The sequence below is a fragment of the Triticum urartu genome, chromosome 3A (assembly GCF_056163025.1).
Source record: "Triticum urartu cultivar PI428250 chromosome 3A, HENAU_Tu73, whole genome shotgun sequence".
NCBI lineage: Eukaryota > Viridiplantae > Streptophyta > Magnoliopsida > Poales > Poaceae > Triticum > Triticum urartu.
The window spans coordinates 1,175,236-1,245,633 of record NC_141875.1 but is presented as its reverse complement, the minus strand read 5'-3'; the positions used below and the strand labels follow the sequence as shown (position 1 = coordinate 1,245,633).

General features: G+C 47.5%; 4 protein-coding genes and 1 pseudogene across 10 annotated transcripts; all 5 read right to left on the bottom strand.

Annotated features, from left to right (window-relative positions):
* Positions 1 to 11,684: 11,684 nt before the first annotated feature.
* On the bottom strand, positions 11,685 to 19,432 carry LOC147977511 (uncharacterized). Of its 2 annotated transcripts, XM_087545806.1 has the most exons (4): positions 17,237 to 19,432; positions 17,025 to 17,158; positions 16,740 to 16,946; positions 11,685 to 11,909 (listed from the first exon to the last, which is right to left on the bottom strand). In XM_087545806.1, exons 1-4 carry the CDS (start codon positions 18,685 to 18,687, stop codon positions 11,872 to 11,874), a joined length of 1,830 nt encoding a protein of 609 aa, XP_087401932.1. In that variant the 5' UTR covers positions 18,688 to 19,432; the 3' UTR covers positions 11,685 to 11,871. The 2 variants fall into 2 exon arrangements, with proteins under 2 accessions (XP_087401932.1, XP_087401931.1); XM_087545805.1 differs by lacking the exon at positions 11,685 to 11,909 and having other exon boundaries at positions 16,627 to 16,946.
* LOC125542218 (transcription factor bHLH162) lies at positions 19,429 to 22,336 on the bottom strand. Of its 2 annotated transcripts, none has more exons than XM_087545807.1 (3): positions 21,937 to 22,336; positions 20,225 to 20,633; positions 19,429 to 19,657 (listed from the first exon to the last, which is right to left on the bottom strand). In XM_087545807.1, the coding sequence occupies exons 1-3, from the start codon at positions 22,108 to 22,110 to the stop codon at positions 19,614 to 19,616; spliced, it is 627 nt and encodes a 208-aa protein (XP_087401933.1). In that variant the 5' UTR covers positions 22,111 to 22,336; the 3' UTR covers positions 19,429 to 19,613. The 2 variants fall into 2 exon arrangements, with proteins under 2 accessions (XP_087401933.1, XP_048561127.2); XM_048705170.2 differs by having other exon boundaries at positions 20,241 to 20,633.
* A 6,646-nt stretch (positions 22,337 to 28,982) lies between these two features.
* Positions 28,983 to 36,312, bottom strand: LOC125542217 (transcription factor bHLH162-like; annotated as a pseudogene). The gene is made up of 5 exons (XR_015617887.1): positions 35,886 to 36,312; positions 34,337 to 34,729; positions 33,427 to 33,486; positions 33,064 to 33,112; positions 28,983 to 29,252 (listed from the first exon to the last, which is right to left on the bottom strand). The product of XR_015617887.1 is annotated as a transcription factor bHLH162-like (transcript).
* An 8,005-nt stretch (positions 36,313 to 44,317) lies between these two features.
* Positions 44,318 to 52,369, bottom strand: LOC125542216 (uncharacterized). Of its 4 annotated transcripts, none has more exons than XM_048705166.2 (21): positions 52,099 to 52,369; positions 51,727 to 51,789; positions 51,217 to 51,539; positions 51,014 to 51,110; positions 50,861 to 50,938; positions 50,712 to 50,771; positions 50,525 to 50,629; positions 49,716 to 49,829; positions 49,424 to 49,465; positions 49,154 to 49,261; positions 48,884 to 49,062; positions 47,869 to 48,152; positions 47,650 to 47,771; positions 47,482 to 47,524; positions 47,269 to 47,360; positions 46,527 to 46,575; positions 46,377 to 46,447; positions 46,158 to 46,277; positions 45,344 to 45,438; positions 44,918 to 44,963; positions 44,318 to 44,611 (listed from the first exon to the last, which is right to left on the bottom strand). In XM_048705166.2, exons 1-21 carry the CDS (start codon positions 52,216 to 52,218, stop codon positions 44,564 to 44,566), a joined length of 2,259 nt encoding a protein of 752 aa, XP_048561123.1. In that variant the 5' UTR covers positions 52,219 to 52,369; the 3' UTR covers positions 44,318 to 44,563. The 4 variants fall into 4 exon arrangements, with proteins under 4 accessions (XP_048561123.1, XP_048561125.1, XP_048561122.1 ...); XM_048705168.2 differs by having other exon boundaries at positions 46,158 to 46,280; positions 51,727 to 51,783; XM_048705165.2 differs by having other exon boundaries at positions 46,158 to 46,280; positions 52,099 to 52,368.
* Positions 52,370 to 63,854: 11,485 nt separating this feature from the next.
* LOC125542203 (putative F-box protein At2g02030) lies at positions 63,855 to 65,185 on the bottom strand. Its single transcript, XM_048705156.2, has one exon. It carries the CDS (start codon positions 65,100 to 65,102, stop codon positions 63,855 to 63,857), a length of 1,248 nt encoding a protein of 415 aa, XP_048561113.2. The 5' UTR covers positions 65,103 to 65,185.
* Positions 65,186 to 70,398: the final 5,213 nt, after the last annotated feature.

The window sequence follows — 70,398 nt, the reverse complement described above, 5'->3', positions numbered from 1 at the left end:
TTTATTGCCTTCCTGAATGGATCGATATGGTTGACTAGAGGGGCGTGAATAGGCAACTAACAATTTTTAGCTTTTCTTTACCAATTTAGAGTTTGCAACAAAGTAGGTTGTCTAGATGTGCAACTAGGTGAGCAACCTATATGATGCAACAACAACAAGCACACAAGCAAGCATGGGAAGTAACACTAAAAAGCTTGCACAAGTAAAGGTGCGAGATAACCAAGAGTGGAGCCGGTGAAGACGAGGATGTGTTACCGAAGTTCCTTCCTTTTGAGGGGAAATACGTCTCCGTTGGAGCGGTGTGGAGGCACAATGCTCCCCAAGAAGCCACTAGGGCCACCGTATTCTCCTCACGCCCTCACACAATGCGAGATGTCGTGATTCCATGATTGGTGCCCTTGGAGGCGGTGACCGGACCTTTACAAACAAGGTTGGGGCAATCTCCGCAACTTAATCGAAGGCTCCCAACAACACCACGAAGCTTCACCACAATAGACTATGGCTCCGTGGTGACCTCAACCGTCTAGGGTGCTCAAACACCCAAGAGTAACAAGATCCGCTAGGGATTGGTGGGGGAATCAAATTTCTCTTGGTGGAAGTGTAGATCGGGGCCTTCTCAACCAATCCCGAGCAAATCAACAAGTTTGATTGGCTAGGGAGAGAGATCGGGCGAAAATGGAGCTTGGAGCATTAATGGAGCTTTGGGGGAAGAGGTAAGTCAACGAAGAAGAAGAGGACCCCCTTTTATAGAAGGGGATCCCATCCAACCGTTACCCCCAAAACAGCCCCGTAGAGGGCGGTACTACCGTAGGTGGCAGCGGTACTACCGCTCCCCCTTGCGGTACTACCGCCCAGCCTGGGAGGGCGTGAAGAGAGAGCAGAAAACGTGCCCAGCGCGGTACTGCCGCGGTGGTAGGGCGGTACTACCACCCTCGAGCGGTACTGCCGCTTCTACTACCGCTGCAAAGTGCCGCTTAACCCGACACGAGAGGCGACCCCCTCGAGTCAACACGGTAGTAGCCCAGTACCGCAGCGGTACTGCGGCTGAGAACCACAAGCGGTACTACCGCTGGGTACCGCGGTACTATCGCTTGGACACAAAACAACACAACTGCAAGGGGAACGAGCTCTCTAGTTGAAGCGGAAAGGCTCAGAGGGTGAAAGAAGGATGTGTACGTGTTGATTCCACCCAAGCCTTACCAAAGCGGACCCCCTCTTGATAGAACGGTGACTCCTACGAAACTACTCCACCAAACAAGAAACGAAAAAGCTACACCATCTTGAAAAACACTCTGAGGGGAAGGAAATCGTCTCGTGCCAAAGGATGAAACTCTGAAAGGCTCAGAGCACACGGTTAGTCCGCAAACATGTTTTCATCAATCACCAAAACTACATCGAGAGAGATATGCCTTAACAGTTCTGTTCAACACAAACTTGTTCGTGTTTGGTGTTATACCTTTAGTTCATTGCTATACAACTTAGGTTATGTTCTACCTTGGTGTACTACCATCTTCTATGTCAAGAATATTGTGATAATTTCACCACCTTTTAAGAATGCTTGATATGGTGATACTTCTTACCATATCCGTTCATTCATTGGTCCCCGTGTTGTTTCTAACTAGAAAATCGATAATTGAACTATGATGTGTGACTTCAAAACTTATCACAACCCTATTGCTTTGGAGTTAATGGTTGATATTATATTCTTAGACCATTGGTTTTATCGAATCACCATTCTAACATTGATCATGCTACCTAAGCCCGTATTTCGGGTGCACCTGTCAACCAACGTTTAACTGTGTATGTTTTTCTCGAGCATACCTCATTATATCATTTGATCTGACAAATGTTATCTCCTTGTTCACATAAGTGTGGAAATCCATCTTTTGAAAATCTCAATGAATTGTCGCTGAGATCATCAGACACCTCCTCGTCCTCTCTTTGGTTAAATGATGAACTCTTGTTTCAGAACTCGCTTCCATAGTTTATTTCCCGAGAATTCTATAATGTCGTCTCGTCAATTGTGTTGCACCTCTTCTTCTCAGGCATCCTGAGTCTGAGGTATCTTGACCCCAATCAGATCTGAATTTCGGTCAGATATGATGGATGGAACATATTTTCAAGAGTTATAACATTGGTCTTTAACCCAATAAGGTGATGTTATCCTAACACACCTCCCCGGAGGGCCAATTGTTATAGTTTCCTTTTTAGCAAGGTTAGCCATTCTTCCATGAGGAAATTGTAAGACGTATTCTATAAGTTGTTCCTGATGGATCCTTTGTGTATCCAAAGTCTGATCTTTACCCAGTGACCATGTCAATGCTATCTCGAAGCTTGTCTGTGGTACTCCGATTATCAACAAGAACATTTGAAGCCCAATGCTAAATGTTTCCTGCTCAATTACCCAAACACCATTGTATCGGTAATGTCATGAAATTTCTCTCACCTTACCTAAAGAGTTTTCTACATTATATCCAGTCATTGATATCATGCTCTGCTTATCCTTGGGAGGGTATACCCTTGAAATATGTGTTTAAACACATTTTCCTTTCCATTGTTCTGTTTAAATCTGATAATCGTATTTTCCTTTCCATTGTTTGGTTTAACCTTTCTTGAGATCTATATGATCTAAGCAGTATTATTCTCCTACTTTTGTAAGCACCTCGTTCTACAATCTTGTCAGAAAGACCCTGTTACTTTTGTTGATGACATTTCGGTAACCACCGATGGACGAGAGCTTTGCCTACTGGTCCGCCTCGTTCAACGAGCAGGAAAATGGTTCTCTTCGACCCTCGCCCTTGGTACCGACGTTGTTGCCGACATAATCGACAGGCTACCCTCTGACATGCCATTGCTATCATGATCATGCAAGATGTCACCGCTCCTCCTACTTTTAACCTATATGTTGGGACCATAACCCATAGTTCCACAGGATCGAAACCTGACTCTCCTGTAACCCCGGTTTCCAAGGTTATTCCTCACGCTTGACTCCGTATGCATTCACAGGTCACCTTCCTAGAGATGACCTATTCTAGTATCAGACGCAATACTTATTCGCGTTGCCCTAAAACCCTTTCATCTTCTGACTAGGCATTGAACGATTGCCTGGCTGCTTGAAACTTCTTATTGTACCTTCGAACTTTACTTTCGATGTGTTTCATTTGTTCAACTCGAGAGATACTCATGTGTTCATTATTGGGATACCCCGAGATGATTTTTCTCTTATAACATCCTATCGCTGTAGAGTTGCCCCTTACCTATTCGTAGAAACGATGGGGTTCCCCGAAGAAAGGACGTCAACTTCGTCATGATGCATTGGAATAAAGAATTTAATACATCAATGAAAGGGATTAACTTCTTCAAGAAGAGTAGCCAAGACCGAGAAGATCCGTTGGAATATCCTAACCAGACCTGTCCCCCTTACTCTACCTCTTAAATCTTGGGACGAGATTTCTTGTAGTGGAGGAGAATTGTAACGCCCGGATAATTAAGCTACAGTAACTCTCTACTAATGATGCCACATCACCACGATCACTCTTGATAAACTCGCGTTGATTCAAACTCCGTTCGAATTCAAATTTAAAATCAAGACAAAGTATAGAAGTTTTCAAATGTCAAAACTAAAATGTTCATGGTGTGGAAAATAATCCCTGGATATTTACCATGTTGAAACCCATATTTTAATATGTTTTTAACTGACCTTAAATGAATTAAACAGTAGAAAAAGCAACTATTTAAACGCCTTTGGTATTTATAAAATACTAAACTATTTTATATCAGGGTAAAACTTTTTATACTTGTGGATTGTTCTGAAACATTATTTTAGGGGTTATAGTCATATTTTACTAAACTAAAATTACCTTGTAACTAAAATAAAACAGAAAAGAAAAATAACAAAAGGTAAAACAAAAAAACCCTCCCTCGAGGCCAACCGGCCCAACTGGCCACTGGGCTAGCCAGCCCAACCCGGCTGGCCCACCTCTCCCCGCATACCCCCACCTGGTCGAACCCTTCCCCCCACGATCCCCCACTCTCTCTCACACGCCCCCACCCCCCTGCTCGATCTGGGCGCCCGCCCGCGCCCAGGGACCCGACCCCGCGCCTCACCGTACTTGTTGTGGCCGCCGCTGCTCCCGGCGGGCCGACCCACGCCGCTGCCACCAGCGGGCCCCGTGCTAGCCGCACCTTCACCACCGGAGCCACCCTCGTCGCCTCCCCTCTCGCTCCTCTTCCCTGACCCAATCCAGATCGGGAAGGGGCAACGAGCCCGACGCCTCCTTCACCGACGCTGTCGCTGTGCGCCACCACCGTCGCCCGAGGACCTCGCCGGAGCTTCCCCCGCCGGACTGCCTCCTCCTCCTGAACGGCCTGCCTCCTCTTCGTCACCGTCGTCCCCGACGTCCTCCTCGACCCCCGCTGCCGAACCCCTACCGCCCCAGTGAGCCTCCGCCTCGCTCCTCCCCTCCCCTCTGTCTCGTGCTCGCGCGCCTTGTGCTCGTCGCCACGGCCACCGCACGCGTGCGCCCTGTGCACGCCCGCCGTCGCGCTCCGCTCCCACCTCCAGCTGCCTCTCCCTTCCCATTAGCCCCTGTCGATGGCCTCGCCGTGGCCCTCACCCCCGCTGGCTGCATCGAGCGCCCCTAGCGCCCCGCGCCCCTCCTGGCCTCCCCTGTTTCTCCTCCCTCGTCGCTACCGCCGACGGCCGCGCCCGCGAGTCTGTGCGACCGTTGTGCCCCGCGCCCACTCCACCGACCCCCCGCGCTCCGGTCGGCCTCGTTTGGCCACGTCGCGTCGCCCCGCTCCGGCCATGGCCGGCGGCGCCGAGCCACACGCCGGCGCCCTTCACCTCCTGGTTGCAGTGCCCTGTCGGGCGGGCTAGCGCCCGACGCCCGGCTCCGCCCGGCGCCCGTTACCGCTCGCGCCAGCGCCCGCTAAGACCCCCCTGTGTATGACGAATGGGGCCATTGCATAGAATGAAAATAAAAAAGATTTAAAATAAATAAATAAATAATAATAATATATCAATTAATTAATTAATTAAATCAATTTAGTTAACTAATTAATGTTTAATTGACCTAATTAACTAGTGTTAATTAACTAAACAGTAATTAGATTAGTTAAACCCTAATTAGACTAAACAGTCAATGACATGTGGGACCAACACGTCAGTTTGACCGGTCAACACCCTGTTGACTGCTGACGTCATGATGACGTCAGGACACACTATTCTGGATAATGTTGAATTAAAATAATTAAATAAATGCTAAAAATGATTTAAATATTTTAAAATCAATATAAAATAAACGTAGCTCGGATGGAAAAACTTTGTACATGAAAGTTGCTCAGAACGACGAGACGAATCCGGATACGCAGCCCGTTCGTCCGCCACACATCCCTAGCATAGAAAACTCGCAACTTTTCCCCTCTGGTCCGTCTGTCCGAAAACGCGAAACGCCGGGAATACTTTCCCGGATGTTTCCCCCCTTCGCCGGTATGACCTAATGCCGCGTTAGGGCATACTTAGCTCCGCGTATTACCTCGTTATGTTTTGTGATGCTTTGTTTGCTCTGTATTTACTGTTTCTTCAACCCCTCTTCTTCTCCGATAGACTCCGAGACCGTTGTTGATGCCACTGAGTTCGACTACGTTGTTGACAACCCCTCCTTGCTAGAGCAACCAGGCAAGCCCCCCCCCCCCTTGATCACAAGATATTGCCTATTCTCTCTCTACTGCTTGCATTAGAGTAGTGTAATATGATACTACTTTCCGTTAATCCTATTCTGATGCATAGCCTCTCATTGTTGCTACAGTTGTTGATACCTTACCTGCAATCCTAAATGCTTAGTATAGGATGCTAGTTTACCATCAGTGGCCCTACATTCTTGTCCGTCTGCCATGCTATACTATCGGCCGTGATCACTCGGGAGGTGATCACGGGTATATAATTATATACATATTATATGGTACTTGTGGTGACTAAAGTTGGGTCGGCTCGTAGAGTACCCGCGAGTGATTCACGGATTGGGTCCGAAAGGACGTTTGTCCCGACAGCCCTCTGAGTGGATCTTTGTGGCGGAGCGACAGGGCAGGTTGGGACCACCTAGGAGAGAGGTGGGCCTGGCCCTGGTCGGCGTCCGCGGTTATTTCAAAATAACACGCTTAACGAGATCTGGGTATTTGATCTGAGTCTGGCCACTGGCCTATACGCACTAACCAACTACATGGGAACAGTTATGGGCACTCGACGTCGTGGTATCAACCGAAGCCTTCGTGACGTCAGCGACTGAGCGGCGCGCGCCGTGTTGGACTGGAATGCCTGCTCTTGTATAAGGGAGGCTAGGTCTGCTCACCAGCCGCGTACGCAACATGCAGGTGTGCAATGGGCGATGGGCCCAGACCCCTGCACGCATAGGAGTTAGACCAGCATGCTGACCTCTCTATTGTGCCTAGGTAGGGCTGCGACGTGTTGATCTTCCGAGGCCGGGCATGACCCAGAAAAGTGTGTCTAGAAAAAGGGGATCGGGCGTGTTGGGAAATGTGGTGCACCCCTGCAAGGAAGTTTATCTATTCGTATAGTCGTGTCCCTCGGTAAAAGGACGACCCGGAGTTGTACCTTGACCTTATGACAACTAGAACCGTATACTTAATAAAACACACCCTTCCAAGTGCCAGATACAACAGGTGATCGCTCTCTCACAGGGCGATGAGGGGAGGATCACCGGGTAGGATTGTGCTATGCGATGTTACTTGGTGAACTTACTGAAAGTGCTAATGGCACTTAAGCTATATTTTGGTGTGATGACAATGTGGTTAGTTTGTTGACACCAGATTTTGGCACGACCAAGAACTTAATTAAGATGGCCTCAAATAGAGAAGTGCTCAAAGAGAGAAAGTTCCGTATCGTCAAAATGCAAAACTTTGATATTTGGGCCATAGTCATCCTGTCTCATCTCTAAGGCTGAAGTTGTGTTCGAAGTACTCAGATTTTGTATTTAGAATACTATTCGGCCGATTACGCCCTCAATATGACCTCAGATGAAGGAGTGCTCTAAAGGAATTGTCTTCGCCTCATCGAGACGATCGATTTTCATATATAAATCATCTCAATCCGAGTTCGTATGCGACCTGTGGAGACAAAACAATGTCAGAAACAGAAGCTGCAGAGTCATTTCGGACCAACCGAGTTGATTGACTCGGTGAGACCGAGTTGATCCGAAAAATTACAGAAAGTTACAGAAAGTTTGCAACGTTCACTCGGTGGGACCGAAAAAAACTAATCGGTGAGACCGAGATTGATCCGGAAATTGCCAAAGATTCCTGTCCGAGTTAGGTTAGGGTTTTTAATGTTTTGGACGGAATTTTTAGTCCTTTTCTTGTACGGGAAGTCCAGCCGCCTCTTATATATGTTGGGGGTGACGGCCGATTGAAACAACACACAATCGAACAAATCTATCTACATCTTTTACCTTTACTTTTCCTTCTCCCTTGTTCTTCTTCTTCCTCATTCTTCGTTCGTTCTTCTTCATTGTAGGGCGGCGAACCTCGAGGCCCTAGGGGCGATCAGGTCGACCTAGGGCAGCCCATAGCCGCTACGCGCCCTGACGGGGTCCCTCCCGGGCGTGTGGGGTTTCGGGTCCTCAAAAGCGCCCGCCGGATTGTCTTGCGTACCGCGCTTCCGGCAGGTCTCCTTCGACGTGAGCTGCGGTGCATCACCCCCGGCGTCGAGGGTACACGGTGACGTGTTCGTGTGCGAACACACTTTTTGGCGACTCCGCTGGGGACGAAAGATCAAGAATCATCATCAACCATGTCTAATCTCCCCAAGCCCTCAGAAGTTGACGCCGATAACATCATTAAGCCCGGTCTTGATGAACTATCGGATGAACATCGCCAAGCCTACGAAGCGCGCAAGAAGCAGCTTGAAGAGGCTTTTGAGGCGCTCAAGAAGAAGTGCGAGGAGGAGGATTTGGAAGCGTTTCTTTCAAGTTTCAAGAAGGACCGTCAAGGCAACATCACTCTGGTTAGAAACACCAATTTTCCTCCCCTCATCGACGAACAAGATCTAATCACTGTGAGTAAAGTTTTTTCTCCAGAGCAAGTGGCTGTGATTGAGAGTCTTGTTAGTAAGGGTAATGTGATGGCATACAATTCTTTTGTGGCTAGTGCTAATGCTCAGAAAAATATGCCTCCATCATCTAGTGGTACTGTTGGTATATCTGAAAACCCTAGCCCAATTTTACCTATTTCATCGGCACCACCTATGCAACAAAAATATAATATGCCGTTGAATTTTTACCCTACTCAAACCAACCAGCTTGTGGCTGCACCTACATACTCTAATCCTATTATGAGTGTGCCCAATTCGGCGTCAACGCCGAATCACTTTGTCACACCACCCATAGGCGCAGGCATGTTTGGTCTTCCGCCGAATTATGGTTCGGCGCCCATCCCACAAGTTGCACCAATAGCTAGTACTCAGGTTGCTTCTATGTCATTACCACAAACATCTTCATCCACCTCGGATCCAATTTTAGCTAAATTAAGGGAGGATTTGCATAAGATGTTTCTAGAAACTTTCGGAAACGAGCCGAAAGTAAAGAGTCATGTGTACCAAAAGCCTTATCCTGAACACTTCGATGCAATTTCTTACCCTCAAGGTTATAAGGTTCCTGATTTTGTTAAATTTAGTGGTGAGGGTACGAAAACAACTTGGGAGCACGTGAGTCAGTATCTAGCACAGTTGGGTGAAGCAGGTTCCATAGAAGAATTGAAAGTGCGTTTATTTCCATTATCTTTAACTGGTACCGCATTTTCATGGTTTGCTGCTTTACCACATGGCTCAATTCTCTTATGGTCGCAATTAGAGCAAAAGTTTCATGATCACTTTTATAGCGGCGATAATGAGCTAAAGTTGTCACATCTTACATCGGTTAGGCAGAAACATGATGAATCGGTCACCGATTATGTCAAGAGGTTTAGAGATATAAAAAACCGATGTTATAGCTTAGTGATAACTGAGAGAGACTTGGCAGATCTTGTTCTTAATGGTTTGAAAACTCACATTAAAGAGAGGCTAGAAAGTTATGAGTTTTTGAGCATTAATCAAGTCTTGCAAAAAGCTTTGGCCCAAGAGAGTCGAAATAAAGAGGTCCATAGGTCTACAACCGATCGTCCTAGAATGCATATGGTTGAACACAATGATGATAATTCGGACGATGAGGTTGATGTCTATACTACTGAATTTGTTTGGTCCTCAAAGGCCAAACCCTACATGTGCAATGCTCTTAAGCCGATTCGCAAGAATCGTGATGAGGAGATAAGGTTTACTTTTGATATATCAAAGTGTGATAAAATATTTGATGCACTCTTGCAAGATAAGATGATTAGAATATCACACACCATACCGTCGTTTGAGGAGCTGAAACGGCGTGCTTATTGCAAGTACCATAATTCATTTTCTCATGCTACTAACGATTGCAATGTTTTCCGATGACAGATACAATCGGCCATTAATGACAGACGATTGAATTTTGCTGAGATGCAAGTTGATAAACAGCCCTTCCCGATAAACACCATAGACTTGGAGGGGAAGAAAATGTTGATTCGGCCTAGCATAGCCGAATCTGCTAATAAAGATAATGTTGTTATTGGTGAACCCAGGAATAGCAAGGAGGGCGACAAGGTCTTGGGAAGAAAGATTGTGCTTGAGAAGCAACCCGATGGCAAGGAAGTGTTGAAGATCACTATAAAAAATGCTACACTCGGGGGGCAACCACAAGTACAAGAGGATGCTCATGTTAAATTGATCAAGCCCAAGAATTCAGAAGTTGGCAAGTGGAAAAAGAATGAAACTAAGAACAAGAGAATCAAGCCAACTTTTGATATGTTGCTATCGAAATATGCAAGTCAAGCGGCCGGTTCTAGATCTAATCGGCCATCGCATTCAAAGCGTTCAAGATTGCCTCCGGAGCAAGAGTTTCGACGATATGCAAGGCCATATGGGTCATGGGCACCGACACCATGGATGTCACAACCCTTGTATGCGCCATATTACATGAGAGGCTTCAGTGGAGGATGGGGGCAGCCCCCAATGGCTCCTTATGCTTTCCATATGGGGTGGGCAGCACCTAGAAGGTTTGCTCGCGAGAGGCTTTATTATCCCACACAAGGCCGTTTGAGCAATGGTGCTAATCGGCCAACAAAAATTTCTCCAAGTAAGGCCAATAAAAAAGTGTGGCGTGTTAAGTCATCTAATGCAAAAATTTCAGAATGCGACAAGCAAAAGGAGATCAAAAAGCCGATTGTTGGTAATCTGGCTACTTCTAATGGTGATATTGTTATTGTTCAGCAGGTTTCCATGGTTAGTGATCATGAGGCAAGCACAAGCAAGGCCAAACCAAGGGATCCCAAATATACTCAACCTAAGTGGTGTCCTCCCGGTTTAACCAAGACCATGAAAAGGAGATTACAACGCATGAGGAACCACGAGAAGGTAGATCACAAAGAGGAGAGGCAAAGGGACGAATTGTTAAGTGAAATTCGGCCCATGGCACTCACAAAACAAGTGTGGAGGCCTAAACAAAAAGAAAATGCAGATGCTTCTACATTAGCTACAGCAACCCATTCGCCACCAAAAGAGGATGATGCAACCCCTATTACACCGTCCACACCACCTGAAACATCCCCTTCAGTTGAGGAATCTTTGAGCCCAATATTCACATTGGGGGATGAAGATGAGATGGTGGATTATGAATCTACGCCGGTTTGGGAAGGTATGGATATTAATATGGTATATTACTTACCTGCCGAGTTTCGTGCTATAGGTAAAGAATGGGAGGTAGCCCAGCTGGATTTTGGTCCTAAGAATGCTATCTTCGAGAAGCCAAAAGAACCGGTGAAACACTTGAAGCCATTGTACCTCAAAGGTCATATTAATGGATCGCCGATTGCTAGGATGCTCGTTGATGGTGGTGCTGTGGTAAATCTTATGCCCTACTCGGTCTTCAAGAAGTTGGGGTTAGATGATAACGCATTGATGAAGACCAATATGGTACTTAATGGATTTGAGGGAAAAGAAAAGACAGAGGCCAAAGGTGTGATGTGCATGGAACTCACCATGGGAAGCAAGACTTTGGCCACCACATTCTTCATCGCCGAGGTGCAAGGTAACTATAATGTTATATTAGGCCGCGATTGGCTTCATGCTAACCAATGTGTGCCATCTACCATGCATCAATTCTTAATACAATGGGTTGATGATGAGGTAGAAGTCATTCACGCGGATAATTCGGCTTGTGTTGCTTTGGCCGATACATCGGTGGATTGGAATCATCCGGATGTTACTTGCTTAACAGGGCGTGACCTCTCGGAGTTTGATTTCCTTAGTGCTACGAGGAACGGGTTCATTCCCATCTCTTTAAAGCCGATTGGTGGTAATCGGTTCCAGGTTATGATGTAAACAAGAAGTTAAACATGGCCGATATAGAAATTATCGCCCTAAGCACATAGAATGGCCGATGGAGTGTTGACATCGTCCTTAGGAAAATCATCATGCAAGTTATTTTTCGGCACACAAGTTTGCCGAAAAACAGGGGGGCATGTGTTGACACCAAATTTTGGCACGACCAAGAACTTAATTAAGATGGCCTCAAATAGAGAAGTGCTCAAAGAGAGAAAGTTCCGTATCGTCAAAAGGGAAAACTTTGATATTTGGGCCATAGTCATCCGGTCTCATCTCTAAAGCTGAAGTTGTGTTCGAAGTACTCAGATTTTGTATTCAGAATACTATTTGGCCGATTACGCCCTCAATATGACCTCAGATGAAGGAGTGATCTAAAGGAGTTGTCTTCGCCTCGTCGAGACGATCGATTTTCATATATAAATCATCTCAATCCGAGTTCGTATGCGACCTGTGGAGACAAAATAAGGTCAGAAACAGAAGCTGCAGAGTCATTTCGGACCAACCGAGTTGATTGACTCGGTGAGACCGAGTTGATCCGAAAAATTACAGAAAGTTACAGAAAGTTTGCAACGTTCACACGGTGGGACCGAAAAAAACTAATCGGTGAGACCGAGATTGATCCGGAAATTGCCAAAGATTCCTGTCCGAGTTAGGTTAGGGTTTTTAATGTTTTGGACGGAATTTTTAGTCCTTTTCTTGTACGGGAAGTCCAGCCGCCTTTTATATATGTTGGGGGTGACGGCCGATTGAAATAACACACAATCGAACAAATCTATCTACATCTTTTACCTTTACTTTTCCTTCTCCCTTGTTCTTCTTCTTCCTCGTTCTTCGTTCGTTCTTCTTCATTGTAGGGCGGCGAACCTCGAGGCCCTAGGGGCGATCAGGTCAACCTAGGGCAGCCCATAGCCGCTACGCGCCCTGACGGGGTCCCTCCCGGGTGTGTGGGGTTTCGGGTCCTCAAAAGCGCCCGCCGGATTGTCTTGCGTACCGCGCTTCCGGCAGGTCTCCTTCGACGTGAGCTGCGGTGCATCACCCCCGGCGTCGAGGGTACACGGTGACGTGTTCGTGTGCGAACATAGTTGAACTAATATCGGTTGCTAAAGTTTATCTCAGGTTATTGGTTCTAAGTGCCCGCGATGGAGATGTGCGACGCCCCCCCCCCCCCATTTCAAAAAGGACAAAGGCGTGGTCTTTCATCGCTTCGAAGGTTTAGTTTTGGTTTTCTTCGAGTCGTAGGAAAGACCGCACTATTAAGAGGGGTCTGTGTGGACAAATGTTGTGTGAGAATGCCTTTGTCGGGCCTTACTCTCTTACCCTTCCCACTCGTACCCCCTCATATGGATCTAGTGTGTGTGTGCTGTGGTACTCAGAAAGTTGCAACAGTAAGTTACTGGGTACCCCGTGCGCACGGGGTCTTTTGACCCCCGTGCGCACGGGGTACTGGGTAACTCTCTGGGTACCCCGTGCGCACGGGGTCTTTTGACTCCCGTGCGCATGGGGTACTGCATAACTCTCTGGATACCCCGTGCACACGGGGTCTTTTAACCCCCGTGCGCACGGGGTGGTGCGTTTGTCTCTGGACACCCCGTGCGCACGGGGCTGACTTAGCCCGTGCGCACGGGGTCCAACGAGCAGAAATGCCCACCCTCACACAAACACTATAAAAGGTCCCTTCTTCCTCCTCCAACCCTCAACCCTAATGTCTTGTTGAGCTCCACCATTGCTACACCCCATTTTGCTCAATACTCCCAATCCCTCCACCCAAACTTGTTGAAACTTTGGGGATTGGGAGAGCAATACCCGATCTACAACTTGACCAAAACAAATCGCGTTTCTGTCGGTGTACAAAAAGAGGGGTACACTTTTTGTACCCCTATAACTGTGCACGGGCAGTCTGAGCCACGGGCACCACCACACCAAGCAAGGCAAGGGAGGTGAGCCAGGGTAAGACCGAAGCTCAAGAGAACTAGAACGACGCCAAGGCCAAGACCACGAAGAGCAAAGGGGACGAAGCAGACTCCCCCGGCAAGATCCTTGCCGGGAGACAGTTCTAGCAGCCCCGGCAAGACCCTTGCCGTGGCGACTCGTCCCGCGCCTACGGAGCAAATCACCCTTGAGTCCACTGCCCCCAAAAGGCAAGGATTCGGGAGACATCCCCATGGCGGCATGCAGATCTTTGTGAAGACATTCAAGATCAGATACACACTAAGGAGACAACAACCCTTGGCGGGATCCCAGCCGAGGAAGACCACAAGGCCCCCGGCAAGCGCCTTGCCGGGGATGACAGCAGGGGCCCCGGCAAGGCCCTTGCCGAGGACACCCGCAGGGCCACCATCAGGCCCACGCCGACTAAACCTCCACCACCGCATGCATGCAGCTGCCGACCCAACCAGCTGGGTAGGCACCCGCGTGACGGCATGCAGATCTTCGTGAAGACCCACCACTGCGCCACCTCAGCTGCCTGCCTACCTACATGGCATCGCAGGCGTCGCTGGCCAGGGCGCGTGTCGACACAAGAAGGAGCGACGACGGACTAGACAGGTTTCTCCCCCGTCCCCGATAAAGCAAGGACACCTAAGCAAGACGCATTAAATGTGCCTTGTCATGTGATGCGAAGGATAACCTCGCATTACTGTACCCTTTCCACCTCCTGTGTGCCACTGTGGCAACCCCTTTTTTCTATAAAAGGAGGCCCGAGGCGACCAGAGGGGGGATTCGGCTTTTTGGAGCTCCTCACGCCCCATAGCTAGCTCAAGAACACAGATATACAATACACCAAAGCAGGAGTAGGGCTTTACGCATCCTCGTGGCCCGAACCTGGATAAACGAACCGTGTGCTATCTGTTTGACCCGCTCTTCTCACGACCCCGCGCCCCGCTAACCACAGTAGGGATTCTTGTGATCCCATAGGTGTCGTTCCCACCGACATCTTTGGCGCGCCAGGTAGGGGAACACAGTTGTGAGAATCGGCTTTAGCAGTTAGCCCGGAACTCCTTCATCTTCGTGACCCTTGGAGAAGAAAGGAGGCCAGAAGATCGGCACTCGAGCGATTGCAAACAGAAGCTAAGTTGCACTGAACCCTTATTTATTCTATCCTTTTTATATGAGGTTATCCCCCCCCCCCCGGAGATGTCACGCCTTTGTATGAGAAACCTGCATGCCAGGGGGCTCTCCCACGATCGGCAACGCCCTTGCCCTATTTCGAGTCCGCTCAACGGCTCAAGCGGCTGCGTCGAGAATGGCAGAGTAGCCTTCCGCGATCAACAACGCTCTCAATTCTGACTCGAGTCAAGCTCGACAGTTCGAGTGGCCGCGTTCAGAACGGAAAGGTGGCTCGTCCAGCAGCACGCATACCCAGCAGGCCCATGGGGATCCGTCCCCAAAACGCCGCTAGGGGCTTCCGCGCCAGCGAGCCTACACAATCGACGTAGGGCGCGCATACAAAGAGGAATTGAACGGGGAAATAACGTGCATGAAATTAGAAGTGCTGCAAAGTTATATTACATCACATCATTGCTGCGGTTCTAACTAAAGATGAAATTTGTCTTGGTCGTGAACCTGCAGCGGCGGTGAAGAATGGGATGCCTAATCCCGGCGCTGGCCTTCCACCCTCTTGATTTCGTCGATGCTGCTGATGACGGGCTTGATGCGCTCCTTGAGCACCGTGAGGTCAGTACCATCCGGCAAGCTATCCATCGCGGCATCGAAGTCGAGGTCGGGATTCCAGTACGCCATCTTGGTGAGGACCTTGGTCATGACCCCCCGGCAAAGTCGCCGGGCTTCCCCGGCCAACGTGGCCGCTCGGTTGGAGTGAAGATAAGCCAAGGCTCCAAGGACGCCCTCGAAGAACTGGGTCAGCTTGGTGTTGACGGTCCCGCTGCGCTCAGGGGCGTACCTCACGTTTGGCATCCCCATGGTGGCCAACTGTGAGGTGACCCTGCCGGCGACGTCCTCCAGACGGCTGATCCATCTGTTCTCGCCCGCCACATATTCCTGGTGGGAGGCGGCCTCGTTCGCCTACAGCTGCTTCTCCTCCTCCAGACTCCTGGTCAAGGTCTCCTCCCGAGCCCTGCTCTCCGACAACATATTCTCGAGATCCTCCAGCTTCAGCTTGAGATCTCTCACGGAGTTTTGCGCTTCGAAGAGCTCCCCAGTCCTGCTGATGACCACTCCTTGCGCCTCCGCCAAGGCGCTGTTGAGCGTGCTCTTCTCATTGGACAGCTTGAGGGCCTGCTCCTTCAGCTCGTCCCGCTCCACCTCCAACTCCCTTACTTTGCCGGCATGGGCCAGAGCATGGGCATCGAGCGCCTCCTTGTGCCTCTGCTCCATCTCGCGAGTCTGCCGTGCGACAAGGGCCTCGAGCTCCTCATCCTTGCCACGGACCGCTGCAGCAAGCTTCGCCTCACGCACGGCGAGGCCCTCTTCCTGGGAATCCAGTGCGGCTTGATGCTGGTTCTGGACGGCCTCGGCCGCGGCAGCCAAGTTCACCGCCTTTTCCTGGGCCTTCTCGATGTCAGCCATCTTCATGGTGAGCTCGACATTGCGCTTGGCCAATTCCTCCTGAAAGGCCCTCTGCTCCTCGCAAGTCTGGTGGAACCAGGTCTGCGTCTCAGCAACGTGCGCCTTGAAATCCACCTCCGCCTGGTCCACCGTTGCCGTCCTGGACTTAACCTTGTCCAGACGGACATGGTAGAGCGCCTGGAGTTTTCGGAAGTTGGCCCCCATAGCGCGGAAAAGTTGCTCTTCTGGAGAACCATCACTGCCAACGCCCGGCTCATCGACAACCTCGAGCCCGGTGGCGGCAAGCACCTCGCCGTCAAAGACTTCCCCTTCGGTGGGCGCTCGGGAACTTGACGCCCTTGGGAGATGGACGAAAAGATCGTCGCCCATCTTCAGATATCTGCCGGGGCCCGAGGTTGAGGAGGAGGGAGGCTGATCATCAACCACCTCTTCCTCGGCAGTGGCCTTGCCGGCTTCCCCGGCAAGCCCACCTTTGGCACCCTCGGAAGAAGCCTCGCCGGTCGCCTAGGCGGCCCCCGCAGCGGTGTCCTCGGCAGCATTCTTGGCGGCCTCATCAGCGGCGACCTCGTCAGCATCCCTGGCGGCCTCCTCGGCGACAATCCTATCGGCCTCCGCCGCGGCCTCCTCAGCAATATTCCCAACAACAGTATCCACATCCTCCATACCTATTGAAGGAGGGCCTGGGTAGTAATGGGAGCATTGAAGCCAAGAAAAAGAATAAGGGAAAAACAGAGATGGAGGACAGGCGACTCACCAGTGCCAGGCTGTGAAGCAGAAGTCCCCTCCCCGCCAGCATTCGGCGTCGTGGCAGAGTCACCAGCGCCCAAGTTCCCCTCTTCCTCCATGGCTGTGGGCTCCGTGCTTGATGCCCTTGCCGGGGACGCCCCTCGCGGCGACGTAGTCGATGGGGGTGGTGTGTTGGGGGTAGCCCTCTGCGGCTCCTCCTGCTGCCGCTCCCCTCCTGCAAACCCGACAAGGTCAACACCATAGCATCGAACGCCTACCACACGTGTCGATAAGAGGAGGGTGACAAACTTACGCTGGGGGCTGTGCTGGGGGCTGCTGTCCGGGCTGCTCAGCACCACCAGTGGCGACTTTGAAGCACTGGTCGGGGGCTGGCCGCCCGCCAAGGCCTTGGCCCTCTTCACCCTCTGGGCCAACGTCTTTGCATCCCTGCAAAAGAAAAAATGGATCAAGATAAGTGACTTAATTCAGGGGAATGGAAATGGCAGTAAAGGACGGAGTACTTACTCGTCACCCATCTCCTCTTCCTCCACCACTTTCCTTTTCCTCTTCGGGCTAAGAGGCCCGAGATCAAAAGCGACCTCCGCGTCAACATCCGAGTCGACATCTGCCGGAGGAGGCGAAGACGGCGGGGTTTGTGCGCGCCCAGATGAGGAAGGGGCTGTTGTCTTCTTCTTCTCAGCGGCCTTCGTCAGCCTCTTGGCTGTCGTGGCCCTCGTGTGACGCCCAGACCCCTCCAGGGCCAATTGAGGCCGCATAGCCCTGCCGGGCCGGACCGGCTCGCCGGAGCCAGCCCGCCGTAGGACTCGCCCTCTTCCCCTGGTTGGCGTCGAGCCCGCCGCCACGTCCTCCTCCTCCGACGACTCGTCGGCCGCGTCTTCGACAAGCGGAGCTCCAGTGTCGGCGCTGCTGACCTCCTCGGTGGCCGCCGCCCACCGGGTGAGCTGCTCTTCCTCCGCAGTCGTTGCGGCCTTGTCCTCCACGCCCCCGGCACTGCCGGCCTCCATGGCGAGTTGCGCCTCCCTCGCCCTAGTGGCGATGTAGTCCAGCTCTTCCTGGGTGGTGTCCATGACAAGCCACCGCTCGGCGTCAGCATTGACATGTACCTCAATCAGGGTGTCAAAGAATTGCTGCACATCCGCGTCCTTCGGCTCCTTCCAGCTCGGGACAGGGCCGTGCGCATTACAGTCCGGCATCATGGAAATGATCTCGGACCGACGTGAATTGCTGCACAACGGGACCACCCCCGCTGGCAGCTTGAAAAACGGCCCCTTGAGGGCCTTGCCAACCTTTGCGGCAGCCCTCGCGGCCTTGCCGGTCCGTTCGACCTCGCCATCGCGACCCACATCAAGTTGGAAAAGCCGCTGGCAGAAGTGGGCATGCGCCATCACTGTGAAGTTGTGATCGAGGCCGGGGCGGAGTCGCATAATGTCAGCCGGATTCGTAAAGAGCCAAGCTAGCCTCCCCTTGTTGTGCAACGGGGCGATCCGGCGGCGAATGAAGTCCGCCCCGATCATCTCAAGGGTGAGTCTGGCCTGGGTGAGCCGGAGAATCCTAGTAGTGGCAACAGTGAGCCTCCCGTCTGCGGCGTCGACATCGCTCCAATCGCTGCCACGGACCGGCGGCACTCGGCGGACCTTGCAAAATTCCGGCGGGTCTTCATCCTCAATCCAGCACCACCGGCCACGCCATTCCTCCCACCTCTCCTTCACGGCACCGTCCGGGTACGCCCCCTTGGATCTTGGGATCCAGGTGACGCAACCAGAGACGGCACCTCCCGGCTGGATCCGAGGAAAGAAATAATGGCGGAAGAGCGCCGTGTTGGGCTGCACCCCGGTAAAGCCTTCACAAGATGCGCGAAGAAAGCCATGCACGCCACCGCATTCGGAGTAAAATCCAAGAGGCGAAAGCCGAAGGTGTGCATAATGTCGCAGAAGAAATCGGAGAAAGGGGGACATAACCCGCAAGAAAGATAATCGACGAAAAAGGGATACCGATTTGGAGCAGGATCGGCGCAAGCAGCAGGAATGATGCGTGTCGCCGGGTGTCCTGAATTCTCTCCCCCCGTCTTCGCTCCCGTTAGGGGCCTGAAGGAGGCTCGGAGCTCATGAACATCAACCGTCGAGGGGAAGAAAAAGGCGGACTTCGTCCGGTCCCCCAACAGCGCGCTCTCCGGCGGCTCCACAGTCCCAGCGCCCTTAGCCACCCCCTTGCCCTTGACGGATTTGGGCGCCATGACGGCCAAGAAGTTTAGAGGGCTAAGGAAGGGGGATGGCGAAATTAAGTTAGTATTCATCACCCAGGGTGCAGAATAAGTTATTCTTCACCCGAGTTAATCTTACGATCATTTCATAGTTAAATTACGTTTGGAATTCAAATAGTTACATTTTTATTGATTCACTACGTAAAATTTAACGTAAGAAAATTAAAATATAGGTCATAAGACAAGAAAATTTGCAGTTTATGTGTATTTTAGACTATGTTTTTATGTTTGTAATTTTACATAACATAAAATATTTTTTACGGTGATTATATATTTTCTTACGGTCTCTTTTTGCGTCGGAAATAAGACAAAACTTATGAAACGTAAAATTACGGTGCATTGATAGTAAAATAGAGGGGGGTGAAGAATAACTATTCCTCACCCAGGGTGACGAATAGCGCGAATATATATATATATATATATATATATATATATATATATATATATATATATATATATATATATATATATATAATGAAGGGTGTTTCCATCCCCTTCTTCTAGCAGTTAATAACTAGACATATTTACCAACTTTGGGTTTTTTTCTCTTTCTATATAATTGTGTGATATATATGTATTTTACACAAATTAATTTACTATCATACCAATGCCCTCAGCCGTTCAGAAACACTTGAAACATCTATGCCAATTCTCGAGCTTAAGGCCTACATAAGATAGAGAGACGAAATTAATTGATGTAATTAAATAACTCGTGTTAATTTCATGGAAAAGGTAGATAACAAATAAGTTTAATATTTACATGGAAAGAAGTCCTTCACCATGCAACTAAAATCATTTTCCAGTCACGGTTCATTAATACATAAATACTAGCGGTTGGAGAGGGAGGAAAAGAAAAGAAAGAAACTAATTTTTTTATTGCACATGTGTATGCCTAAGGTCACTTTCAAACTTTTTGGGCTAGCTTTCCCCAATTTTGTCTCTTTCTACATAGAGAGGAATCTACAGTTCCACATTTTGCACAAACTTGTACATGCATCGCTTTCATCTTCCCTTTTGTGCCTTTCACATGTATATATACCATTAATTTACTTCCAATTGTTTGGCTGTTGATTCAGTTTAATGCATACACTAGGAACAAACCTAAAACCCTCCAATAAGTATGGACACATAAACTAAATGGTTATGATCCAAAATGAATATTCGGACTCATGTGTGCTTATACATAAAAAAACATAGGTTATATTTTCTTTTGTAGATATCAAACGCTATACCTATATGTGTACGTACTCGGGAGTTTATGGTGTAGAAGATTTTGTCACCAGCAACGGAGTGATTGGCATTGACGACATCGGCTCCTTCTTCCTCGAGGATTCTGATCACCTCGTGGAGCATTATAGGCCTCTGTGTGCTGCATACCAGCACCACATGCATGCTCGTAACGTCGTGTTGCCGCACCTCCACCACCGGTGCAGACTCCTCCCAATGTTTCTCTCCTTCTGGTGACCCCGCACCGCCTCTCGTGGTAGGGGTGGTGGCTGGTATTGAGGCGCCACTAGCCCCTCTTGTGGCAGCCATTGCTTGCGCAGAGCTCCTCCTATGCCGCAGCTCATCGACCCTCTCCTTGAGCTTCTTGATGTATGACGCAGCCTCGTCTAGGCTGCCTAGCTGGGTCATTGTATCCTATATACCCATTTAAGGTGTACCAATGTTAGGAAATTTTGAGAACAAACTATAAAAAATATCAAATGGACATTAATTTTTGTTGCTAAGATAAGTCATTATCTTTTGATAATGGAAGAGCTATATTTTCCCGTATCTATGCATCGTGAATGCACATAACCACACATAATAGATATTCTGAGTTTGGAAATTATATTATCAAATCATCTCCTGTAAAACTAACCCTGGATTTTCTTCCGACTTTTGACAGAGTCTTTGATAAGCCAATTATTTATCTCTTATTTATGTGTGCCACCTAAATGTTTGCACGTACCTACAAGTCATTCTTGCTTATAACTTGAGATTCACTTATTGTGTGATACTTTCATCCTGCGTACATCCTTCGGTAAAATAACAATGTTTCAACCTTAGTTGGTTCTTAGTCCAGGAGTTAATTTTTCTATTTCTCAAAAATCCTACTGCATACTATCTTCATCGAAGTTGTACTTGCTACCCTGATATATTTTTATCATATTTCTAGCTATCTAGTCCGTCTCACCCCTCATCTCTGAGTTCCAGTTGTGACCCTGATAGTAATTTAAAACAGAGGGATATTTGCTTCCTCTTTGCAATTTGAAATTATCGCGATCGAATTTATTGCAAGATTTGAGGTATGTACTATATCAATTTATTGTTAGCTCGGCCTTTCAAACTTGACACTAGCTTGGTAGTTCCTGGAAACATGGGGCTGTATATTCAGAATATGTCAGAACAATGAACTAGAGGCGAGGTTAACGATTTCTATGTTTCAATGCTAGTATATATGTACACCTGGACGTGAGGTCAAAATAAGGAAGAATGTACCAGTTGATCGGCTAATTTCAGCTGTCCATCTCAACAACAAAAAAAGAATTACGGCTTACAAAATAGAGTAATTAATAGGTCGTAGGTACCTACGTCATCACTGTTTATGAGGAAAGCAACACATCCCAACAGAACTAAACGCCCGGCCGTAAGTAATACTCAATTACTCTGGCCCATCGTATATTTCATGTGTAATGAGAAGGACTGTACTTAATCACTAGTACTATTGGATACTGGTGGATACTGAATTAGTTAGAGTGACAATTTGAAATGCCAATATACTCTGTTTACTAATTATAAGTTGCCGCTAAAAGAATTCAGAGCAACTAAACGTGCTCACCTTCTTCCTTTTTTCTGGCCCAAATGGATTAGCATGTATGGAGAGAAGCAGCTAAGTATCACATTATCCAATTAAAATGGAAACGAATTGTAACAACATATGGGGTGTTTGTGGTCTTACAGGGTTGGCGAAGTGTTCTTTTGGGATGAGGGAAGCGAGCTTGGCGCAGAGCGCCTTCATGTGCTGCCTCCTCTCCCTCTCCGCCTCCTTCCTCTCCACCACCCTTGCCGCCGTCGTGCCGCCGCTCGTCCTTCCCCTGTTCCGGCCAGTCGCCTCATGCGCCCGCACCTCCATCTCGAACTCTCACGCACAAGGAATCCCGGATCTGCTAGCAGCCGGCCGCTCTGGTGGTCTAGGTCGAAATGCAACCAGACTGAGTGTATGACCACAAGCAGGCTGGAGTGGGTGTTTTGTTTTTCTTGGAGCAGCCAGTGGTAGGAGATGAAGAATTCCAAATGATGAGAGGTGGTAGGAGGAATAGAGTGGCGTGGCTTAAACGGGAGGCGCTCGTATGGGTGGTGTGTGCGCGTGAGTACAGATAAGGGCCGGCCGAATGTGAAAAATATGCTACTAGTAGCTACATATATATATATATATATATATATATATATATATATATATATATATATATATATATATATATATATGGACACCGCAGCACAAGAACACTCTAAAGTAATATGAAAATATGTGCATATGAAATATGTGGTTGCACACACATGCATGCGAGAGGGAGCACCAAGAAATATCCACGATTTTTTTAGGGTAGGTACTTTGATTCACAACCAAACTTAACTTACCACCGCACCAAATCTGTGCTGAAGTATATTTGGTTGGGCAAGGTTTCCTTGCTGACAGATTGGTCCCTTTTGTCATTGATTCCAAAAATGTGGTTGTGTATATAAGAGCAACTCCAGCAAATAGGCCCTGGCATCGGCACGACGGCCCAGTTGAAAGCCCAAAATAGCCAGCCACTCATAACCCTAAAATTGGACCCTACTCTGACATGGCAGAAGTTTCATTTGCTTGCCACCCGCAGCATCCGGTCATTCATATATGTTCACCATTGTCCCCTGCGTGCCTGGCTGCCATGCCTCCACCTCCTCACCCCTGGTGATGTTGCAAATTTGCAATGGTGCAGCCCGCCATTGTTCTTCTGTCGTGCCTCCTCGCCCCACGTCTGCTCGGCGCCTTCATATCCCAACCAAGCATCGCCGCCTCCCCATCCTCGAGCCGGCGCCTTCCTGATTCCTACAACAAGGCAGGAGATGACACAAGCGGTGGATCAAGAGAGGAAGGAGAGAAAAATACTAAAATAAAATGGGGGATAGTGTTCATCTGAGTAGAGGAGGGAGTGGATCTCTGGGTTGTCATGTATACATTAGTGGTAGATGGTGTTTTGCATATGTGTTATATGGCATGATCCCGTGTCCGAGCTCTCCCAAGCATGGCTTTCGTAGAGGAAGGAGGCGGGTGGTGGTGGATCTGCTGCTAGGTCTTCAAATAAGCTTGTGAGACAATGAGATTTGGCGGTTTTGGAGGCATCGGTCGACGAGGCCAAGGTGCGCTCATTTTCAACCTACTGGAGTCCATTGTCGTGTTGGAGATGGGTTACGTACGTCTAACCTGGACAACATGTTGCTACTCAGTCATGTGCTTCTTAATGGTGGTTTGCAGGCTGCTCCACAATTGACTTTTTTGGTCTAATGGTAAGCTCGGTGATTCTATACCGGTTATGGCAAGCTCGGGCTAGTGTTGGAGCCTTGCTGATGAGTGTGGGTCACATTGCAATCTTCTTCTCATGTCCAAGGGCTATTATGCGAAGTGCTTGCACGGGTTTGTAGTTTTGCTTTTCGTTTGGGTTTTTCCTCAGCCGTATTGCAATGCGATGTCTATAAAGTTGCTCCGAGTTTTTCGAGACATGTCTCTTGAATAAGGAAAAAAAAGTCTTAGGCAGGGACTATGAACGGAGACATAAGTTGTTAGTCCCTTCTTGCTGCTTTATTGGGCTTATCTTGCAAATCACATCAATCATGGAGGACCTAGTTCAGTGCTAGACTTAACTCCCTTCTTGCTGCTTTATTGGGCTTATCTTGCAAATCACATCAATCATGGAGGACCTAGTTAAGTGCTAGAGAACATATCACTACTAGTAAGGCTGGTCATAGTGGGGAGTAACTTAGAATTGTAACATGCATATGTTACCACTTATGTTACTTCCACTATGGATAGCCTAATGTTACACTCTTAGCCTTCTCGCTTCTTCATGCAATGGTTGATTCTACATTGAGAACAAAATTTTGACATGGTTTAATGTGGACATGGCTATATTTACATATTCCAATAAAGTGAGCCATGCAAATTGTCATCCATTCATGCAATTTGAGGTATGTTACTTTTTCTTTCCAAGCATCCGCCTTCATTCCGCTTTTCTATGCGAACCTAGTTTACCTGATATGCGATCCGACATGGCACGCAAAACATCATCATGAGGCTATGCATTGTGCATGCCCTTAAGAGCGATTGAGTATCGTTATCTTCATGAATGGATGACATCAACTCAGTGCAGTGGGTGGCGGGAAAATTTGCGCAAGCAAGATTAGTCTAGAGAGTAGCGTGGACCGATTAATTGTTGGCCGAAGAAAAAGAGACGACGAGGGAGAGAGACACCCTGCTGCATTCATTCATCGCATGCACGCGTCACGCCGGTGACGCGAGCAAAGCTTACGTAGGCAGGCGCAAACCCCAATGTTGATCGGCTCGCCGCCTCTGATTTCTTCTGGTGGTCAACCGTACCGGTCCATATACGTAGCTAGGAAGCGTGCCAGGTGTCTCTGTGTTTGGGCGTGAGTAGATCGAGCTTGATGCATGCGTGCTGCATGACGTTTGCGTGCATGACGCACGTGCAACAGAGCTTCGTGGAGGAGTCTGGTTGACACTGACACTCTCTCCCTCTCCGTCTTCACATAGTACTACGTATCGCGCCCTCTACATGGAACGATGCACACAGCTATCTTTATTATATTAGTCAATATAGTCTGATAAAATAAATACATTGATCAACTTAAAACCATCTTTCTGATAATCTATGTCGTTACACCTACTAGTTTGATGATATGTGTTGAACCTCACATCAACACACATCATCTAATCTGGTGGCCTCACCAAGCAACCCACGAAGAGCCGAATGTATCAACCAGTCTAACAGTTAGACCCTCAGCGCGCACTCCATACGCATGCTCCAAAATCCGCCGCCGACATCTTTCGTCGTCCCAACTTCTGGAGAGATCAACACATTGACTTTGTCAGGCCCAACTGCCGTCGATGCCACCGCAACACCAGGCTGTGCCACCACCCTACGCACACCTATCAATACACGTACGTCACTGAGATCCTGTTGCGCCACGCTGCCGAGACCCGCCATCGCCAACGCAGTAGATGCCACACCGCACCACATCCTGATCCAAATCGCCGCCAATGTCAACCTAATGGTGTCTACCAGCCAAGTATCTTCCAGGGCGGTCCCTTCAAGAAGGGAACGAAGCCGAAAGCGCCGTCGCCGCCCACCATAGTTAGGGCTTTCACCCGAGAGACACATGACGTGGTGGAGGTAGAGGTAGATCTGACAAATGTCTCCATGCAGAAAAGACGGTGCCCTCGGGCGGCAAGGGATTTCTCCCTATCTGAATATCCACCTCCAGCTTCATCCCCATCGAGTATCGGCAAGTCTCGCGACCCCAATCCATACGGTGGAGCCCACCAAGCAAGGAAAGGAGTGAAGACAACATGATCCAGATCAAGTTCCGCGCAGCCGAGCGAAGCAACGTCGGACGAAGGCTCCACAACCGCCGTCTTTTGGAGCCTCGAGGGCTTGCTCTCTGCTCTCTCTGGAAGCAATGTGGAGGAGAGGGAAGGAAGGAAAGGCCGGCCGCGGCTGGGTTGGTCGCCACCCGAGTCGCTTTGGGCTTCAGATATTTCGGATCGGTGATTTGTTAATTACTACAGACACTCAAATACTATCTCACAACATACCCTATTTGCCTGTGTATGTTGCCCCCACACGCATATAATAATCATACATCTACGTGCAAACTATTAATTCCTATGTAACCTTCCTAACTACTCCCTCCGTCCCATAATGTAAACGCATTTTTAACACGTGTCAAAACGCTCTTACATTATGGGACGGAAACTATATTTCCCCCTGAATTTCACAGTGGTGAGGCCTGTCCTCACCCTATCCAACCAATCCTAACTTCCCACGTTAACTTTTACTAAAACCGTAGAAAAATTTACGTAGATGTAGCATCTCTCCACGCCATATGACTGCCGTGCACATTCGGGCACTAATCCTGGCCTTGGAAAAAAAAATGTGCAATAAACGAATGGCTTACCTTATCACATATCCATGGGCTGCCTCATGGATGCATATGCATGGCTCCAAAGAATAATACAATCGTCCTATTCTTTTTTAGATGCTAGCAAGTGGCCGGACGGACACATATCATGCAGACATGTGTACACAATCTCTAGCTAGGGCCTTGTCTCTCACGTACGAATCCAGCCACAGAGACAGGCGCCCAGCGGATAGATGTGCACATGCATGCAGTCCATATCATTATTAGGCAGGCAGAGCTTTTATACTTTACACAAAAGCACAAAAGCCAGGCACAGCTGTGCAAACAGACACAAGGCTAGCTACCAAAGCAGTATCCATCTACAGCGTATACACTGTGCGCCTAGTGAGGCCCATGCTCCAAATCAAATTGTGTGGTGTGTGGTCCGTCCGGTAGGCATTTGGATCCTTGCCTGTTGGCTGCATATTTGTGTTCAAATGATGATTAAGGTGTTTCAGCAACGGAAAATTATATGTAGAGAGAGAGACAGTTACAAGGAATGTACATAATCATGAGAGCGGCAATTTGGCTTGTCTATACTTCCTCCATTCCACAATGTAGTGCTTCCTTTATCTACGTGCTTCAACTTTGACCGTAAATTTAACTACCAAGACCGATTGCGGCGGGAGCAAAAATTATATGAGTGAATTCGTATTCGAAAGAAGTTTTCAATTATATAATTTTTTTCTCCCGCCGCAGTTGGTCTCGTTGGTTAAATTTAAGATCAAAGTTGGACCTCGGGAAGCGCGGGCGTACTATATTTTGAAATGGAGGGAGTACATTTTTGTTGACACTGTTTTGATTTTCATGCTACCTCAAGAAAGACACCGACCCTAGCTAGGGATGGCCAGGTATCAGCATCGAATTTGCTCCACATGCACGCTTAAATTAGTCAAGTCTCTCTATTTTCCTTTGTGTGAATACACTCCTACTAGTAGTCAAGTCAAGTCTGAAATGTCACCCGACATCTCCATTTATCTTCTTCAGGTAGACTTTCAGTTGTGAACACAAACAAACTTGCAAAGTCATGATTGCTCCATGTCGGTGCTCACTTAATTAGTTCACACGGTATGGTTTTTTTTTTGCTCCACGTGTGTGCTCCATTAGATAAAAACAATTATAGCATAGTAATATCTGCAGTCGTTGTAATACAAATGAAGTGTTTTATATATGTATCTGGAGGCTCGCCAGACGACGCACCAACTCAAAGTCACCATTTCCCATCCTTCAATTTTCTTTCCCCGTTCAAACACTTCGATTGCTTTCAACTTGAAGTGTTTGGCACATTAAGCACACATGCACATGGTTTTTAACATGTTGCATGAACAAAAACATTTGATCAATCGGTGTGTCCATTGTCCCCTCTTCCGGGGTCCGATCCATAGACGTGTGAGTGTGATGCATGACATTGGATGGCCTAAACTGTCTGGAAAGCATGGTCCAGACATTTGCAGACGATTTGGCATGGTGTTGGTGTTGCATGAACCACGCAAGGACCCCTACTAAAATGGAGACATTTCAGCAGAGCATTGTCCAATCATTTGACCCCTTTTTTTGCCACAAGTCAAAAGATATTTTTCTTGCCATGTGGCGCTGACCTTGCAAAAAAAAATTGTCCGCGTGAATGTAAGTTTTTTTCCCACCGCCACGGATTAGATTGAGTTAAAGTTTTGGAAGTCTTTTGAATCGGGTGAATTTTGTTTGAGTCTCAGCAAGGTTTAAAATATCAGGTAGGGGGCTCATATGGTTTTAAATACAACTTTGAACTAAATCAGTGATACTTAATTTGGGATGGAGGGCGTATAAGTTATCGGGTGGTATAATAGACGATATGTACTTAGATCCGGGAACTTTATGGGAATTTTCAAGTAACCTATTCATAAAATGCCCTTCGAACAAAAATAGAACAGATAATAAAATAATACAGAAGCAGAACAAGTATGGTTGTTTTGTGAACATAAAATAATATCTACTAAATTCTTGATGAAACATAAGGATGTACATTATGCATGTATCATACCCCAGCATAAAGTAAAACAAATTATCATATTTTCATCAGCGGTGGTTGCTGTCATGGTGCGCTGGTTCTATGGGGCCTTATCACGAGACTTCCCGACTGTATATTACAACAAGGTTTTCCTAGCTCTGATAAGGAAGGGGCGATGACGGTGGCGCGCCTTAGCCTCACTCCAGTGCTTGTAGTGGTCGCTAGGTGGTCTACAGATCTGGATGTATTTTTTAATTTTAGTGTTGTTTGTACTACCTTGACAGTTGATGAATAGATTGAAAGTTTTCCGCACAAGAAAAATATCATTTTCTAAATAAAATATATACATCCAGGAAAAAAAATCACAGCTGGCTGCCAGGCCCCACAGACAGCTAGCACAAAAGGTAAAGGGCCTTGCCCGTTTAGGCATCTTTATCTTTTTCCTTGGATTCCATGTGTAGGCCATGTGGATGTGGAAGCCGCCATTGGTACAGCTCCATCATTGATCACCTTTTTCTTCTTCAGGTATGTAGACTTGAGTGGTGAACGCAGCCATGCAAAGTCAAAGTCTTCAAGTTCCATGTATTCAACTAATTGGTTCAGACCGGAGAATCACCCATTTGTATGTACACTGTTGCCTGACGTTTGCATTTGATATGAAAAGCCACAAGCATGTCTCTGCTCGTACATACCAATGCGCGCTGCATGGATTTTTCTTTTCTTCATTTGAAACTCCCATATGCTCGGCTTTTCAGTTAATTGCCTTCACAAATCACAATCATTCACTTGCCCCATCGATCAGAGAAGCAGAGGGCGTGCATGCATGCTACTACAGAGAGCACGTTGTCGTTGACGCACTGCACCCTATGCATGGCCGCAACACATGTGCACGTACAGCACGTACAGTTGATCATCTTCTGCTCGTTATCTCCATTCAGATAAGTGTCGGATTCACTGGAGCAAAGCGTAGGGAGTGTGGAGGCCACCACCTATATCGCCATTTGCCAAATACTGCCCTTCAGCCCGTGAAGCAAAGCATTGTACATATGTCCCTGCAATGCAGACAGGCAATTCCGCAGAGCATTGTACATATATGTCCTATCATTTGACTCATTTTTTCATTCACAGGTAAAATGGTAACTTCTTTTCGTTTCTACCAAGCAGAATTTCCCAAATACTCCCTCCGTGCAATAAAACTTGTCTCAAACTTGTCCCTCAAATTGATGTATCCAGCACTAACTTGGTGCTAGATACATCCATTTAAAAAACAATTCTTTTCGGACGAAGGGAGTACCACTCAAGGCTGGCTTAAATGTTAGTCGCACAATCTGAAGACATATATAGCCAAGTTCAACACCGGAGAGGCCACCGTTTGCTCAAACAGTGATGTTGAATTTGTTAAAGTTCTCAAGCAGATATTGGGAACACAGTAATTTCAAAAAAAATCCTATGCACACGCAAGATCTATCATGGTGATGCATAGCAAGGAGAGGGAAAAAGTGTTGTCCACGTACCATCGTAGACCGTAAGCGGAAGCGTTATGACAACGCGGTTGATGTAGTCGTACGTCTTCACGATCCGACCGATCCTAGTACCAAAAGTACAGCACCTCTGCGATCTGCACACGTTCGGCTCGGTGACGTCCCACGAACTCTCGATCCAGCTGTGTGTCGAGGGAGATATTCGTCAGCACCACGGCATGATGACGGTGATGACGAAGCTACTGGCACAGGGCTTCGCCTAAGCACTACGACGATATGACCAAGGTGAATTATCGTGGAAGGGGGCACCGCACACGACTAAGGGATCAATGATCAACTTGTGTGTCTATGGGGTGCCACCCTCCCCCGTATATAAAGGAGTGGAGGAGGGGAGGGCCGAACCTCTCTATGGCGCGCCCCAAGGGGGATTCCTACTCCTAGTAGGAGTAGGTTTCCCCCCTTCCCTAGTTGGAGTAGGAGAAGACGGAAGGGGAAGAGGGAGAGAAGGAAAGAGGGGGGCGCCGCCCCCTCCCTAGTCCAATTCGGACCAGCCCATGGGGGGGGCAGCCACCCCTTGAGGCCCTTCTCTGCTTTCCCGTATGGCCCATTAAGGCCCTTTACTTCCCCGGCGAATTCCCGTAACTCTCCGGTACTCCGAAAAATACCCGAATCACTCGGAACCTTTCCGATGTCCGAATAAAGCCTTCCAATATATCGATCTTTACGTCTCGACCATTTCGAGACTCCTTGTCATGTCCGTGATCTCATCCGGGACTCCGAACAACCTTCGGTACATCAAATCACATAACTCATAATACAAATCGTCATCGAACGTTAAGCGTGCGGACCCTGCAGGTTTGAGATCTATGTAGACATGACCGAGACACATCTCCGGGCAATAACCAATAGCAGAACCTGGATGCTCATATTGGCTCCTACATATTCTACGAAGATTTTTATCGGTTAAACCACATAACAACATACGTTGTTTCCTTTGTCATCGGTATGTTACTTGCCCGAGATTTGATCGTCGATATCATCATACCTAGTTCAATCTCGTTACCGGCAAGTCTCTTTACTCGTTCCGTAATGCATCATTCCGCAACTAACTCATTAGTCACATTGCTTGCAAGGCTTATAATGATGTGCATTACCGAGAGGGCCCAGAGATACATCTCCGACAATCGGAGTGACAAATCCTAATCTCGATCTATGCCAACTCAACAAACATCATCGGAGACAACTGTAGAGCACCTTTATAATCACCAAGTTACGTTGTGACGTTTGATAGCACACAAGGTGTTCCTCCGGTATTCGAGAGTTGCATAATCTCATAGTCATAGGAACATGTATAAGTCATGAAGAAAGCAATAGCAATAAACTAAACGATCATAGTGCTAAGCTAAAGGATGGGTCTTGTCCATCACATCATTCTCTAATGATGTGATCCCATTCATCAAATGACAACACATGTCTATGGCTAGGAAACTTAACCATCTTTGATCAACGAGCTAGTCAAGTAGAGCCATACTAGGGACATTCTGTTTTGTCTATGTACTAATTTTCCGGTTAATACAATTCTAACATGAATAATAAACATTTATCATGTTATAATGAAATATAAATAACAACTTTATTATTGCCTCTAGGGCATATTTTGTTCAGCAGAGACATTATTGGCCCGCGTGCTTCTGAAAAGGGCCAATTTAATTTAGATTTACTCCCTCCTTTTTGGTTTATAGGGCTTATCTTAATTTGTTTGTTTTTTCCAATTTAATGGGCTCATCTCCATCTCATTTTTAGTTAAATCTTTTCATCCAAGAATTAAAAAGAAACACATCAATGCATGTAATGTTCCAACTCATCTAGTGGCCAAGCATGCATGCACTGCAATTAATTCAAATTAGTGCGTGAGTTTAATTGGGGTAGTTTTGTAAAGTACGTGATACACTCCTTCACTCACAAAATGTCTTGGTTGATGAGATTTCAGATTTAAGCGCTATAAATCAGAAAGGAGGGAGTATCAATTATCACGTGCATATATTATCTAATGTAACATTCCATTGTTCAACTGACATGTCGCTACGTGTGTATGTGCGCCATTTTATAACGGATGGGTTGACTTGCTACATATCGATCTACTTGCATTCACACTACTACACTGAAATTGACATCCATATGAGTTGTCGATTCACAATATTTCAGCATAATACAGTATAGCTAGTAGCAATTAATTGAAGATGGAGGAATGTGTCTTGGCTTTCGTGTGACGGAAGTTGGCCAGAGCGACGTTGGTATACCTAGTTGTAACGACATATTTATTGTCGAAGACACTACAAAAATAACCCAACAAAATTTAAACACTGACGTTAAACAAATACTGGAGCTTCATGCTTGACACAAGTTATAAGAAACCAAAGTGGATGCAATTTTTAAGGAAGTGGTGATTCTCAAAAGTGCCGATTAGCTAGCAACCAATCATTTTCACTTGCTTTTTCTTCTTTTTTGAGAAACGTCATTTTCGATTGCTAAATTTCAAAAATGAACAAACGGACGTGTTCCTTCTTGGTGAGCTTTCGGCCCACCACATCAGGCTCTCCCGAATCACCCACTCTCTTGACGTCGAGGAAGAAAGTGAAGTATTGAATGGGTCCAGAACCAAAAGCCATCACATAATAGTATTCAGCACGTTTACATGCATGGATGCAGTAACATCTGCCTCTCACTTTCATCCACCCCTTTCTTTAATATTTGCTCGGTCTTACCGCATATTATACTCCTTTATTTGATACTTTCGTCAACATATTTTCTGACATACTCTTTTGTTTGATACTTTAGTCAACATATATTTGTTTGGCATGACGCCCACATGTCCACATCTTGTACTCCCTCCGTTTCTTTTTACTCCGCATATAAGGTTTGGTCAAAGTCAAACTTTATAAAATTTGACTAACTTTATAGAAAAAAATATTAACATTTACAATACTAAAGTTATATGTTCTGAAAATTTATTTCATCATGCATCTAGTAGTATTGATTTCATAGTGTCATTGTTGATATCTTTTGCTACAAAGCTAGTCAAATTTTACAATGTTTGACTTTGACCAAATCTTATATACAAACTAAAAAGAAACGGAGCGAGTATTTTCTTCTGTTTTGCCAAAGTTTGCTTTCGCCAATGGATACTAATTAACATAACTGTCAATGTCTGACTGTCAAAGTCTGGATGTTGTGGGAACAAAGTTCATTCCCCTAAATAATGAATTTCTTCTTACCCTATATACTGTATATAGCTATCTGAAAAAAACAACACCTGCATGGTATACTCTTTTCTCCCAGATGTGCGATGATTAAATGAAGCAAATAATTAAGCAGCCCGTACCAGTAGAAAGTAAATTACATTCGAGCAAGTTGGTGATATTTTTGGGCATCTGCACCATGTAATCACATAGCCAGAATATCGAGCAATACATGCCTATGATCTTATTCCAAAAATACTCCAGCAACGTACAACAAGATAGGACAGCCCAAAAGTCGGTGTAAATCGCAGAACAGTCAACATTCCTTCCCATACATTGATCATGTTGTGAAAACAACATGAAGAAGATGTTATGTAGCTACTGAAGGGTGTTTCCATCCCATTCTTCTAGCAACTAATAACTAGACATATGTACCATATGCGGGATTTTCTCTTTATATATAGTTATGGGATATATATTTTACACAAATCAGTTTACTATCATACCAATGCTCTCAGTCGTTCAGAAACACTTGAAACATCTATGCCAATTCTCGAGCTGAAAGCCTGCACAAGATAGAGAGAGGAAATTAATTGACGCAACTAATTAACCCATGCTAATTTAATGGAAAAGGTAGATAATAAATTGGATTTATATTTAGATGGAAAGAAGTTCTTAATCATGCAAGTAAAGACATTTTCCAGTCACTGTAGGTTAAATTTAAGACATAAATTCTAGCGGATGGAGATGGAGGAAGAGAAAAGAAATGAGTTAAAAAAATTGTGGCACATGTATATATCTAAGGTCATTTTCAAACTCTTTATCTAGCTTTCCCCAATTTTATATCTTTCTACATAGAGAGGAATCTACGGTTTCATATTTTTCATGTATGTATACATGCATCACTTTCATGTTCCCTTTGTATCTTTCACTTGTATATATACCATTAGTTTACTTCAATATGTGTAGGTACAGTAGAAACAAATGTAAACCCCTCCAATAATATGGACACAGCAAGTAAATAGTTATGGTCAAAATGAATACTCAGACTCATGTGTGCCTTAGACGACCCACAGTGGGAGTAACATGGGTAGTAACATCATACATATCTAGATAAAATAGACGACGTGGCAAGCAATAAATGAAGAAATAGAGGCATGTGGTAACATAGCTAGTTACTAGTAGTATGAGTAACATCACACATATCAAGGGAAGATGAGTCTATAGCCTAATAAATGAAGTGTTGCATGTTATCACATATATGTTACTTTTCACTATAGAGGTAGTAACATAGACTAGTAACATAGGCATGTTACTAGTCTAAGTTACTCCCCATTCTGGCTAGTCTTATACTTTACAACATGGGTTGTATTTTCTTATGCAGATGTGAAAGGCTATACCTATGTATGTACATACCCGGGAGTGTATGGTGTAGAAGATTTTGTGGCCAGCAACGGAGTGATTGGCATTGACGACCTCGGCGCCTTCTTCCTTGAGGATGGTGATCACCTGGTGGAGCATGATCGGCCTCTCTGTGCTGCATACCAGCACCACATCCATGCTCGTATCATCGTGTTGACACACCTCAACCACCGGTGCCGATGCCTCCCAATGTTTCTCTCCTTCTGGTGACCCCGCACCACCACTGGTGGTAGGGGTGGTGGTGGGCGTTGAGGCGCCACTAGCCCCTCTTGCGGCAGCCATTGCTTGTGCAGAGTTCCTCCTATGTTGCAGCTCGTCCACCCTCTCTTTGAGCTTCTTGATGTATGACGCAGCCTCATCCAGGCTGCCTAGCTGGGTCATCGTATCCTAGATACACATTTAAAGTCCAACATTGTTAGAAAAATATGAGAAAAAATATAAAATATATCAAAGGATGTTAATTTGTTTTGCAAAGATAAGTCTCTTATTTTGATAATGGAAGAGCTATATTTCCTCATCTATGCATCCTGAATATGCACATGACCAGACATAATAATCTTCTGAGTTTGAAAATATTATCAAATCATCTCTTGTAAAACTAACAGTGGATTATCTTCATACTTTTTGTTTCTACTTGACAGAGAGTTTGATAAGCTAATGGGTTTACTTTCCCTCTGTCCCATATTAGTTGCCGCTGAAATGGATGTATCTCGATGTATTTCAATGCTAGATACATCTGTTTCACCGACAACTAATATGGGACGGAGCGCGTATTATTAATAGGTAAGAAATATTTATGTGAAGAGTCGCATAAGACCCCGTACGTCCATTTGAGGCACAAAATTAATAAAGCATTATATGTATTCTCTTATATATTTGTGGATATCCAAATTCCGTGCTCAGTTTTTGAGAGATGAACAAAATGATTCTCGCAAGCTTGGAACAAAAACAATTACGCATTTCAAACATGACACTAGCTTGGATATTTCCTGGGATGCCAGAAAAATATATCGAGGTGGGAACTTTAGAAATTTATATGTTTCAATATTACTAGTACTATTTTGTACACCTGCAAGTGAGATCCATAGCATGATTGTACCAGTCGGCTAGCTTCGGTTGTCCATCTTAACGGGAAATGTTTACAAAATAGTTAATAGGTTGTACGTTCCTGCGTCACAGTTCATAAGGAAAGCAACACATGCCAACAAAATTAAATGCCCGGCCGTACGTAGAACTCAATTGCCTTGGCCCGTTGATTACGATATTTCATTCCCCGCAAAAAAAAGAGATTACGATATTTCATGTGATGAGAAGGACTATACTTAATTACTATAGGATCTACTGGATAGTGAATTGGGTAGAGTGAAATAAATGTCCATATATACACACAACAAACCCTCCCGACTAAATGACTTCAGAATAACTAAACGTGTTCATCTTGTTCCTTTTTTTGGGCCAGAGAAGCAGCTAACTAAGTGTCCCATAATTCAGCTAAAAGGGGAACAAATTGTACAACATATGGAGTACTGTTTTGTGGTCTTACAGGGTTGGAGAAGTGTTCTTTTGGGATGAGGGAGGTGAGCTTGGCGCAGAGCGCCTTCATGTGCTGCCTCCTCTCCCTCTCTGCCTCCTTCCTCTCCACTACCCTCGTCGCCGTCGTGCCGCCGCTCGTCCTGCTCCTCTTCCCGCCCCTCGCCGCCTTCGCCTGCATCTCCATCTCGACCGATGGTCGCAATGCAACCAGAATGATGGAGGGGGGGATGGGCGAGGAGGAGTGAGGGTTTATGAATACAAGAAGGCAGCTGCTAGCTAGCTGGAGTGAGTGTTTTGTTTTTCATGGAGCAGCCAGATGGAGGTAGGAGATGAAGAATTCCAAAGGATGATAGGTAGTAGGAGGACTGGAGTGGTGTGGCTTAAATGGGAGGCGGACGGGACAGATGGGTGCTGTGTGTGCGCTCCCAAGGATAATGGCAGGCAGGATGTGGAAAATGTGCCTAAGTAGCTAGATATATGTGTGGACACCGCATACGAACACTCTAGAGTATTAAAATATATGCGCATATATTATAAAATATATGTGGTTGCACTGGTGAGTACACATGCATGCGAGATAGGGGGCATAAAAAAAACTTCCACGGATATTATCACCTTTTGAGGGAAATATCAACGGGTACTTTGATTCACGACCAAAACTTAGTTTACCACCGCACCAAATCGGTGGTGAATTATATTTGGTTGGGCAAGGTTTCCTTTGTAGCAGCTGGGTCCCTTTTTCCATAGATTCGAAAAATGTGGTTGTAGGAGCAACACGAGCAAATAGCCCTTGGCATGGGCCCGATGGCTCGAAAGCCCGATAGACTGGGCGGAAGCTCGAAATGTCTTCGAATATAGTTTTTAAAAATAAATGTATTTATAATGATGTATTTATATATATATATATACCCAAACAATAGTTTTTAATATAAAATATGTCTTAAAATACACTTTTTAAGGGAATGTCTTCAAATACATAATAGTGCATTTTTGTGGCCGGGCTAGGGTTGGGCCCGGATCGTTAGGGCCAGGCTTATCAGGGCCTAGCTCGACAAATTCCTAGGTCTCGCAGCAAAGACCCCTTCATAAGTCGTCATAAGGTTTTTTGATGGTTAAAGCAACAAAAACAAACAGCTCTAGTTGGCGGCCTCCATTTCGTCATTCCGGGTGACGTTGCAATGCTGCTGTCTGCCGCTGTTCCTCTGCCGCCCCTCCTCGGCCTGCCTCCCGCATCATTGCCGCTCGATGCCCCCACATCAGTAGCGCAAGACATCACAACCTCCCCATCCTCGATGCCGCCGGCTTGGGCAACAATGAGGCAAGGTGGACGGCACAAGTGGCGGAGCAAGAGAGGAAGGAGAGGAAAATAATAAAAATAAAAATGTGAGACATCACTGACCTAAGTTGTTGCCGCTGTGTTGCTGCAGTTTACCAGTCGTGAGTAATGATGGGCTGGACCGTGCTGAATGGACATGCAACTAAGCTCGATCTCTATGTTGGCCGCATTAATTCAGTGAGTGCGAGCAAAGCAAGACTATAACAGCATCTCCAGCCGCTCCCCCAACAGGCCCCACTCCCAGGCTTTTTTTGGCACCAGAGGCCTAAAATCGGTCCAGTCGCGCCCACAGGAGCCCGTTATCCGCCGGTTTGGGCCGAAACTGGCGCCGGCGGATCCAGACCGAACCCAGCGCGCTGGGACGCCTGGGGCGCCGGGGAACGCGTTTTTGGTGCGAACAGGGATAGGGCCCGCCGATTCAGCAAGACGCCGCTTCGTTGTCCTCATTGCTCGGTTCCCGCAAGAATCAATGCCAAGGCTGCCGCGCTGTCGTGTCAGTCAGCCTCCATTGATGCCTCACGGGCGGCGCAGTGACCGACGCGCGTCCCGCCTGCTCCCGCCACGCGTCGCCCGGCATGCAGGCTCTCACCGCCCCATTGCGGCTATAAAAGTCGACCTCCCCGCCGATGAACGCCACAGCTGCCACACCCCCTCGCATCACCACACAAAGCAGCATCCTCCCCCCCTTCCCACCGACGAGCAAATGGCTGAGAGGTTTCCAGGTGACGGCGCGGCGGCGAACGGCTTCGGCCGCCGCCATCTACAAGAGCCGGAGGTGCGCCTCCTCTACGAGGCCGAGTATTCGGCGCCCCCGGACATGTGTGTGCCGGGGTCGTGAAAGTTGAGCACCGGCGGCGTCCCAGTGCGACCGGTGCCCGAAGGGGCTGCACGGCGGGCCGAGATCGCCCGCATCCGCTCGTCGTTGACGAAGGAGCAGCGGAACGAGCCGAGTTACGCCGCCGACAGCCACACGCTGTGGACGATGTACTTCGAGCGCCGCCGCGAAGACCAGATCGCCTCCTGCAACGGCATCATCAACGACGACGGGCGGCGCGACTGATGGGGCGTGTGCGGCCGCACCCTCGAGGCCATTCTCGACCGCATTGAGACCGGCAACACACCGCGCCTCGAGTACCCACCGCGGCTGTCGTTCTCTCGCCGCCGTGGCAGTTCCTGGACGCCGCGACGAATGCAGTCGGAGACGTCATCATCCTCGGGCTCCGGCTCGCTCTCCTCCGTCTCGCCGGCACTTCGCCCCGTCAAGCCGGAGCCGGAGGAGACGCCGCTCTGTCGCCGCACCCGCAACGGCGCCCTCATCATCAACGAGAGTGCCCGCCCCTCCCCGCACACCCTCTGCCTGGTCCGGCCGAAGCCCGAGACGGGGCTACTCCCCGTGAAGCCGGAGCACGCGGGCATGGTGGCCCCCGACGACAAGGTCGCCCTCAAGTGGGCGAGGGAGGACTACGCCCGTGAGCAGCTGCTCTGCCAGCACCAGGCATACGCGGAGCTCCAAGCCCGGCGCCGCGGACGCGAGGAGGGTGGCGTCATCGTCCTCGACAGCGACGAGGAGGACGAGCCGGGCCGTCCAACCCCCCACCGCGTGTCGGCGACCCTGGCCAGGGGTGCAGTAGGGACGGCGGCGGCTCCGGCGGGGCATGCGACGACGACGACGACGGCAGCGGCGGCGGCGACTACACCCGTTTCTGCAACAGGCTTCTCGGCATGTAGATGGCGGGCGGTGGCCGCGGCGCAACAGGGCTAGGCGTAGTTTGGCGCTGACTACGGTCATGGCGGACGATGGCGGCGTCTGTGACGTCGTTCCCTTCTCGAGGCATCGTTGTGGCAAGTCGCGGCACCACGCTCGAGATGCTCCGGGGGAAACCCTAGATCTGGGTCTTTCCGGATCGGACGATGACGACATCTTTGATGTCTTAATCCCTCCTGGGGGCATCGTTCTGGAGCAGGTGCTGACTGGAAGGGCACAGAGGCGGAGCGGGGTTTCATCCCCCGCATCGAGGACGGCGGATCTCGGCAGCGTGGCGCAGTGGAGTCTCGGCGTCCGGTGCGGGTGGACGGACTAGCGCAGGAGGACGGCGCTGTCTGGCGTCGTGGTGGCGTCGACGGCAGGCCTAACAAGATCGTTGCGTCAGTTCATGTTCTGAAGATGGATCGGCGGAAGACGGCGGTGACGACACATGAGAGTGCGTCGGACCGGTTTGTACCCCAAACCCAGTATGTGGCTTGGTTGGGGCATCCGGCTTTAGATGTTAGGCTTTGGTGCGAAGTCTGTTTGGTATTAGGCTCGGACTATCGGCACGCCTTCATCAAATGGATATGAATAGCGACAATTATTGCTAAGATGGTGGCTTTAGACTACCTGATGTACTACTTTGTAAGGTCTTTGTGAATAATTAATAAAATGGCTGCATGCATCGCTCACATGCAGAGGCCGGGGATAATCCTCCATTTCTAAAAAAAAGTAGGCGTAGTTTGCATTTTTTTAAACTTTTTACAAATTTCAATGAAATTTCGCTAAGTTTGTGCCAGATCGCCGAGTTTGTCCAAATTTGTATGAAATATCTCCGAGTTCGCGCGATTTTGATGACAACCTGGGGGTGTCGACTGGGAACGAAGTTACCCCCATGCGCTAAGCAAGCGCCGGTTTGTTTCTAGATGGCTCTTTTTTGATGTCTTGGGGCCGAACAGCTGGAGATGCTCTAGTGTCTACTCGTGTGGATTGATTATTTGTTGACGGAAGAAAAAGAAACGAGCAAGGAGAGCTCAGCTCATCGATCACATGCATGCGTCACGCGGGTGACGCGAGCAATCCTGACGTACGCATGGATGCATGAAGCCCAAGATTGATGGATCAGCTGCCTTGGATTGCTTCTGGCGATCGATGACAGAATTGTGCCAGCCAGCCAGGTCTCTCTCTGTTTCTGTCTAGATCGATCGATCGAGCTTGCTTGATATCACGCATGACGTGTGCGTGTATGACGCACGTATATCTCCATGGAGAAGCCTCGCTGACACCGAAACCATTAGCTTTGTCCATCTCTCCATGTCGTATACCTCCATGTCTGCCTTCAGGCAGCTAGTAGAAACATCTCTCCTCAGACGCTTCCTGTGTGTGTGTGTATGTATTTCCTTTCGTTCGGGTTCATAGTATTTGTCAATTCTAAACTTCGGTTAAAATTTAGAGCCGAAGCCCAACACAACCCAGCCCGGATGTCGGGCTATCGAGCTAAGCTGCCATTGCTCATGTCTACATCCCACCATATATGACTATACAAAGTGCATGATGGCACTATAGCATCTCCAAAGGCACTCCTCAAACATTTTTCATATTTTCAGGTGGACAATCGGGACCTTGTTCAGACCCAAAAACGCCTGGTCCATAGGCCTTCACAATCCTGTCACATATATTCGGACAGTCTGGATTTTCTCAAACCTACCTCATATGTGGTGGGGAAGAAATTGAGCAGTTCGGACATGTTCGCCACATCAACTTCAGGCCACCTCAGCCTCTCACACACACACATGAATACAAGCAAACACCCTCTCTCTCTCTCTCGCTCCGCATACGTCGCGTCAAGCCCTACGACTCTATCGTGCGTGTGCGGGCATTATTATTATTCCTGGCATATATACATTTATATAATACCGGCGTGCATTTCGCCAATATGAACAATGTGCAAATAATGAATGATTCATCACATCCATAAACCATCCACCCCAGAAATCTGTGGTCGACGCACGCATGTGCATGCATGGCGCCAAATGAAGAACAAAAACCGGATCTAACTCTTGTGGAAGCTAGCTAGCCAGCCAGTGGTCCGATGCATGGCACAGATCACAGATGGATGAACACATGCCATGCCGACATGTGTACACAACAATCTCTAGGGCCTTCTCTCTCACGGACCAATCCAGCCACAGTCGACATGGTCATGAGACAGGCAGTGGCTTTTAAACTTTACACAAAGCACAAGAGGCAGACGCACAGCTGTGCAAATGTACTCCCTCCGGTCCTTTTTACTCTGCACATTGGATTTGCCGAAAATCAAACTTTACTGAGTTTGATCAAATTTATATTAAAAATTATTAGCATCTATAATATTTAATAAATATAATATGAAAATATATTCCAAGATGAATCTAATGATATTGGTGTTGATATGTGAATGTCTATAATTTTTTATATAAACTTAGTCAAAGTTGGATGAGATTGACTTCAGACAAACCTAATATGCAGAGTAAAAAGGACCGGAGGGAGTACACCACACCAGCAACCAAGCTATGCTCGAAACCAAAAGTATGTCTATCTATCATAGTGTGGTCCGGTAGGGATGCATTTGGATCCTTACATGTTGGATGTACATATATTTGTGTACTACCAATGAGTATTCAGCAACGGAATATATGTAGAGACAGAAAATTTCGAGGAATGTAGTACTCCGTAATCATGGGAGTGGCAATTTGGTTCCAGAGCACAATGGTGTAGTCATATTTTTTTTTAACGAATCTAAAAGGATATCTAAAAATCTCATAGAACATTAACAGGTGTGTTTAAAATATATATGTAAAAACTTCTCAAATATTGGGTTGGCTCATAGGCTGCAAAAGGAAAGATTTGTGGCTAGCAGGAAGCAAGAAAATTTTGGCTTCGGTGCTTGTAGTCGTCGTTAGGTCGTCTACGGATCTGGTTGTATTTTTTATTATTTCCGGTGTTCGTTGTGCTGCCATGATTGAAGTTAGATACTCCCTCCGTCCGAAAAAACTTGTCCCAAGCTTGTCTCTTAAATGGATGTATCTAGCACTACATCCATTTGAGAGACAAACTTTTTCGGACGGTGGGAGTAGAACGGAAGTTTCCTTGGAAAAATAATAATTTCTTGAGGTCTCACAATAATCTTTTCAGTTTTTTTTTATAAAGTCTCCATGTAGCTTGGGATACACAACGCTTTTATGGTCATCATATTTGTCCAAAAATAATTGGTCGTCTATGCTACATTTGATTGATATTTTTATTTCTTCTACGTTCATCGTGTCCTATCTTCCATCTATCCTTAATAGCAATGACTAAACAGATGGGTGTACCCCCTCACTCGTGCGACCAATGGCGACCAGAGATATGGTTTCTCTAGCCTCTCGCCGGCGCCGCCGCTGGTCTACCTTGCCTCCTGCAGTCCTAGGACCATGGAGACGTGGTCGATCTCGGACCTTGCCGCAAGAGGGCTATGTTATTAGGTGTTTTTTTTTTTTTTAGGATTTGTGTCCTATTCAAGAAGACGAGGCGGGGGCAGCTCCTTGAAGAAGTCCTGGCGGTTCTTCACGCCTAGTCCCCGTCCTGGCGGTGCTTCTAGCATCGTTGAAGGGCGTGTGGAGGCATTTCTCCGGCGGATCTCGTGGGATTTGGTCAGCGTTTGTCTCCGATGGATCCGCTTGGATACAGTCTTTGTTCGTCTGTGTTTATGTGTCTACTGGTTGGGGCCTTTCCATCTACGCTTCTCTTCATCAGCGGTGGCGGTTGTTGTATTGGTGAGATGGTCTTTTGGGGCCTTAGTACAGCGACTTCCCGGATGTCTACTACAGTAAGATTTGCACCACTCGGACAAGGGAGGGGCGACGACGGCGGCATGCCTTCGGCTTGCTTCGGTGCTTTGGCTTATTAATATTGTACCCCCTCTATCCCGAATTACTTTCTTAGATTTGTCGAGATACGGATGTATCTAGACACATTTTAGCAGTGGATACGTTTGTATCTAGACAAATGTAAGACACGCGCTTTCAGGCTGGAGGTAATATTTCGTTTGGTTGGAAATATGCAATCAACTGTTTCTCGTCAACCGCAGTCCAAGCAACCCACGGTGATTTTAGATGATTCGGTGTGAACACCCATCCATGGAAGTTGAAGCTCCGGCTCAAAATGAAAATGGAAGTCTGCGTGCTTGGGGAGTACTCTTGCTCTGTCTGCATCTACTGTTACCCGTCCCATGCATCGACGACGTTCAAGGCATGGTCTCATGATCAGGTCTCACTCTTAGGTCAGGTGTAAACCGACCATGGAGCGTTGGTACAGGCACGCTTAGGCTCAAGTCAAGTCTCCCCTATCTTTCAGTCGCAAAAAAAAAAAAGTCTCCCCTATCTTTAATTTTCTTTCTTCCACACGTACGCCGAGTCATGACTTGACTTGAGGACAGGTATTTTAAAGTATATATATACAAGTACGCAAATATAGGGCAGTACGTTTTCAGATAGGGCAGTACGTTTTCAAAAAAAAAGTCTCCCCTATACTTGTAGTTTGCTTATACTTTAAAATATTTTAAATATATATATATATATTACAAAAAAAACTCTTTAAACAATATTTTAAAAAATGTTGAACACGTATTTGAAAAAATGTTGATCATGTATATGAACATGTTGAACAAGTATTTGAGAATGTTGAACAGGTATTTGAAAAACAAATGTTGATAAGTATTTGAAAAACAAATGTTGTCAAGGACTTGAAAAAATGTTTAAAAAGCATTTGAAATAATGTTGTACAAGTATTTGAAAAAGTGTTGATCATGTATATAAAAATGTTGAACAAGTATTTAAGAAAATGTTGAGCAAGTATTGAAAAAATGTTGACAAGCATTTGAAAAATGTTGAACAAGCATTTTAAGGAAAAACCAAAAAAGAAACAAAAACAAAAGAAAGCAAAAAAATGGAAAAAAAAAGGGAAAGGAAAACTAAACAAAAAGTGGAGAACATGAAAGAAAAGAAAAAACAGAAAAAAAGTCCGTAAAAAAATGAAAAACCGGTGTCACAAGCATCAACTACAAAACGCGTCTCACACTTATCAGAAGCAAAACTTGGGCGGAGTGGATAGCAGATCGAATCCCGCTTCTCGCATGTATTAATTTTCTAATTTTTTTCTTTTCTGCGCGAACACAGGCCGGCCCCCATTACTTGAAACGCTTCAGCGAGACACCCCGCAGCGATCACTTAATGCAATAAATAGTCGCTGCGACCTTATAGGAGCATTGTAGTGTATTATTTGGATAATCGTGTGTCCTGCCAAAGCATCTGGCCCTTCTCCTATCACCACCACCAGTAAATAAACAAAACAAGAAGGTAACTCCTCTCCATTTCTACCGAGCATTTACAACGATCTCATCAGGTTCTTCAGCGTTCGATCACAACGAAAAAATACAATACCACCAAAAAATAATATATAGCACGCCACGCCCATCTATCAGGCCATCTATATATCTATCACCACAAGAGCCCTATATATGTCGACTGTAGACTCCAAGAAGAATAAACACGGGTGGATATACATTAAGCCGGATCGGATCGGTCGTCTACTTGAAGAAGAGGCCCTTCTTCCTCCCCCGCCGCTTCTCGACGGCCTGCATAAAGAATAGTATCCACATGAGTTGGTTCAAGGAACACATGATCTTCATGCCCAGCGTGTTAGCAGGTATGACCTTTGGGACCTTCTTGTTAGTGGTAGTAGGTAGGGTCTCTTATGTCAGATGTTAGTGTGAGCTTGGATACAGTACTGTACTGGGGGCCATCATCACTTCATGATGACCAAACAAACTGATCATGTTGTTGTTATGCAAAATAATAGCAGCAGCAGTAGATGGTGATGGAGGGGTGGTGCTGTTAGTGTGCGGTGTGGCTTTCGCGAGAGATAACGGATGAGCTCATACCATTGATCTGAACAGTCTTAGCACCAGCACAATCGTATCCCGCGACCTGCGAAAAAGTTTGGATACACAGCACGATAAGCGGCGTATAATATGCGTCCACAACTCTACATGACACTGTACAACCTCTTCGGTAATAAATAAACTAACATGATGCCAACAGTCACGAAAAGCAGGGACAGAAAGGAAGGGGGCATCTGGCGGAGTATTTCCAGCTACCATACTTAATAAGGAATTTAGTCCTGAAACGACGCACTTACTTCTGTCCATATCATACTAAAAGAGTCGATTTTCAATTTAAAAAGCGATGACATGTAAAGTTGTTTACTACAGGCAGCCAGAAGCCCATGCTGCTAACAAAAAATTTTGGGCACGCATTAAAACTATGCGCCTATTTATAATGAAGCAGGTTTTCAGAGAAGAACTCACGTGTTATTGTCTGCTGGCTGGAGATTATACTCGTCACCATCAGCCGACACAATCGAAAACTCTGTCTGACGCTCATATCCGTATGGAATATTAATCTGGAAAGCACAGCATGAAATTTGTGGTTATATTACAGCATACATATCCAACAACAACTAAGATGCTCGGGTTTAGATCAAATACTTTACGCAAAAGGGAAATATTGTTAAAACCAGAACCCGAAAGGGAACATAAATGTCTTGGATTTCGTATAATATAGTGCTGGTTAAAATAAAACCAAAGCATGATGTAGACTAGTTTACAGAAGTACAGTTTTAAGCGATTGAGCTTATATGCATGAGTCATTTCTATTGCTCTGCCCACATTTTTTGGTAGGAGTTTATCAATCTCCTGTAGAAAAATATATGATAACTCTGATGATGACCCATCCATAAATGTAACCCCTATCTGCACTATCCACAGTAAAACTTGAAGAAGGATCCTGTAAGCTGGAACACAGATCACCTGCTCCAAGAAAGAACTCAGGAAACACGCAGTTTGTGGCTGCTTTTCCGGACTTTCTTATTTTGCAGGCATAGAAACAGAGATATCTACACGACTATACATACGGAACATCACAAAGTTGCCAGACTTATTTCAGGGTAATTACTGGTGAGTATGTACTGGCACCTAGCTACCACTGGTTCTCCTTCAGACCATTTTAGGGAAATCAATGTGCTAATCATGTACCGAAAGAACCAACAGAATCCCTTGGCAGTTCCAGACCAAGATCCACATTCAGGAGAAAAAAAACTAATACTGAAGAGTAGGGACATACAGCAGTTGCTTTCTGAAATTTCTCCGTGAGAACAACACCACGCTGCCCGTTACATTTAATGCTGTAACCTTCCCTCTTTATTGCCAAAACAGCTGGTTCCCACATGTCTAAGAATCTCACCTGCTATTATGGGATTAAACATTTCATTTAGTTTTGGGACATCGCAAAAAAGCAGTAACAATGCTATTGGTAGATAATTGTAAAGGACAGGAGACATACGGGCAGTTGGACTTGATAAGACACATGCCCAACTTCAAGGGTTTTCTTAATGAGTTCCTTTGTTTGAGGGTCTGCAACAAAGATGATTACTCAAGTTATGACGCGTACAAAGTGCAAGCGGAACAGCATGTTCACAGTTTCGATACTCACCGCAAGTGATTTTTGCTTGATCGTTAGCATAAACCTTTACGATGTCACCCTACAATAGAAAAACACGAATGTTTCAAAATGAAACGAGACATTTTAATACTGGAAGTTATAGAAGCAAATCGTTTTTTTAGAAAAAAGTTTAACCGTCTGCATGATTTCAACCCAGCTTACATAGCATCTTGCTGGTATCAATATTTCATAATGGAAGAAATTTAAGAAAAGAAAACACAGGTAGGATTGTCACACCGTCGGAATATTCTGGATGTCAACAAACAGAAAGAAGAGCATCGATACTAATGGCAAATATCTAGTGATCAATTGACCTGAGCTTCCTCAAATCTGAGATCTAAGAGATCAGAAGAAAAAAAAAGGTGACTGCTAGGCTTGATTCGTGCTTTAGGAAATACAAAAAAAGAAGAGGTGGGTGGGGACCCTCATCTGTGCTTTTCCTAGTACCAGTAGAGTTCAGAAGTGAAAAATTACAAAAGGTTATCTGGATCTACTTCCTTGAACTTAAGAAGAGCACTCACATTTTGTAGTAATATTCAGCTTCATCGCATGTTTTCACAAAGATCGACATGACACTCTGAGTAAATTTTATTCTCACCATCACGAAGCTCCCAGTCCCCAAGAGTTCAATATTTTGTCATTTCAAAAGGAACACAAAAAATGCATAGTCCCAGTCCCAGGATTCCTAGATGTAAATCATAGCATAAGGATCAGCACATGAGAAACTGACTACCTTTCTTTTTCTGTCGTCTAGGGGTTGGACTTCAATGGCTAGTAGATTATCAACATCATCAGCAGTAACCAAATAGGTGGGTTGCCTTGCTCCTACACACACGCGCACAAAAAGGAGTTATGTGAGACACAATGGCATCCTTCCTGATATAATAAGTAACAAGGTCACAGACCATAAATTCACTTATTATGCAGCACATACACAAAATAGTACCTTCTATGAATTTTACGGAGCCATCATCCAAATGACGAACCCACTGCAGAGACAAAAAAGAATTGCAAAAATGAAAATCCCATGAAAATCTGAACCAACAAGAAGTATGATGAGATAGAAACATAATATTTATTCAAAACGTGTGTCAACAAGAAGTATGGAGCGTACCTCAAAATTACAACTTGTGGTTCCGTTGATGGAGAACCCACTTGCTTGAAGGTCCCGTCCAGGAAAAGGCTCACCCGTGATTCGAAGACCCTCTATGCCTGGCAATGGATCATCCTCTGCAGCTGCATATTGAAAGAAATGGCATCTATCTTCAGACTGAATGCAATGCTAAACAATTATGACGAGTAAGTTTTATATGAACTTAACCCAATAGTCTACCTTCAGAAAAAGAAGAACCAGGCTCCTCGGGAACAGTAGGAAGATAGGGATATGAAGGGTTTGCTTCCTCAAGGCCAGATTCTAAATTAGGTGAGTCTCCAGAACCCCACTGAGCAGAAGGTTCGCGCACATGTTGGTCTTCAGGCCCCACAGAATCATCCAAGACATACCTTCTACTAGGGCCCTCGAGTGGTAGGCTCGAGTTCTGAGCAACGAAACCAAACTGCAGAGCATCAGAATCACGTTGAGACGCTTGAGCAGGAACATCCTTCCTAAATTGGTTGCTGCAATCATAAAATTAGTAATCTCATTTAGTACTCTAGTTATGCCTAAATAAGTGTATACAATATGATAAATTACAGACTAACATAAATGTGCTAAACCTGCCAGCAAACAGTTTATGGTTAACAAGATGAAACAACGATATAAAAAGCAAGAGCAGAAGCAAAATGTGCACACGTGACACATCAATGAACTTTTCAGAATTATTGATTATCCTAGAAATTGCAAGATTCAGTGATGGCTCTTCCAAATTATACTATCATCCAATAAATCATTAATCAATGCCATGGACAAAACAAACTTCAGAAGTGTTTATGTCTGTTGTTTTTATCCAGCCTTTCCCTTTTGTCACTTGCTGGTTTGCCTTTTCTTCATCGTTGATTATCCTGAAGGTGCGGATAACCAGCCAAGTTACTTTACTGATCCTGGTTCTTGTCCCTTGCCTTCCCCCTTTTTTCTTTCTTTTAGTTCTCTTTTCACTTCTTGGTCCTTTGGTTGCCTCCAAATTGATAGCCACGTAAGGTGTCATAACTCATAACCAACTCAATAATAGTACAGGTAGCATTTCAGCAACTAGTAGGATGTTGCTGGGCAATTAATTAACATAGATGATGTAGTCTGGGTGCTAAGTAAGTATTTGCATGACTACCATAAACATGCGACTGAAATACTGCAGATAACACTGTTAAAGAGCAAAAGGTAAATTGTTAAGCTCTTAAAGAATAAGCACTACCTGCTTGAAAGAGCGGTCCTTCCTCCGTAATCTTGATCCATAATTCTTGTAGGAACCTCAGTTGGAATTACTTGATGGTTTTTCCAATTACCTCTGGCTTGAACAGGGGAAGGGGAAGACATTGGAGATTGTACCTGAGGATATGGCGTCTGGGGCACAATATCAAGGCCGCTTTTGTACTGGGAAAGTACGTAAAAGGTTATTAGAGGAAGGAAGCGTGTGTTGCAACATAATAATGACAAAAGCAGTGTAGAGCTATAGTGAAGTTACCGATACTTTTCCAAGAGGGTTGTTAGGTGACTGCACAGGAAGGCTGGTCTTATTTGGCAATTCATTTTGCCATGGGGTAATCTGATACTGTGACTCCTTAACTTTCTCCTGCATCATCCAAGTTTGCACACAAGGCAACTTCAAAGTTCTGTAAGAAAAATATCAGCAGTAAGCTGTGCAAGCATGACAAGCTCACTACTGACTACAGAGTATGTGCGCATTGCGCTTCTGAAACAAAATGCATGTTTACTGTAGCTTCATGTGGCTCACCTCGGTGAGCATTAGTTGCTCCTGCAGATGCCTAAACAGAACCTGCAGGGCGAGGAACACACATTCAGCAAATGGTTAACTCAGGCCCTGGCCACTTCCAGCTCAATTCAGAACAAAAACAGAATCAGCTTGATCTATGCATTTCTGAATTTTAAACTGTGCTCAAGTTGCTCTTCATCATCAAAAGTTGTGCCATGTTTCTTAGTCGCACTGATATAGTTCCAATGAATATATTCAGGTGCTAGTTACTCAATGACGGCTTCCTGCCAAAACTTCGGGAAACAAGACATACCTTCAAATTACCAACAATGGATTGAGCATCGGGGACAGACGGTCGTAGGTTCTCATATTCAGACAGAATAGGCAGCAAAGAGGATATGAACATTGACCTCTCTTGATGTGCAGTCTATACAGTAACAGAACAAAAAATCAGTATCATTTCAGTTTTTTTACTACTATGTTAACAGGTTGTACAGATGAATGATCGAGGTACAAAGAAATTCTAACATATCAAAAGAAATAAAACTCGAATCTAACTACAAAATTCCAAGTCCAAGACCAGGAATATCTTACGGTAAAATCTGAGAACTCCAAAATGTAAAAATGACAGAACCAATTGCGTTCTGTTTACCTTACCCTCAGTCAAGCACTCTCATGGAATAGCTGTTTCTCAAACTGCAAGTTCATAGGTCATAAACCATATCTAACTATTGTAGCAACTGAGCTGCATAAGTATTTTAAGGTGAAAAGATTCCTTAGGTTATTGAAAAACATGGTTATGTGTAACATCCCTGTGCGAAGCTTGAGCTGCAATCCTAATGCACAGGCCCGACTAAGATAACAAATGCATTCATAAACTTTCAGTGAATGTGTTATCTGATCTACTATAATGTTTTTACACACATTTTGGATATTGTACAGCAAGATGCAATAAGAATCTTCAGTTCATAGAATACAAACAAATTCATACAATTTGAAATGGGTATCGTAAAATCGTCACCAATTTAAAATGATCTCTACTTGAGGATGCAAAGATAGAGCATCTGGCAACCATCCAAAGCAAGCATACAAGTCAGGAAAATTCCAATGACAGAAAAGTACCTGCAATGCATATGCCAGGCGGATGTTTTCCTCGATAATATCTTGTCTATATGCTAAAGACTTTGATGCTGCATCAACCAAGTCTTGCTGCTGATGATCGAATGCCTGAAAAAGAAAACCGTTTCAAAGATAATACGGTGTGCTCAACCAACGGAACCAAAGAATTGCGATAAAGCAAATATCTTACCACGCGCATATAAGCGATGCGTTTCTCCAGCACCGATTTTTCCTTGAGTATTAGTGCTTCCTAACAGCAATAGCTTGCAGGTCAGGTACAAGATAGAAAGGGAAAGACAGCATGAATGGGGTGCCTTTTCATTGTACAGAAATATTCACCTTTATTATGTAGTTATCCAGATGCTTCCGTAGCTGTGTGATCTCTTCTTCGTGTTCTTTGACCTTAACAGTGAGGTCCTGCATCGGAACGATCTTTGTCAGGAACGTTAGGCCATGCAGATGCATATGGCGTTGCAAGGGAATCAAACTGACCTGCTTCCAGGACATGTTTGAGTTCATCTCTGAAACAGGCAGTAACCCCTGTCCAGGTAGATTGAGTCTGGAATCATAATCGCCTTCTTTTCTAGGCCTGCGGGAAGGGATTTTTACTATTCAGTACTGGCCCCAAAAGGCCCTCCCTTCTAAGACAGAGAACTGCTTAGGAAACAAACACCATATATATGTGCTGGAGTTACCTGGCCGGAGAAACGGAACGAGACGACGGAGTCGAGAAGTGCGACGGTCCACCATTGTCCATGCCTGCCGGTTCCCTTCTAAACGCGCCGTTAGCCTGGCCGCTGTCGAGGTACTTGTTGTGCCTCATCTGCTCGTGCATCAGGGGTTCACCTCCACTCTCTGAAACCCCGTTCTGACGGAGAGCAGAGGCGCCTCGCGGGTTCGCCGGAGCAGCGCCGTCGTAAGGCTTGGGGCCGTCCATCTTGTTAGCGACGGCGGAAGCTGCGTGGGGCTCTTGGCTCGCGCCGCCGCCGAAAGTGGCTTGGGATGCGGCGTCCTCGCTCTGAAACCAAATCAACAGAGAACAGAGCACGTCAAAGATGATATGTATTTTCATTCGTATAGCCATGCTATGCTAGCAACACCAGTATGATATGATAGGATAGGATTCATTGTGCCTGCCGCCGTGCCCTGGTAAACAAAAGGGGGATGGATGAATGAATGATTTGGCATGGGGTGTGAGCACTTACGACCCTCTGCAGCAGGCGCGTCTTCTTCATCAGCTCCTCCTTGAGCCTGTTGTTCTCCTGCAACTAATGCGTTGGTTGGTTGGTTCAGCAAACGACACGCCTGACTAATTACTCATAAACAGCATTCAGCGCAGTTTTCTGAAGGCTCACATCACAAGACGTACATACACTAGTAGGAAGTGTCACAAATTGTGCAGGCATGTAATTGGTACTCCACTAGTGAAGAGAGCACGGACGGCCCCGTGCGATTCGGCCGTTTCAGCGGCGAGCCCAAGGGGATCGCCGCGGTATGTAGTTATAATCGATGGAATTGCAGCGGGATACAGACTGGGTAAGCTGGTGAGGTAGCGGGGAGGGAGGGGGGTAGCTGACCTGGTCGCGGATGGTGCCCTCGGCGCGCTCGACGGCGCGGATGACGTCGAGGAGGCTGCCGTCCCCTGCCGCGGCGGGGGCGGGGTCGTCGGCGGAGGAGACGGAGGCGAGGTGGTCCATGGGGGTGGGGGCGAGCGCGTGGAGGGAGGAGACTGACTGACTGGAGCAGGAGCGGGGGAGGAAATTCGGGGAGCGAAGCGCGTGGAATCAAGGGATGGAAATGAAGGCGACGGGCAGTGACGGACGGAGCCACCTACCACGCCACGCCGGAGGGGGTGGGGGTGGGACCGGAATGAATGGAACCTCTCCGGTTTGAACCGAACCCCACCGGGTCCAAACGCCCACGGACACGCCCGGCCAGGGACCGGACAGCACGCAAAAAATCAGATACCTTGTTATCTCAAATCATCAAATCCATGTTATTATTAACACAACATGAAACCTAATCTAAACGGAGCACATCCGGCCCGTGTCCCCCTCCAAGTGCTGCTCCGGTCGCCAGCAGCGTAGAGTGGGGCATGGGACACGTGCCGGCTCACGGGGCACAAGTCGCCGTTGTGTCCCATGCCCTGCTCTTCCTTATCGAATGTCGTCACGTTCACATCGCCGGCCGACATGAGACCGGCGATGGATCAATCATGGGAGGAGGAGTCAGCGACGTCCACCACGACGCGGTTGGGTGGCCGTGCACCATGCACGGCTCCAGGGAGTACGACTCAGCCTCGTCGACGTCGGCCATGAGGGCTTCATCCGCCTCCGGCGCCCGCCACCTCGCACGGCGGGCTCGCCGCGCCATACTTGCGTAGTGGCGGTTGCACATCCCCGGAGTGGCGCAGTGCCAGGCGGACGCCCATCTTCTACTCGGGACCGCATGGAACGAGCTCCGGGTCAACAGATCTGGAGGTCTACGACTCAAATCCGCTTTCTGTTTTTTCCTAGAACCGGGCGGATTGTTTTTGGTGCACATTTGTACTCTGTTTCTGTTTTTTTCCCTAGAACTGGGCGAATTGTTTTTGGTTTTTAGCTACTTTTTTCTTTCTTTTTTATACATAGGGATCCATCTCTTCATGACTCAAACGGGCTTTGGATTGAAGCTTACTCATCTAATCTTTCTCTTCTCTATTGCCAATGATCAAGATAAGGTTCCCTTTTCCATATATGATCTGGAAATTATAAAGGTCCCATGTTTCTAGAGCATACTGCATGGATAGCTTTGATGGGAACGTGACGCCTACGCCATGGGAAACAATTAAAGGTTTACATCTACTTATTACTCATCACTCACTCGATTGGCTATGAAGAGCTACAACATGATTATTCTTCTTTCTTTCTTTCTTGATTTCTTGAGGAAGCAAAGGGAAGACTTGTGGTATCATTCACAGGAGAGATGTCATCTCTAGTTGGTGGTATTAAGGACAGGTGGCCAAAAACAGGTATGACGCGTTCAACTTAATTAACTTAGGGATCATTTATAGCCGAACTTAGTAAATCCGGACCTAAAACGTATGCATACGCCCGGTCAGTGACTAGGCGTGTTTGTTTTGAGCCCCTATTTGTCTGTTCATGCAATTAAACCCCTCATTTCATCCTAATATGTCCAGTCACTTGCACGTGATTGCTAGATTTGCCCCTCAAAAAAAAAAAGATTGCTAGATTTGAAGAGAGGGTGTCGGTGTCAAAACCGGCGGATCTCGGGTAGGGGGTCCCGAACTGTGCATCAAGGCCGGATGGTAACAGGAGGCAGGGAACACTTTGTTTTACCCAGGTTCGGGCCCTCTCGATGGAGGTAATACCCTACTCCTGCTTGATTAATATTGATGATATGGGTAGTACAAGAGTAGATCTACCACGAGATCAAGGAGGCTAAACCCTAGAAGCTAGCCTATGGTATGATTGTTGTGTATGGAGTTGATTGCCTACGGACTACAACCCTCCGGTTTATATAGACACCAGATAGGGTTAGGGTTACACAGAGTCGGTTACAATGGTAGGAGATCTTGAATATCCGCATCGCCAAGCTTGCCTTCCACGCCAAGGAAAGTCCCATCCGGACACGGGACGAAGTCTTCAATCTTGTATCTTCATAGTCCAGGAGTTCGGCTGAAGGTATAGTCCGGCTACCCGAACACCCCCTAATCCAGGACTCCCTCAGTAGCCCCTGAACCAGGCTTCAATGACGACGAGTCCGGCGCGCAAATTGTCTTCGGCATTGCAAGGCGGGTTCCTCCTCCAAGTCCTTCATAGAAAATTTGTAAACACCAAGAGTAGTGTCCGGTTCTGCAAAATAAGTTTTCACATATTGCCATAGAGAGAATAATATTGACACAAATCAAATCTGCTGACGTATTCCGCAGTGCGCTATCACACTACGGCCAAGTCCTTTACTCGAATCATTTTTACTTTTCCACCTCAGCATGTTTTGCGAGGCGGTTTCCTTGGCACGTCTTGTCAAAGCAAAGATCGCGTGCCCTTTTTTACGGGTTTCTCATCAATACGGACGTGGGTAACCCTAACTACGCCATTTACCACGGTGCTTGGGAGGCAAGCGAGTTTTATTAGGCAGGTGGGGACGCACAACTGCATCCGCCCATATAAGGGGATAAGGATCCACCTTTTTACCTACGCCTTCTTCCTCCTTTGCCTATCCATCTCCTGCGCACTCGAGCTCCAGCGCCCAAGCCCGCACTTCCCACCTCAACCTTCTCCAGCGATGTCCGGAGCGGGAGGCAAGTGGAAGGTCTCCTCCGTCACGGAGGGCGACATCAAAAAGCTTAGGAAGGCCAGATACTTGTCCAAAGACATCGCGCACCGCTTCCCGAGGAGGGGCAGCTTGTCCCCACCCCAAGACCCCATGAGAGGGTAGTATTTCTTCCCCACTTCCTCCGCGGACTGGGTTTTCCACTTCACCCATTCGTCCGGGGGCTCATGTTCTACTACGGCCTGGATTTTCACGATCTGGCCCCGAACTTCATCCTCAACATCTCGGCATTTATCGTCGTGTGCGAGGCTTTCCTCCGCGTCCGCCCCCATTTCGGCCTCTGGCTCAAGACCTTCAACGTCAAGCCCAAGGTGGTGCGCGGTAACCAGGCGGAGTGCGGAGGCGCCATGGCGAGCAAGATTGCCAACATCCTGTGGTTCGAGGGCTCCTTCGTAGAGACCCTAAAGGGGTGGTAAGCCGGGTGGTTTTATATCACCGAGCCACACGATCCGAAATGGATCGCAGCCCCCGAGTTCCGATCCGGACCCCCCACGCGGCTCATGTCCTGGAAAGAGACGGGCCTATCATGGGGTAACGAGGAAGAGGTGACCGGACTGAAGACATGCATCCAGTCCCTAGTAAACAAGTCAATCAGGCTTGTAAATGTAGTCCAGGTCATGCTCGTTCGCCGAATCCTCCCGTATCAACAACGGGGCTTTACTCTGTGGGAGTTCGACCCGGCACAGCACCGAACCCTTAACAGGCTCTTCGACACGACGTATGAAGACGTCTGGAAGGTGCTAATCAAAGGTGCCGAGGCTCCCGCATCCGCTTCCGAGGACCGCTGATATAGCTCGCAGCGTCATGCTAGCGAGGTAAGCCATTTTCACCTTTTACAGGATGTTCAGCTTTTTTAGCTTTTTTCATAGTTTAACTCTATGCGGGATCTAAACTCCCTTATCTTTGACAGGCTTGGCGGGCGGTATCCGGACCGATTAACTGTCCGGCTCCGCTGCCCGAGGACCCAGCCCCAGCTCTACTAGTGAAGCTGCTAGCTCCGGCGCCTTATGTGGTGCCGGAAAAGAAGGCCAAGAAGAAGAAGACCACGGGGACTCGAAGGAGTACCCGCAACGTGGTGTTGTCGGACTCGTCATCCGACGAGTCCGAGACGCCCTCCTCCCATGAAAACGAGGAGGAGGAAGAAGAAAACTCTCCCCTCCCAGCGGAGGCAGGAAAGAAAAGGAAGGCCGCCCCAAGGGGGAAGACCGAAGGGCCCAAGAAGAGGAAGACCCCTCCGCCGGACTACGCCCCCGACGCCGACGAGGACGAAGAGGAGTGGCCGGACAGGGCCAGGCGTCTGGCGAAATCGTAAGTGTTCAGATACCAGAGTAACTCATGATATTCCTTTTGTTGCGCAGCTTTCCCTAATGTCGAATATAATCATGCAGCCCGCCCCGGGCCGAACTCAACGAGTCGTCGAGCGGCTCCCTGGATTCATCGGACGTGAACTCAGTTCCGCCCGTTGTCTCCCCCCGCACTGTGGATGACGCCGAAGTGGCGTCGCAACGAGCTCCGGGGCAGGAGGAGGTGGTCCTGGAGGAGCCGCAAGGCGACCTCCCGGACTCCAGGAGTAAAGGGGACAAGACCCCCCAGGGCTCCAAGTCCGGCTTTATGCCGGACACCGCGCTGGAATCTTTAACAGTTCCGGACTGCGGTAGGCAAACTCCTTCCAAGAGGAGCAAGTCTTCTGAGCCGGTAGCCTCCGTCCAACCGGAGGTGCCGGACAATTTGCTGGAGGTGCTTGAAGGCGCCTCTATCGACGAGGAGCACCGTACTATTATGAGTACGGTGATCCAGAAGGTTCAGTCCGCCAAGAGCGGACTGACTGAAGCTTGCGCTAGCCTTCTAACAGGCTTTGAGATAAGTAAAAATATGTAAAAATATTACCGCATAGACAGTAGCCCCTGATGCTCTGTTTGGCGTTCGGAAAGAAAAGCCGAATAGAGGATCTAGTAAATTTCGCAGGAGTCTAACAAAATGAGTCAATATGCGTATGCAGGCTTCGCTGCTATCCACCGCCGCACTGACTGCGGAGGTGGGTGTCCTGAAGCAGGACCTCGAACGGACCGAGCAAGAGCTCGGCCTTGCCAAGCGGCAGCTCGAGGAGAAAGAAGGTAAGAAATACCTTACAGAAAAATTGCCTATAGAGAGGCGTGATTGCAAAAAATAACAGGATTGCACTGCTTATTATAGGGGCCACGACTGAGGTGGCGACCCTCAAGCAGGCGCTGTCCGAGGCCGAAAAGAAAACGGCCGCGGAGCGCACCGAGCGAGAGAAACTTGGGGCTCAGGTCGGCGAGGTGCAGCAAGAGCTTCAGGCTCTCATGAAAAAATATGAGACTTTGGAGCTTGAGTCAAAGACCCAAGCGTCCGAGCTCGCGGCGGCCCTTGAGGCTGTCAAGTCTGCCAAGGCCGAAGCCCAAAAGGCCCTCCAAGAGTTGGAGGAGGTGAAAAAGATAGCAGCGGGTAAGGCATTCTTTATGCAAAGCAGAAATATAAAAGTAAACTACTTGTTACTTACCCGAATCCGGAGCTCTCCAGGGGCATTCGTAGATCTTCCCTGCAGCGTATCCGCCGCCGCCGCATTCTACCGAGCTGAAGAGGGCAGCTCGACGGAGAAGGTGTTCTGGTCTCAGTATGCTGAGGCCGGACACCCTGTGCCCTTGAGCGACCAGCTGAAACAGCTGGTCGAGCTTCACAAGGTGGCCGAACAGGCCATGAAGGGCTTCATAGTTCGGCTGTGGCCCGGAGAGGCCCTGCCTGGGAGCTACCTTGGGCTGGTGCGGCGGCTGGTGGAGGCCTGTCCAAGGCTCGAGGTCATCAAGTGATCCGTCTGTATCGAAGGAGCCCGTAGGGCCCTTGCCCGTGCGAAGGTGCACTGGGGTAAGCTGGATGGTGAGAAGCTTGTGAGGGACGGGCCGCCGCCGGGGAAGGAGCATCGCAAGCCCGAGAACTATTATAAGGATGTTCTTGCAGGTGCCCGCCTTGTGGCGGATGAATGCACCAAGGATGTAATTTTTGAATGAACTCGCTCGTGTTTATCCTGTGCGCTGAAAACTTGTTCATATGCGCTAAGCAATGCTTATTGAATTTAAAATATTATTTTCTGTGCGTCCGTTTATCAAAAATTGAGAGATGGCCAGTCGTCGGCTTCTGCCCCCATGCCACTAGTGCTGGGGTGTTTGGTGATAAACCTGAGCGCTCTTTTTCCCATGGTTGGGTCCTTCGAGGGAGGCACTCAGCACGATGAACCAGGCAATCGAACTATAATGCTTGAACACTCTCACTTAGCCATAGAACTTTATAATTTTAAATTTCGGCGAAGCCCCTAGTTCGGAAGACCGAGTTCGGGGCGCTATCCACGCCTTGGCTGGAGTTATCCAGCTCCTCGCTCGAAGCGGCATAAGTCTTTAGGGACTCGAAAAACCTCTCAAATAGCGACCGGTCTCTCGCTTCATCATGACAGTCAGTTTTAACTTTCTCCACTGAGGTGCTTAACCCAGCTCAACCGGGGCACAATCGCAGTGGTTCTCCTAGTGCTACCTTAGCCGATAGAGCGGAACGTAAGGCACCAAAACATAGGAGCCGGGCAAACCCAACTATTGACCCACATCATGATTTGGAGCCGATGCATATAGTGCTATAAGTTCGGGGTGCCGCACTTGTGAAAGTGTACGGACTTCTCACACCATATTAAAGGGTACTGAAGCCCCTGGCGTACTTGCCGTACCACAGTGTACGGATGCAACATGTCATTAATGAACATATATAAAAGAGAGGATAATGCAAAAAAATAGACAAAAAGTTATGCATTGTTTATAGAGAGGCTATTTATCAAAGCCGAACGATACAAATAGTGCGGTAAGCAAAGGATATTGGACTATTCAGTATGTCCTGACCAGGGGCAGGCCGCGGAATTGTATTTAAAACAGGTATAGCGCTCGTAACAGAGACCACCTGGGAGTTCCATAATGCGGCATGGCTTGTCTGCCTCCCTGGATCTTGCATCGTTTGTACGGCAGTTGAATTGCCGAGCAGGTCGTCCGAAGTATGGAGTCCTGAAAGTAAGAAAAATTAAAAAAAGAATCCGGCAGCCCCTAGTACGTTTTAAGCCGTATTTTGGGCGTGCCGTTATTGTGCCCCTTCCCCTGTGCCCATGGTATTTCAAGGGCGTAGTTATGTACGCGAGGTACTGGTTTCGCTATGTCGCGAGAGCTGGGGTTGGGGCCGCATTGCTACGCTTTCTCAGAGTGTGCCAGGCGGTCCTGTTGTGGGTTACTCCGGGCGCGCTTGGCAGTGTCTGGCTTTTTAATAGCCGGACTGGAGAATTGCCTGAGAAGGCTACTTTGTACCTCCGCTGCGAGAGCCGCCGTATGCTCCTCCGTACGGAGGGAGCGTTCGGTGTTTCCGTTGACCGTAATTACTCCTCGAGGGCCTGGCATCTTGAGCTTGAGATATGCGTAGTACGGCACCGCATTGAACTTTGCGAATGCGGTTCGTCCGAGCAGGGCATGATAGCCACTGCGAAATGGGACTATATCGAAGATTAACTCTTCGCTTCGGAAATTGTCCGGGGATCCGAAGACCACGTCAAGTGTTACTGAGCCTGTACAGTTGGCTTCTACACCTGGTATAACACCTTTAAAGGTCGTTCTTGTGGGTTTAATCCTTGAGGGATCTATGCCCATTTTCCGCATTGTATCCTGATAAAGCAGGTTCAGGCTACTGCCGCCGTCCATGAGGACTCTTGTGAGATGAAATCCGTCGATGATTGGGTCGAGAACCAATGCGGCGAAGCTGCCATGACGGATGCTAGTGGGATGGTCCCTTCGATCAAAAGTGATCGGGCAGGAGGACCATGGGTTGAACTTTGGGGCGACTGGCTTCATCGCGTATACGTCCCGTAGCACACGCTTCCGCTCCCGCTTGGGAATGTGGGTTGCGTATATCATGTTCACCGTCCGCACTTGTGGGGGAAAGCCCTTCTGTCCATTGTTGTTCAGCGGCTTGGGCTCCTCGTCGTCGCTGTGCAGCCCCTTGTCTCTGTTTTCGGCCCTTAACTTGCCTGCCTGCTTGAAAACCCAACAATCCCTGTTAGTGTGATTGGCTGGCCTTTTGGGGGTGCCATGTATCTAGCACAAGCGATCGATTATTCGGTCCAAACTGGACGGGCCCTGAGTATTCTTTTTGAATGGCTTTTTCCGCTGACTGGATTTATAGCCTTTGAATCCGGCATTGACTGCCGTGTCTTCATTACTGTCGCTGTTGACGCGGCGTTTTTGCTTATTCCGACGTGTCCTGCCACTTTTGTCCTTGGTGTCCGAATTACCAGGGTTCTTTGATAAGTTGTTACTGCGAGCTAGCCAGCTATCTTCTCCCGCGCAAAAGCGGGTCATGAGTGTCGTGAGGGCCGCCATGGATTTCGGCTTTTCCTGCCCCAGGTGCCGGGAAAGCCACTCGTCGCGGATGTTATGCTTGAAGGCTGCTAGGGCCTCTGCGTCCGGACAGTCGACTATCTGGTTTTTCTTTGTTAGGAACTGTGTCCAGAATTGTCTGGCTGATTCTTCTAGCTGCCGAATTATGTGGCTTAAGTCGTCGGCATCCGGCGGTCGCACATAAGTGCCCTGGAAGTTGTCGAGGAATGCGGCTTCCAGGTCCTCCCAGGAACCGATTGAGTCTGCTGGCAAGCTGTTAAGCCAATGCCGGGCCGGTCCTTTAAGTTTGAGCGGGAGGTATTTGATGGCGTGTAGATCATCGCCGCGTGCCATGTGGATGTGAAGGAGATAATCCTCAATCCATACCGCCGGATCTGTTGTGCCATCGTATGATTCGATGTTTACGGGTTTGAAACCCTCTGAGATTTTATGATCCATTACTTCATTCGTGAAGCATAGCGGGTGTGCGGTGCCTCTGTACTGGGCTATATCACGACGCAGCTCGGAAGAGCTATGTCTGTTGTGTTCGGCCCGGCCGGATTTTTTGTATCCGGAGTGAAGATCATTGTCACATGCCGTAGGGCGCCTGCGCGATCCGTAGATTGATCTTGTTTGTCTTGCCTTATCCTCCAGTATGTCTCGCAGGTCGGGCGCATTTTCCCATGCCTTTAGTTGAGCGGCGTCGGGGCATGGCTTGGGTGGAAGGCCAACAGGCCTCTCTGTCGCGACCGCGAGGTGGCCGGTCTGCCATGTCATGCGCTGGTGATGTAGGTGCTTCCTCCTCTGATCGGGGTAGCGGCCTGCGCTTCCAGTAACTCTTGGAGGGGCGTTCGAGTTCATACTCTTCGGCCGCAAGGTCTTCAGTCCATCTGTCAGCTAGCAATTCTTGGGCAGCTCTAAGCTGTTGCTGCTTTTTCTTGAGGTTGCTTGCCGTGGCTAAAAGCCTGCGTTTAAAACGCTCTTGTTCGGCGGGGTCTGATGGTATGACGAATTCGTCGTCATCGAGGCTAGCCTCGTCTTCGGAGGGAGGCGTATAGTTATCATCCTCGACCTCTCGGTCTGCCACTCTTTCATGAGGGCTGGTTTCTCCATCTTCCTGTGCCGAATTTTGCTGAGGTGGGTGTTCTTTGGCGCTATCCGGGGTAGTATTATCTCCCGTGCCGGAATCACCGTTTTTGCTTTGGCGGGATTTAGAGCGGCGCCGCTGACGCCGACGCTTTTGCTGTTTCTTGGGGGCATCATCCCCCACTGTTCCATCGCCATCTCCATCTTTTGGAGTATCCACCATATATATGTCATATGACGAGGTGGCCTTCCAGCGCCCTACAGGTGCTGGTTCTTGTTCGTCTCCTGCATCGTCGTTCATGCCGTCGATGTCTTTGGAGTCGAAGTCCAGCGTGTCGGTTAAGTCGTCGATAGTGGCTACGAAGTGGGTGGTGGGTGGGCTTTGAATTTCTTCGTCGTCTGTATCCCAACCTTGCTGACCGTAGTCCGGCCAGGGCTCTCCTGATAAAGAGAGAGACTTTAGAGAATTCAAGATGTCGCCGAAGGGCGAGTGCTGAAAGATGTCCGCGGCGGTGAACTCCATGATCGGCGCCCAATCGGATTCGATCGGCAAGGGCGCGGGGGGCTCGGAGCTTGGAGAGGAATCCGGCTCCTCGGAGTCACGGGCCATGCGGAGTGCGGGGCTAGAGTTCGGCTCAATCGCCTCTGAGATCACAGCCCCTGAGGCAGCGTCCAACCGCTGATCCTCGATCGGTGCAGTAGGCTCCGAATCAATGGTCGGAACCGATGCGTGTGCGGCCTCCAAGGCGCTGTTCGCTGGCAGAGCTATATCATGCCCATCGAGACAGTGCGGCGCGCTTGGTTGTGGCTCGAATCCGTCGAAGATCAAGTCCCCGCGGATGTCAGCCGTGTAGTTTAGGCTTCCAAACCTGACCTGATGGCCAGGGGCGTAGCTTTCGATCTGCTCAAGGTGGCCAAGCGAATTGGCCCGGAGTGCGAAGCCGCCGAATACGAAGATCTGTCTGGGGAGAAAAGTCTCGCCCTGGACTGCATCGTTGTTGATGATCAAAGGAGCCATCGGGCCTAAAGGCGACGACACAGAGGAACTCTCAATGAAAGCACCAATGTCGGTGTCAAAACCGGCGGATCTCGGGTAGGGGGTCCCGAACTGTGCATCAAGGCCGGATGGTAACGGGAGGCAAGGAACACTTTGTTTTACCCAGGTTCGGGCCCTCTCGATGGAGGTAATACCCTACTCCTGCTTGATTAATATTGATGATATGGGTAGTACAAGAGTAGATCTACCACGAGATCAAGGAGGCTAAACCCTAGAAGCTAGCCTATGGTATGATTGTTGTGTATGGAGTTGATTGCCTACGGACTACAACCCTCCGGTTTATATAGACACCGGATAGGGTTAGGGTTACACAGAGTCGGTTACAATGGTAGGAGATCTTGAATATCCGCATCGCCAAGCTTGCCTTCCACGCCAAGGAAAGTCCCATCCGGATACGGGACGAAGTCTTCAATCTTGTATCTTCATAGTCCAGGAGTCCGGCTGAAGGTATAGTCCGGCTACCCGAACACCCCCTAATCCAGGACTCCCTAAGAGGGGAAAAAGAACAAACAAATAAATGTGGTCCGGAGTGGATCGTGTCCTACGTGGCGGACTGACCAGGCGCGTCTACGAGCCTTATATCATCCCTACATTTGTCCTTAATATAAGGTTTCACGGACAGACGGATGTATATGAATAATATGAGGGGTCTTCGCTGGGTCACTTTTCTTTCTTCTCTCTCCTGTTCGGTCACTGGCTGGATGAGTCCGCAAACGTTTGAGGAGAATTTGAGAATGCTGGTTGTAGATTCACTTAACTAGGCCAGATGTCTACAAGTCCAGCGCAACAGAACAACAGTTGTTGCGGATGTAGAGAAGTATAGATCGGAAGAATCCAACATGTAGACACATAAACGAAGACTGAAGACGAGCACCAACCGAATCCCGCGAGATCTGCTGGAGACACACGTCCACACGCCCACCAACGATGCTTCACGCATCGCCGGGCTGGGCTGGGGGGTGTCACGATCTCACCTTCCTGAACTGGACGCAAATGTTAAACAAACTTGAAAAAACAAAGCAACATCCCTTCTGGCAGCAAGGACCATGGTCATAGGGCTACCGGGGACGAGGTGGACCAGCGGCAGCGCCGACGGGGGGCAAAGAAACCCTAAGCTGTTTTTTCTGTCCTTACTAGGAGAAAAGGCGTGGCGCTGCGTCGAATAATAGATGCGTTTTGGACCATACAATCTTTTCATACAAAAACCATGTACTAGCTAGTATGGTTTTGAAGGTACGCGTCATATATGTTTGATTCCACTATCACATTATTTTGGTGTACAAGCATGGAGGCAAATCCCAGAGAAACATTACACAAATGCAACGCTACATTTTCTCCCCTACTAAACAAGCGTACGCACATTTTCTTGTCTCAGATATTACTTGTAGACTACTCACTCCGTTTCAAAATAGATGACTCAACTTTATATTAACTTTAAAATCTAAAGCGGAAGCAGGCTTGGAGTGTAGGCGGTGATGTTGAAGTCACATACGTTATTTTTGTAGTCAACTAGCGTGCCGGTATCCGGGTGGTGATAGCTGAGATGGTGGACATCGGCATAAAACCTAGAGATAGTTTCTTGAGTCTGGCGATGACAGCGGCAGAGATGGCAGGACGTCCCGCCATAGAGCAATATGGAGTCAGCATCCGCTGCCACTGGACGAAGGCCTCTGAAGCCTGGAAAAACGGGGTACCCGACGATGACGTGACGACGCTCCCACCGTGGACCTTGTCCTTGTTCATCGTCATCCATGCCGTGGCACACCCACAGCTCGTACGACTCGTCGACTTGGTCAGGCACAAACTCTTGGGGCACGCACAGGCACAGCTCGCCGGACAGCTCCGATAAGGTGATGGCCTGATAGTCGATCCTCCGGCGGCAGGGCGGGGGCGGCGTGACGCCGAACGACTCGTCGTCCAGCCTGAAGCGCATGAACCCGGGGGCAACCGTTGTCGCGTCTTGGAACAGCGACTCGTCGATGGTCCAGAACAAGGAGCCCTTGAAGAAGGTCGCTGTTCGACCCGGCATGACGGGGTACGGCGGTGGCGTTGACGTCTCACGCCAGTAGTGTGGGATTCGGACGGTCAGCACCTCCATCCCGATGGTGTAGCGGCCGTGGCCGGAGGGCTTGTCCGATGAGCGGTAGGAGAAGCGAGCGACCTTGTAGGCGTTGGAGCGAGGGTCAAGGCCGAGGCCCAAGGCCTGGTGGCCTATAGCACGCGGCCTGCCGACGACGTGAGGGCGGTGCAGGCTCGGGGGCAGCGTGACGGCGCGCCGCGTGGCCGGGTTGAGCAGGTGCACCGCCGAGTACGCGGGCACCAGGACCAGGCCGTCGCAGTGCGCCAGGTCGTGCGCCGCCACCTCCCATGGACCGGCGGCAGCGCGGGGGAGGAAGGAAGGGCCCGACATGGCGTGGACGAGGGTGGCCTCCTCCTTCTGGCTCTCCCCCCACAGCCACAGGTATAAGCCTCCGGTGGTCACCTCCCCTGGTAAAGTCTTTACGATCTGCGGCGAGATGAGCAGGCAAGGCTTCTGCCGGCGGAGGTGCGCGCGGCGGAACGAGGCGTCGTCGACGGCGTCGCGCCATGCCTTGCAGACGCACCTGAACCGCAGCAGCGTCTCGACGGGGAGACGGAGCAGGATGTGCGCCGCCACCAGCTCCAGCGGCAGATACGGAAGACGGATCATCGTCAAGCCGCCGAGCGGTTTGATTTTGATTTTGATCGATCTGACGCGCAGATCGCGATTATATAGGCGCCGGACCCTAGGGACTAGCGATTCGATTTCTTGCAACAAACTAATTAATAATCTGACCGTAGGATTATATAGTTTTATCGGCGTACGTCGACCACATACTCCGAATCGGAGTACAAACTTACTTAGTCTCCGGATCGTCTACATCTTTACAACTTTGGAAATGTCCGACAGTTAGTTAGGAAACGAATCGTATACGATTCACACGCACGCATAATAAAGGAAGGAAAACGCTCCCCACGATCCCGTTCCGTTAGTTTGTTAGCTCCCCTCGGGGGGAAATCCCGTCGAAGAAAACGGAAATAAACCCTAGGACTAATAAAACCCAGTTTGTGCCGTGCTAGAAAAAAATGGCATAATCTTTGAAAGCAGAATATTTTTTTCGAAAAGAGGCACTTTATTGCTTAAAAGATTTAATCATTACACCCAGTCTCTGCATAGTTAAGATGCACACAGCCAAACAATATTCTCTCATTCAAATGAAAAAATAAGAAAGCGAAATACAAGGAAAACATGAAAGTATCCGTATAATGCCTAACACGGAGGGGGCCCAATCCGATCATGCTGCCACCCGTGTTGGATAAAAGTATCCCTCGCCGTATCCTCCAATTATGTACACACCTTTATAAACAGGTCTCGATTCTCCACGCGTTGTAGAGAGAACCATAAACGAAGAGTTGTGGTACATCTTATTAACACCAGTTTTTCGCATTGCCAAGAACATACCAAATATGGTGTCTGATGGAAAAATGTTCAACATCAAAGTCGTGTGTCTCGTCAAAACGGTTGATTTTGATATAAAACTTGTCTTCATCCGAGGTCGTATACAAAAGTTAGAGCCAAAACAAGTTGCTGCAAAAAATTGGACATTACCGGACTATCCAGAAATTGGACCGAACTGTCCGGTCCAGTTCGTGAAAATTGCCCAAAGCTTCTGTTGGGAACAGACTGTCCAGAAGTTAGACCAGACTGGCACATGAAGAGAAGGAGTTGCAGGAGTTCCTTGGGAATTTCAAGAAGGATCGCCAAGGCAACATCACTCCGGTTGGAGAAATCAAGCTTCCTCCTCCTCATGATGAACACGTTAAACCCTATGTGAGTAATACCTTCTCTCCTAAGGTATGGGCTAAAATTAATAGTCACGTTACTGATAGCAATAATCTTTTATACCAAATTTTTTTGGAAAATAGTAATGCTCAAAAAAGTATGCCTCAATCATCTATTGGTAATGTTGGTGTGCCTGTTACCGCAGAAACCCCTAATCCAACTTTACCTATTTCATCAGCGCCTCCCGTGCCGACGAATTTTTATCCTAGCCCAACAAATCAAATTGTTGCTGCACCCATTAATCCTATCATGAGTATGCCAAGTTCGGTGGTGACTCCGAACCAAACCCTACCTACAAGTGCAAACACTGTTAGATCATTGCCGTATTACAATTCGGCATACATGCCACAATTCACACCTACAGCTACTAATCCTGCTCCTCATATGCCACTGCTATAAGCTTCATCGTCCACTGTGAATGATGGTATAGCTAATCTTAGAGAGGAGACGGCTAAGATGATCCGAGAGAATTTTGGAGTTGAGTTACCAAGGAACCGTATTTACCAAAAGCCATATCAACAATACTTTGATCAATTCAATGCCCTCCGGGATATAAAATTCCAGATTTTGCTAAGTTTAATGGAGAGGGCACAAAAACCACATGGGAGCATGTTAGTCAATACTTCGCACAATTGGCTGAAGCAGGCTCACTAAATGAATTGAAAGTGCGTTTATTTCCTTTATCTTTAACCGGTGCCGCATTTTCATGATTTGCCGCTTTACCACATGGTTCTATTCGTTTATGGTTGCAACTAGAACAAAAACTTCATGATCATTTTTATATTGGCAATATGAGCTTAAGTTGTCACATCTTACATTAGTTAGACAAAAGCATGATGAATCAGTCTCCGATTACGTCAAGAGATTTAGAGATACAAAAAACCGGTGCTATATTTTGGTGATAATCGAGAGTGATTAGGATGATCTTGTGCTTAGTAGTTTGATAACACACATTAGAGAAAGGCTAGAAGGCTATGAGTTTTTAAATATCAACCAAGTCTTACAAAGGGCTTTGGCTCAGGAAAGCCGAAGCAAAGATCTTAAAGAGGAGCATAGGTATAACACTGATCGTCCTAAGATGAATATGGTTGAGTATGATAGTGAGCACCCAGAGTATGAGGGTGATATTTATGCTACTGAATTTGTTTGGCCATCTAAGGCCAAACCATTTACTTACAATGATTTGAAGCCGATTTATAAGAATCGTAATGAAGAGATGAAATTTACTTTCAACATTGCTAAGTGTGATAGAATATTTGATACTTTGTTGCAAGCCAAGATTATTAGAATATCTCATACTTCACCGTCGTTTGAAGAGCTGAAACGGCGTGCTTATTGCAAGTATCATAATTCTTTTTCTGATGCCACTAATGACTGTAATGTTTTTTGATGACAAATAAAATCGGCCATTAATGACGGACAATTGAACTTTTCTGAGATGCAAGTTAATAAGCAGCCCTTCCCAATGAACACAATGGATTTGGAGGGGAAGAAGATGTTAATTCGGCCCAACATAGCCGAATCAGCTAATAAAAATAACGTTGTCATTGGTGATGAAGGAAATATGCCCTAGAGGCAATAATAAAGTTATTATTTATTTCCTTATAATCATGATAAATGTTTATTATTCATGCTAGAATTGTATTAACCGGAAACATAATACATGTGTGAATACATAGACAAACAAAGTGTCACTAGTATGCCTCTACTTGACTAGCTCGTTAATCAAAGATGGTTATGTTTCCTAACCATGAACAATGAGTTATTATTTGATTAACGGGATCACATCATTAAGAGAATGATCTGATTGACATGACCCATTCCATTAGCTTAGCACCCGATCGTTTAGTATGTTGCTATTGCTTTCTTCATGACTTATACATGTTCCTATAACTATGAGATTATGCAACTCCCGTTTACCGGAGGAACACTTTGGGTACTACCAAACGTCACAACGTAACTGGGTGATTATAAAGGAGTATTGCAGGTGTCTCCAAAGGTACATGTTGGGTTGGCGTATTTCGAGATTAGGTTTTGTCACTCCGATTGTCGGAGAGGTATCTCTGGGCCCTCTCGGTGATGCACATCACTTAAGCCTTGCAAGCATTGCAACTAAATGAGTTAGTTGCGGGATGATGTATTACAGAACGAGTAAAGAGACTTTCCAGCAACGAGATTGAACTAGGTATTGGAATACCGACGATCGGATCTCGGGCAAGTAACATACCGATGACAAAGGGAACGACATATGTTGTTATGCGGTATGACCGATAAAGATCTTCGTAGAATATGTAGGAGCCAATATGGGCATCCAGGTCCCGCTATTGGTTATTGACTGGAGACATGTCTCGGTCATGTCTACATTGTTCTCGAACCCGTAGGGTCCGCACGCTTAAGGTTACGATGACAGTTATATTATGAGTTTATGCATTTTGATGTACCGAAGGTTGTTCGGAGTCCCGGATGTGATCACGGACATGACGAGGAGTCTCGAAATGGTCGAGACATAAAGATTGATATATTGGAAGCCTATGTTTGGATATCGGAAGTGTTCCGGGTGAAATCGGGATTTTACCGGAGTACCGGGAGGTTACCGGAACCCCCCGGGAGCTAAATGGGCCATGATGGGCCTTAGTGAAAAAGAGAAGAGGCAGCCCTACATGGGCCGCGCGCCCCTCCCCTCCCTTGGTCCGAATTGGGCAAGGAGAGGGGGCCGGCCCCTCTCTCTCTTTTCCCCCCTCCACAAGTCCTATTCCAACTAGGATTGGGGGGGGGATCCTACTCCCAGAGGGAGTAGGACTCTCCTGGCGCGCCCTATGTGGCCGGCCAGCCTCCCCCCTTTGGTCCTTTATATACTGAGGCAGAGGCACCCTAGAACACACAAGTTGATCCACGTGATCTATTCCTTAGCCGTGTGCGGCGCCCCCAGCCACCATAGTCCTCGATAATACTGTAGCGGAGTTTAGGAGAAGACCTGCTGCTGTAGTACATCAAAATCGTCACCACGCCGTCGTGCTGACGGAACTCTTCCCCGACACTTTGCTGGATCGGAGTCCGGGGATCGTCATCGAGCTGAACGTGTGCTCGAACTCAGAGGTGCCGTAGTTTCGGTGCTTGATCGGTCGGATCGTGAAGACGTACGACTACATCAACCAAACGCTTTCGTTGTCGATCTACTAGGTATGTAGATCATACTCCCCCTCTCGTTGCTATGCATCACATGATCTTGCGTGTGCGTAGGAAATTTTTTGAAATTACTACGAAACCCAACAGTGGCATCCGAGCCTAGGTTTTATATGTTGATGTTATATGCACGAGTAGAACACAAGTGAGTTGTGGGCGATATAAGTCATACTGCCTACCAGCATGTCATACTTTGGTTCGGCGGTATTGTTGGATGAAGCGGCCCAGACCGACATTACGCGTACGCTTACGCGAGACCGGTTCTCCCGACGTGCTTTGCACAGAGGTGGCTAGTGGGTGACAGTTTCTCCAACTTTAGTTGAACCAAGTATGGCTAAGCCCGGTCCTTGCGAAGGTTAAAACGGAGTCAAATTGACAAACTATCGTTGTGGTTTTGATGCGTAGGTGAGATTGGTTCTTACTTAAGCCCGTAGCAGCCACGTAAAACTTGCAACAACAAAGTAGAGGACGTCTAACTTGTTTTTGCAGGGCATGTTGTGATGTGATATGGTCAAGACATGATGCTGAATTTTATTGTATGAGATGATCATGTTTTGTAACCGAGTTATCGGCAACCGGCAGGAGCCATATGGTTGTCACTTTATTGTATGCAATGCAATCGCGATGTAATGCTTTACTTTATCACTAAACGGTAGCGATAGTCGTAGAAGCACAAGCTTGGCGAGACGACAACGATGCTACGATGGAGATCAAGGTGTCACGCCGATGACGATGGTGATCACGACGGTGCTTCGGATATGGAGATCACAAGCACAAGATGATGATGGCCATATCATATCACTTATATTGATTGCATGTGATGTTTATCTTTTATGCATCTTATCTTGCTTTGATTGACGGTAGCATTATAAGATGATCTCTCACTAAATTATCAAGAAGTGTTCTCCCTGAGTATGCACCGTTGCGAAAGTTCTTCGTG

Bases quoted from the DNA above. Each gene is read 5' to 3' on its own strand.
- LOC147977511 (XM_087545805.1), bottom strand. From the start codon at position 18,687: ATGTCCCCCTTTCTCCGATTTCTTCTGCGACATTATGCACACCTTCGG. The intron at 17,159-17,236 runs GTAAGTACTCCG...TTTCTTTTGCAG, and splicing joins GAAGAGGAGATGGGTGACGA to GGATGCAAAGACGTTGGCCC. The intron at 16,947-17,024 runs GTAAGTTTGTCA...TCGGGTTTGCAG, and splicing joins CCCCCAGCACAGCCCCCAGC to GAGGGGAGCGGCAGCAGGAG.
- LOC125542218 (XM_048705170.2), bottom strand. From the start codon at position 22,110: ATGGAGGTGCGGGCGCATGAGGCGACTGGCCGGAACAGGGGAAGGACG. The intron at 20,634-21,936 runs GTAAGACCACAA...ATGGGTATATAG, and splicing joins AAGAACACTTCGCCAACCCT to GATACAATGACCCAGCTAGG. The intron at 19,658-20,240 runs GTACGTACACAT...TATCTTATGTAG, and splicing joins TCTACACCATAAACTCCCGA to GCCTTAAGCTCGAGAATTGG.
- LOC125542216 (XM_048705165.2), bottom strand. From the start codon at position 52,218: ATGGACCACCTCGCCTCCGTCTCCTCCGCCGACGACCCCGCCCCCGCC. The intron at 50,939-51,013 runs GTCAGTTTGATT...GTTCCGATGCAG, and splicing joins CAAACATGTCCTGGAAGCAG to GACCTCACTGTTAAGGTCAA. The intron at 50,630-50,711 runs GTAAGATATTTG...TTTCTTTTTCAG, and splicing joins GCATCGCTTATATGCGCGTG to GCATTCGATCATCAGCAGCA.
- LOC125542203 (XM_048705156.2), bottom strand. From the start codon at position 65,102: ATGATCCGTCTTCCGTATCTGCCGCTGGAGCTGGTGGCGGCGCACATC.